At 44.1% G+C, this 72089-nt stretch overlaps 1 protein-coding gene and 1 long non-coding RNA gene across 2 annotated transcripts; both read right to left on the reverse strand.

The window, feature by feature from the left end:
- Positions 1-20538: 20538 nt before the first annotated feature.
- LOC123862411 (uncharacterized) lies at positions 20539-24477 on the reverse strand. Its single transcript, XR_006795214.3, has 3 exons — positions 24354-24477; positions 22325-22398; positions 20539-21164 (listed from the first exon to the last, which is right to left on the reverse strand). It is a non-coding gene; the product is annotated as an uncharacterized LOC123862411 (long non-coding RNA).
- Positions 24478-27544: 3067 nt separating this feature from the next.
- Positions 27545-54643, reverse strand: EGLN3 (egl-9 family hypoxia inducible factor 3). The gene is made up of 5 exons (XM_045900689.3): positions 53964-54643; positions 34725-34844; positions 32997-33133; positions 30664-30737; positions 27545-29260 (listed from the first exon to the last, which is right to left on the reverse strand). The coding sequence occupies exons 1-5, from the start codon at positions 54318-54320 to the stop codon at positions 29229-29231; spliced, it is 720 nt and encodes a 239-aa protein (XP_045756645.1). The 5' UTR covers positions 54321-54643; the 3' UTR covers positions 27545-29228.
- Between the last annotated feature and the right edge of the window lie 17446 nt (positions 54644-72089).

Raw genomic sequence — 72089 nt, forward strand, 5'->3', positions numbered from 1 at the left:
ATATACTCAGGAAAGTGGAGGCAAGTATCTCTCAAGTATGGTATGGTAGATAGAATTGAAGGCAGGAGGGCTTTAACAGGTTGAACGTTAACAGTAGCAGCCTGAGCCCACCTTCCGTACTGACCACTCCCCTGTGGGGTCTGACACACTGAACTCAGGCACACCAAGCACAGCGGAGCTAAGAGGTAGCATTACGACAATGGGTATATTACATGAAAATCTTCATATCAGATCAGATACCTCAGTTCCCTTCTCCCATGTCTCCAAGATCCCTAGCAGCTAAAGGCATATTTTAAAGGCAAAAGATTACCCTTATCCTCTAGGGGAAAATGGCCACTCCATACAAAAGACCTAAGAGCTCTTTCATGTGTCTAAACTCTCTAAACTTGAGCTCTAAACATGTGCTCTTTTGTGTCAAAGAGCACAACCTGCCCATAGAGCTTCTGACAGATCTGACAGACTTCACTCTTAAATAGGAAGAGATAACCCAAGAATCAGCAGATAACTTCAGCAAGACTTCTCTGTGAAAGAAAGATAGTGAGTCAATCAAGCAGGAAGAGACTTGGAAGAACAAGAGACCATGCAGGGAGCTGGGGGGGGGGGGGGAGTCTAAAGTTGTATAGTTACTATCCTCAGACAACCTCAGAAAAGATTTCACATCCATTCAACTATAAAAAGATGCTGCTGGGGCGCCTAGGGGGCTCAGTCGGGTAAGCATCTGCCTTGGGCTCAGGTCATGATCTTGGGGTCCTGGGATGGAGCCCTGCTTTGGGCTCCACGCTCAGCGGGAAGCTTGCTTCTCCCTCTCCCTCTGCCTCTGCCACTCCCCCGGCCTGTGCTTGCTCACTCACTCTCTCTCTCTCAAATAAACAAATATTAACCTTAAAGGAAAGCAGTTACGTAGCGTGAAAATGTAATCACAGAACACTGCATGGCTTGTCTCAAGTAACATTTCCACAGGCCTAATAATTAAAACATCGAACATTAGACTAATCAAAAGGTATGGTATAAATTTATTGAGACAATGGAGGAAGGAAGGGGAATAATGGTGATGGTTGGTGGTGGTGAAGGAGGATATAAATCCTTTTTTTTTTAAGATTTTATTTATTTGACAGAGAGAGACACAGTGAGAGAGGGAACACAAGCAGGGGGAGTGGGAGAGGGAGAAGCAGGCTTCCCGCGGAGCAGGGAGCCCGATACGGGGCTCGATCCCAGGACCCTGGGATCATGACCTGAGCCGAAGGCAGACGCTTAACGACTGAGCCACCCAGGAACCCCTATAAATCCTCATTTTTTAAAGTATGAATCCAACAATATTCCAAACTTAAGTCAAATAGGAAGTAACAGTATAAACATGCCATCTAGAAATATGAAAGTAAATATCCAAAGGAACAGCTTTAAAAGTAAAAAAAAAAAAAAAAAAAAAAATACCTTTTGTAAATGTGAATGGGGAAAGAGGACTATTTGACCAAAAACTATATCCACATAATCAATTAAATATAGTTCTATTTTTAAAAAAAACTTAAGGGAGGGCACCTGGGTGGCTCAGATGGTTAAGCGTCTGCCTTCGGCTCAGGTCATGATCCCAGGGTCCTAGGATCGAGTCCCGCATCGGGCTCCCTGCTCAGCGGGGAGCCTGCTTCTCCCTCTGCTTCTCTATCTCTGTCTCTTATGAATAAATAAAATCTTTAAAAAAAAAATAAAAAAAATAAAAAATAAAAAACAAAAAAAACTTAAGGGAAACCGAGCAAGCTGGGATCTGGCTAGGTGGAAGGAAGACAGTTCTGCTCAACTCTTATGTCTGAAGTAAAATGATGGACCACAGAGTTTGCAACCCAGTGGGAGAGATGTTGCCCATCTAGGAATGATGCCTTTAAAAACCCACAGGTAGGTCCATTTGTTTTCAGGCTTAAAAACCTAGTTGGATTTCAGACAGCTAGTAGGGCCGGGGGACAGGGGGCGGGGGGGGGGGGGGGGGCGGGCGGAATCAAGCTACTCTGGAAAGAAAGAACAGCATGAAAGAAGAAATGGCTCAGCAATGCACATGGCAATTGGCCAGACCCTGAGGATTTCAGCCTGGCTGGAGGACTATTGAGCTGGGGGGTAATATTACATAGGGGGAGCCAGATTCCACTTTGAAGAGTTTGCCAGCTCTGGGCCTTTCAGCCAACATCTAATCTGTGGCTCCTGTGGATGCTGATATCTTGTAGCCAAGCACTGACCAGAAACTTAGTCATGAAGCCTCTAAAATTAGACACCCAATCCTACCTTCCAACACCCTTACGTGTTTTTTGTTTCGTTTTGTTTTGTTTTGTTTGTGGTCTCTCTGCCCCCAAGCTCAGGAATCAATTGTAAGACCACCAAAACTCTAGCAGGATGAATTCTACAGCCCTGGCAAGTTTAGATAATAGTATCATATCAATGTTAATTTTCTGATTTTGATCATCGTACTATGGTTAGTTATGAGAAATCCTTGTTTTGAGAAAATACACACTAAAGTGTTTAGAAATGAAAGGAAATCATGTTTAAACAGTTCAGAAAAAATGTGTATATACACATCCATACACACACACACACACACACAATACACATCCATCTGTGTACAGAGAAAAGGATTTAGCAAATGTAGTTAACATAAGGGCGATCTAGATAAAAGATATCCAGAAATTTTTTGTATTCTTGCAACTTTTCTGTAAGTTTTAAATAAAATAAAAATTATATAGAGAGGAAATTATGCTTTAATACCACAACAAATGTATATAGTAGTGATTCCCAAAGTCCTTCCTAAAAGAGGCCTGTGGTCATGTACTCAGATAAACATATATTGGGAAGGAGTAGAGGACCGAGATCTTTAAAACCTGCTGTGCACAGGGTCTTTGATACCCAGAAAACTAAAGCCCTCTCCTGACCTCCTGCTAGAGCAGAGGTATTTGGCATCAGGTAATAAATGGATTTCAAATCCAATCCTACCCAGCTCACAATGGGTCTACTGGGTCCATAGAGTTACCTAGTGGTCATTTCTGTGATTCCTAAATGTGTAAATGGAATGGACATACTAATTTATAAAACTCTCACATTGGACATTGGTTCCTTAAGCCGTAGAGTAGAAGAATAATAGTAGGAAAGGTCAAATGAGAGCCCCTAAAACTACCCCTATCTTTAGAAAAACCAATAAATTAAAAACCAATATTGCTTCCCAGAGAAAATTAGATTAGGGCCACTCTTAAATGGTGCAGTGGTGATGATCCACACCCCCGTTGATGTTCTAATTTACCAGTATGGCCCCTACGAAAACCCGATGCATCATGGTGGATAGCAGTGGACTACCATAAATTTAATCAAGCAGTAGCCTCAATTGCAATTATTGTGCCAGATGTGGTCATCTTTACTAGATAAAATTAACACAGCCTACAGAACGTGGCATGCAGGTATTGATCTGGCTAATGCATTCTTTCTCATACCTATCAAGAAGAAAGGTCAGAATCTGGCTGTATCCCCATGTGGACAACAATGTACACCCAAGGTTTTGTCCTAGGTTATTAAATTCTCCTGCTCTCTGGCACATCATATTCCCAAAGTAACTTAAAACATCTGGACATTCTGCAGAACATCACATTGATCTGCCATATTGATGACATCATGTTAACCAGTCTTGATGAGCTGTAAGTGGCAAGTATTCTTGATGTCTTTATAAGATATAGGAGGTTTATGGGAAGAGATATAAACCTTGTGAGTCTTGTTTTGTTCCCTCCAAAGTTTTGGAATCCAATGCTCTGGATCATTCCAGGATATCACCTCCAAAGTAAAGGACGATTTATTTTACCTTGTACCTCCTACACCCAATGCTCGATAGCCCTTTTGGAGGTTTTTGGGCAGTATCATCCATACTTGAGAATACTGCTCTGACTCATCTATCAAATTATTTTGAAGGCTTACAGTTTTGAATGGGTCCCAGAGTAAGAAAGGGATCAATAATAGGTTCAGACTATAGTAAAAGCAACTCTGACACTTGGGCCACACAATTGGGCAGGTTTAATGGTACTAGGGGTAGCTGAAGTTATCTTATGGAGTCTCAGGCAATATCCAAGAAGAGAACACAGCACAGATCATTAGGGTTCTACATGTATAGGGAGTAGAGGGAATTAAACGCTATTTGAAAAACAGCTCCTGGCATGCTAGAGATGGAGCATCTTATCAAGGGATATCAAGTAACCATGTACCATGAATGCCCATCATGACCCACATAGGCTCAGAAGCAATCCACCATATAATTAAAGTGGGACATCTGGGATCAGGCTCAAAGCAGGCCCGAAGATCACAAGGAATCTGCAAAAACAGGTACCCCAGATTCCCAAGACACCTACCAGTAATGCACAGATGCCCCTCCCTTGGCTCACACCTATGGTGCAAGTTCCCTAAGATCAGCTAACAAACAAAGGAAGGAAAACATGAGTTTGATTCTTGGGCTCAGACGCCTCAGGGATGAGAGTTTGGGTCATCCCATCAAACAAGCCATCTAGGCCAGCAGAAGGGATAGCTGAGGGTATGAAGAATCTAGAATGAATGATAAAAAGAAAAAAAAAAAGGAGATGAGGAGTATTCATTGTGACTTCAGGACTAGCTGATCAGTGGAGGTATCACTAACTCTCCTCTTGAATGCTTTCCTAGAAACGGTAACCAACCAGAATCATGGAGCATCTATGCTTTAATGAAATGAATTTAATGTCAGAAGCAGTGAATCTGAATAGGGTGGACTGCAGTTGATGCTGTTAGTGTCCCACCCAAATCATTTTTACAGGGTTGTGTACCCAGTTCTCTCAGCTGCAGTGAGTGTTGGCTGGTAATAGCTCATAGGTATGCCATTTATGGAAACTTGCCCTCAACCAAAGGAAACGCTCTTTCCCAGAAGGCTACAATTCCCACCTCCCCACTCCTATCAACAAAGACAACGTCATTTATGCTCCAGACCACTCCTTTCCTACCCCATCGATGAGCTACACTTTACCTGAAAATACATTTCACGCTTGCCTCTTTCCCTTCCTTATACCCCCCTCCCTTGCTCTTCTTTTTTCCTTTTATAAAATATATGCACCTGAATCCTTGTCTCACAGTCTGCTTCAAGGATAGCCAAACTTACATATGTGATACTGGTAGGACCCCTATTTGAAAATCTGTGGACAGACGGGACTATTGCTACCAATTTCTACTACTTTAATATGTTACTTAAGAAGGTTGGCTGTTCAATAGCATTAGTTCAGGATTTCTCCCAGAGCTATTGCATATTTTAAATGAGCTTTAAAAAAAACCAAAGAAGGGGTTGAACTCAACTAGCATGCCAGGGTTTTTATGAAAGTCATATTCCCTTTTATACATTTGTGAAGTAATAGGGAGGAAGGGATTGGAGAACAGGACAGGAGAGGTCTCCTGCTCCCCCCAAGCATCCCTGTCCTGGCCATCACTCCATCACTTCTGCCCTGAAGCCCCAATGAGTGTGTCCATCTCCTATTTTCAAGAGTTTCTAACACTATGACAAAAGCAGCATTTTAGAGAGACTAATTTGGCAGTGGACCAGAATGGATTGGGGCCCACTGAGAGACCCGTAGAGAGCCAATTACAGAGAGGAGAGTGGAGGTGTGAAATGGTAAAAGCCTACATTTTAATAGTGGCAACAGGAATAGAAAGGAAGGAGTAGAAATTAGATTTTAACCCAAGTGTCCTCAGGCCCCACCCTCCTGTGGACTCTATTATTATTGAGGCAACATTAATACCATCCCTGGATCATCACCCCCACCTGCTGGTGTGAATCTCATCTTCCCCATTCATTCATGGTCTACCCAAAGGGAGCCTTCTATGCCCTCGTGTCTTTCTGCCTCAGCCTTCTCCTCGATGTTGGCTTCCTATACACCACAGGAAGATAGTAGAGACTATCCATCTCCCAACCCCAATTTGTACTTTGTGAAGACTTACGGCATAATGAACACTGATGAAGAGTTTCTTTAAAGCAGTTAATAATATTGATTCATATACTACCTCATATACCACTCAGTATTTCACATGGGTATACATTGCCTAATCAGTTAGACTGGACATTCCTTCAGGGAACATACTTTTTCTGTATACACGTTGGTGTGTAGTGTATATAATGGTACAAGGCATATTGACCATATTCAAAATCCTGGTTGAGTGATTAACCAGTAGAGACCTGGACAAGGTTTCCAAGGCATTGGTTAAGGAGAGGAAAAACATTCATTCCATATGATAGTAGAAATGACTCTAAGAGAGTACTATCTATTAATTTGATCATATGATCACCTGGTTATTATTGGGGGCTGTAGGAGACGGGCACCTAAGACCTTTGGGTTAAACTAGAAATTAAAAAAAAGGCTGAGACAGATGGTCAAAGTGACAGAATGACTCTTGGGCCTATAGGAAGTGACTATACATGGTCAGTAGATACAACTTAACACACCAACAGTTCATCAAAAGAGGGGAAGCCACAGGAAAGAGAAAAGGGAGAGTGGCAAAGGCAAACATTGGCCGTACCTCCTCCCAAACCTCTGACACCTGGGAAAGGTACCCCAAATCATGTTTAAAACAAAAACGCAGTTTTCAACATGAGCACACAAGCCCTACAAGGGAAGCTAATGGAAATACACGATTTTGCTCAGTGGCTGCTTAGCTCAGGTGGGGACAGCACTTTACTAAACAGCACCAACAATATTTCACATCTGATCACTGCGATACTGTGATTTATAGTAAGAAATGTGTATTTGCTCTTCCTCCTGTTCATGGAACAGAGCTCCCCAAACCTTTGGAATTTCCTTTTTTTTTTTTTAATTTAGTGATTCTTCACTTACATATAACACTCAGTGCTCATCATAATGAGTGCCCTCCTCAATGCCCATCACCCACTTAACCCATTCCCCTGCCCATTGCCCTCCATCCACCTTCAGTTTGTTCTCTATAGTTAAGGGTCTCTTATGAATTGCTTCCCTTTTTTTTCCTTCCCATATGTTCATCTGTTTTGTCTCTCAAATTCCACATATGGGTGAAATCATATGGTATTTGTCTTTCTCTATTTCACTTAGCGTAATACAATCTAGCTCCATCCACATCTTTGCAGATGGCAAGATTTCATTCTTGATGGCTGTGTAATATTCCATTGTATATATGCACCACATCTTCTTTGTCCATTCTCAGTCAACGGACATTTGGGCTCTTTCCATAGTTTGGCTATTGTTGATAATGCTGTTCTGTTTATCGGAATGTTTACTGGGTGCATGTACCCCTTTGTATTTGTACTTTTGTATCCTTTGGGTAAATACCTAGTAATGCAGTTGCAGGATCATAGGGCAGTTCTATTCTTAACTTTTTGAGGAACCTCCATACTGTTTCCCAGAGTGGCTGCACCTGTTTGCATTCCCACCAACAGTGTAAGAGGGTTCCCCTTTCTCCACATCCTCGACAGCCTCTGTTTCCTGAGTTGTTAATTTTAGCCATTCTGACTGGTGTGTGGTGGTATCTCATCGTGGTTTTGATTTGCATTTCCCTGACGATGAGTGATGTTGCGCCTCTTTTCATGTGCCTGTTAGCCATCTATATGTTTTCTTTGGAAAAATGTCAATTCAGGTCTTCTGCCCATTCTTAACTGGTGTGTGTGTGTGTGTGCGCGCGCGCACACACACACACGCACATGTAAAATTTGAGAAGTTCTTTACAGAGTTTGGATACTAACCTTTTATCAGATAGGTCATTTGCAAATCTCTTCTCCCATTCCGTAGGCTTTTAGTTTTGTTGAAAGTTTCCTTCGCTGTGCAAAAGCTTTTTCTCTCAAGGAAGTCCCAATAGTTCATTTTTGCTTTTGTTTCCCTTGCCCCCAGAGACCTGTCTAGTAAGAAGTTGTTACAGCAGAGGTCAAAGAGGTTGCTGCCTGTGTTCTCCTCTAGGATTGTGATGATTTCCTGTCTCATGTTTCGGTCTTTCATCCATTTTGATTTTTGTATATGGTGTAAGAAAGTGATCCAGTGTCATTTTTTATATGTTGCTCTCCAGTTTTCCCAACACCATTTGTTGAAGAGACTGTCTTTTTTCCATTGGACATTCTTTCCTGCTTTGTCAAAGATTAGTTGACCATAGAGTTGAGGGTCCATTTCTGGGCTCTCTATTCTGTTCCATTGATCTATGTGTCTGTTTTTGTGCCAGTACCATACTGTCTTGATGATGACAGCTTTGTAATAGAGCTGGAAGTCCGGAATTGTGATGCCGCCAGCTTTGCTTTTCTTTTTCAGGATTGCTTTAGTTATTTGGGGTCTTTTATGGTTCCATACAAATTTTAGGATTATTTGTTCTAGCTCTGTAAAAAAATGCTGGGGGTATTTTGATGGGGATTGCATTAAATCTGTAGATTGCTTTGGGTAGCATGGACATTTTAACAATGCTTGTTCTTACAGTCCATGAGCATGGACTGTTTTTCCTTTTCTTTATGTCCTCTTCAACTTCTTTCATCAGTGTTCTATAGTTGTCAGAGTACAGATCTTTTACCTCTTTAGTTAGGTTTATTCCTAGGTATCTTACTGTTTTTGGTACAATTATAAATGGGATCACTTCCTTGATTTTTTTTCTGCTGCTTCACTATTGGTGACTAGAAATGCAACAGACTTCTGTACATTGATTTTATATCTTGCAACTTCACTGAATTCATGTATTAGTTCTAGCAATTTTTTGGTGGAGTCTGTCAGGTTTTCTACATAGACCATCAAATCATCTGCAAATAGTGAAAGTTTGACCTCTTCCTTGGTAATTTGGATGCCTTTTATTTCTTTTTGTTGTCTGATAACTGAAGCTAACACTTCTAGTACTATGTTAAATAGTAGTGGTAAGAGCGGACATCCCTGTCTTCTTCCTGACCTTAGAGGAGAAGCTCTGTTTTTCCCCATTGAGGATGATATTAGCTGTGGGTCTTTCATATATGGCCTTTGTGATGTTGAGGTATGTTCCCTCTATACCTACTTTGTTGAGGGTCAAAACCCTTGGAATTTCATGTGATGAGAGCAATAAAGAGAGCTTTTGTTAGGTTAATGAAGCGACTCCAGGAAAGCACCTACAGCTGGTCACCTGCAGGGCCAACCAAGCAATTAGAGAGTTGGAATTTTCAGCCCCACTGCACACCATCCCTCCCCAACACACACCTCCTGGAAGGGGAGAGGCTGAAGACTGAGATCAATCACCAATGGCCAAGGATTTAATCAACTACACCTGTGTAATGAAGCCTCCATAAAAACCTGTAAGGCGAGGGTTTGGAGAGCTTCCCAGCTGGTGAACATGCAGAGATGCCAGGAGAGTGGTGTGCCTAGATAAGGGTGGGTAGCTTCCATGCCCTTACCCCTACGTTGCCCTACCCTTCTCTTCCACCTGGCTATTCCTGAGTTATAGCCTTTTATAGTAATAAACAGGTGACCTAGTAAAAATCCTTCTGAGTTCTAGGAGCTGTTCTAGCCAATCAGGCAAACCCAAAGAAGGGACTATTGAAACCTCCTGTCTACAGCTCTTCAGAAGCCCCAGTGACAACCTGGACCAACACTGGTGACTAAAGTCGGGGATGGGGGCAGGGTGGGGAGACACTCTTTTAGGACTGAGCCCTCAATCTGTGAGATCTGACACTATCCCCAGGTAGTGTCAGAATTGAGAGAAATTGTATGACACCCCACTGGTGTCAGAGAATTGCTTGGTAGTGTGTTAAGAAAACACAAACACATTAGAATTGGTGTCAGAATCGTCGCCGGGATCAGAAACAGAATCAGAAGGAGAGCTGTCACTCAGTTATGCAACTGTTACTAAGCAGCTACTTTATAAAAGCTAATTCAGCTTAGGGACTTTGTTTCCCCAAGGGTATATACAGAACCAAGTAACATAAAACATGCTCATTAGTAGCCACAAAGGCAGTCTGTGATGAGTTCCTTGAAATTCATAGCATACTGTAATGGGAAATTAAGACCCAGGATAAAATGGTAGTATTTAATTTTGTCTTCAACAGATAAGATTTTGGCAGGTAAAAGGATGGGAGAGTCAAGGTTTTTTTCCTCCTCCACTAGCTAATTGTTTTTCAGATATACTCTAATTGCAAAGTGAAAACAAACCCATCACTGCTCCTGGATCAACAGTTCCAAAACCCAAATCCAGCGGAGGGTGGACCAAGGATGTCATTGTTATACAAAAACCAGTGCCCACGTGGGAATAGGAGTTCAGAGCTGCACCAGACAAAGCCTGCCAGGAAGAATCAACTCCTTCTCCGGGTGCAGTACCAAACCCTGCACTGAGCAACCTTGAAAGTCCTTCGATTCAAGGGGAAGGCATTCGAGGCAGCAGGCTGCGCACAGGTAGTTAAATGCGGAGGTTGCGCGCTCTTGATTTTGTAGCCTTAGAAAACAGGGCCATTCCATTACCGCTAATAATGTAGGCCGAGAGGCAGAGACAAGAATGCTTTGCTTTTGAAGCTGAATCCCCACAGGAAAGCTGCTCTGCTCTGTGTAGGCAGAAAGAGACAAAGAGCTCCAAGAAAACAGTCACATCCGCCGGCACTTTTATCTCCTTGCTGCCTAGCTACCCTCATAGGCAGAGCGCAGAGAGGGAAAATTCTTAGGGCAGCCCCAGAATGAGCAGGCACCTCACTCCTGGGCTTCGGGAACACACCTGGGCAAGGTTTAGTAACACAACCTCTGAAGAGCTGCCCCAGGAGAGTGCAGGCTGACCTTGACCAATAAGGTTTGGGAAAGCATTCTTACCTCTTCTTGTCTCTTCCTGTCGAATCTTAATTCCAGGTGGTTCTCGGGGTCTTCTCCTCAGGCTGCAAGGAGGAAGGGCAAAGTTGCCGTATTGTTGGAAGCCAGAGGTATATTATTATGGTTTAAAAATCAGGAAGAGCAAGCAGCTTAACAGCACCAGTTTCTACCACCTCCTCACTTCAGTATCTCAACGTGACAATCCCCATACCTGCTGATGCCGATCCAGTGACCACTTGCTAACTCCATCTTGGGTTCCTCTGGTTGCTACACAGAGTTTCCTAATCTTAACCCAAATTTGACTTTCAGGTATTCTAAGAGAACAGTAAGGAAAGAGCAGGAAAAGAATAGCTGAAGAGGAAAATATTTCCATGAGCAGAGGGGAGAAAAATCCACCAACTAGAGAGCAGTATTTAAAAGAGAGAGAAACAGAGACAGACCTAAATCCAAACCACATGTACCTAGAGATTTGGGGGAGAATTTCTGATTTTCAGGTCTAGTAGACTAAGGAGTATAAAAAATTAACATGAACAAAGAGAATTTAATAGAGATCTGTAGGTATACTACTAACTTTGTATTCTTCTGAAAGTAGACATGCTCAAATACTTCTGGAACAAAACTTATTTAGGTATTAGATTACTGAAAGCTTTTTAAGACTCTGAATATGCAATAAAACTGGAAGTAAGAACAAAAGCAAATATGCACATATAAACCACTGGAAAATTTTAACAAAATTCTTGGTTCAGAATAAAAAATTAAAGTTACAGACCGTTCAGAAATAATGAAACTCTTATTAGGAATAAGCATTCAGTTATTACCTGTGTGTCACTTTTTTTTAACTACTTTATACTTAATCCTCATAACACTATGAGGTAGATGCTCTTACTCCATTTTTCAGGTGAGGAAATGGGGACACAGAGGGCAAATAGCTTGTCCAGGGTCATAGAGGTATTGAGTGGCAGAATCAGAACTTGAACCCAGACATCCTTTTTTTTTTTTTTAAAGATTTATTTATTTGAGAGAGAGAATGAGAGAGAGAGAGCATGAGAGGGGGGAGGATCAGAGGGAGAAGCAGACTCCCTGCTGAGCAGGGAGCCCGATGCGGGACTTGATCCCGGGACTCCAGGATCATGACCTGAGCCGAAGGCAGTCGCTTAACCAACTGAGCCACTCAGGCACCCTAGACATCCTAATTCTAAAGCCCACATCTTTAACCACGAGACTGTAAAATTTCATAAAACCCCACAGGAATGGCCAAAGTCACAAAGAGGAAAACTCATACCCTTAATAGCTTTTTATTTTTTAAAAAACAGATTAGGGGACACAAGACTGCAACATGATGGCAGACTTAGTAAATGAGCCTATTGCCTCCTTCTACACTAAATGTGCAGGGGAAGGAAAAAGAAAAGTGGAAATGGCATTGCCCTGACCGAAGATTTATCAGTGTCTGTGTTATGGTGTGGTGGTGAGACATGCAGACCCATGAACATTACATAGACACAAGCTAAGGACGGATAAGAAACATGGCTTTGACGCCATGAGTATTACAGCATCCGTGCAAATGGAGTCAAAATTGTTTGTGTATGGAGTCAAAATTGATGATAGCTCTAATGATTTTGATTACGGTCACTTGCTAAATTGCTATAAACGGGGACCTTCCACAATGAAGTGGTTAAGAGCCCAGGCTGTAGTATTAGATCTTGGCTTGAGGCTATGGCTTGGCCACCTGCTAGTTTTGGGATCTTGGTGAAGTTACTTAACCTCACTTTCCTCTTATAGAAAATGGGGGAAACGATAGCTACCACCACCACGCCGTCTGCTGAAGTTGTAAGAAGTAATTCTAAAGCACTTACGGAGGTACAGAATAGCTTCATTCTCTCACTTCATACGCATTCTATACACACACACACAGAGCACCGGCAAATAAACAGCCATCTGTGGACCAAAAACTGAAGAATATCCACCCTCCAAAAGTCAGAGTAGACAGAAATTAATTGTCAGAGGAAGCCATAAGACTTCAGAGCCTCTATGATAATAAGCTAGGGTATTTGGACAAGCCCTCTTGATAACAAAAAACCCTAAAATTACTTGGTAAAATGTTAAAAAGTAAAAAACACAGATACATCTTTCTTAAAAGTAGGAGGAGCTGAAAACACAGAAATAACCAGAACAAAGGGAATTCTGGAGATAAACGAGCACGGAAGCCACTTTTGTCCTGAGATCGGTTTCTCCCATTAGACTTGAACTTGCATTTGAAAGACTTTTGGTGGCAAAAGGGACATATGTCAAAACAGACTCACACGAGATGGAATATCTAATGGGAGACTCTCCCCTCACTAAGCCAGGACCCATAGGTGAGGACAAACCAGAGGAATCCAGGCCTTCTAGGAGATCTTGCATCTGAGATAGACCCCGAACTCCAGGCTTGAACTAGGATTAGGGTAGTTCTGGACTAGAATTGCCCTCAGGTGCCAAGCAGAAGCACTTGAATGCTCTCTGGAGCATTGTAGCTTTATTCTAGTTCCCCACTGGTCCTTAGAGATAGTCCAAGTGCAATAGTCGGGAATTAATGATGAGGATGCATGTTAAAAACCAGTTACCTTAAGGGAGAAAAGCAGAATCAGGCATGTGTGCATACACGCGCGCATGTACACACACACGCGCACGCGTGCAAACCTGTGCACAAATCCACAAAAGATTGGGCCTGTGAGAGAATTCTGATTGTGATTAATGAAATATGTAAGCTATGCCTATGCAGGGAATGAGAAGTTTTCGTCAAGTGATCTTGCAAATAAGAATAAAATAGAACGTCTACAATTAAAAAATGTGATAACCGAAGTTAAGAAGTCAGTGGATAAGTTAACAGAAGATCATGAGCAGGGATAAAAATCAAGTTATCCAGAATATAGCCCAGAGAAACAAACAGAAAAACTTGTAAGAAATAAGAGGTACAGATATAAGATCAAGGGGATTCAGTCAGGGTCCCCAAAGTAGAAAGTAGGACAGAGACCACATTTGAAAAGATAATGGCTGAGAATTATCCTTAACCTATCCAGATTCAAGGTGGTCAGTGAATTCCAATTACAATAAGTAAAAATAAGTCCATACCTAGACACATCACAGTAAAACTTCTAAAAAGCAAAGACAAGGAGGATACTCCTAAATGAAGTCTGAGAAGAAAAAAAAGATTTTTTTTTTTTTTTTTTTACTATTTTATTTATTTGACAGAGAGAGAGAAAAAAACAGAGGACAAGCAGGGGGAGTGGCAGGCAGAGGGAGAGGGAGAAGCAGGCTCAATGTGGAGCTTGATCCCAGGACCCTGGGCTCATGACCTGAGCAGAAGGCAGATGCTTAACTGACTGAGCCACCCAGGTGCCCCCCAAAACAATAGATTTTCTTTTTTTAAAGGTTTTATTTATTGATTTATTTGAGAGAGAGAGAGGTCAAGAGAGGGAGCATGAGCAGGGTAAGGGGCAGAGGGAGAAGCAGGCTCTCTGCTGAGCAAGGAGCCCAAGGTGGGCCTCGATCCTAGAACTCTGGAATCATGACCTGAGCCGAAGGCAGACACTTAACTGAGCCACCCACATGCCCCACAATAGATTTTCTTAAAAGACCTGCTGGACTGACAGCAACAAGACAGAAAACAGTAGAATAATTGTTTAGTATGTTGAAGATCATTATCAACCTAACATTCCCAGTGAAAATATTTCTAGAACCAAGGTGAAGTAAAGACATTTTCAGAAAAAAAGTATCACCCAAACAAAGAAAAAGCTAACAAATGCCCTTTGGGTAGTAGCAAATATGATCCAAAGTTGTTGATGAGAAATGTGAAAAGGATTTGTGAGTTCATGTAAATAAACATCGAACACATAAAGTAGATCTTGTGGGTTCTAAATACAGAAAAGTCATTACCTTTTCTAGAAGGAGGATAGTTACCGATTAACTTTAGACTTTGATACATGTTGTGATTTTTCAGGATAACATATAAGAGGAATAGAGAAAGAATGTATAATACCTAAACTAGTAGGGGGGGGAAATGGAATTATAAAAAATTTAAAAGATGCAAGAAAGGAAAAAAAGTGAAACAACACAGGAGAAGTATAAAGCACAAAATAAGGTTATATTTAAGCCAAATAAAAAAGTGATCACACTTCATTTAATTGAGACATATACAAAAGGATGAGGAAAATCTCTGTAAGCTGATAAAAATATATCCTGAAAATCACCTCATAAGTGACAAAGCAAAAGGCCAAAAAAAGTTACCTGTCACCTTTTGTGGAAGAAAGGATAAATAGAAATGCTCGTGCTTATTTTTTGCAAAATAAAGCAAAAGACAAATGGGAAAATCAGTGGCCTATGGGGGAAGAGGGCATTAGTATCGAAGAAGTAGAAGGGATAGACAAGGGAACGAGACTTCTAAGTCTACCACAAGAATGGGGAAAACACGAAAGTTGAATGCAAATAGAAACAAAAGAACCCAACCATAGATCACATTGACTGTATCCATAATTATACACATAATTACACAGAAGGAAAAAATTAATCTAAATAATTTCTGAACACCGTAGTCTGACAATACACCCTCAGTGGAATACAGTGTAGTCTAAGGACAAAAAGAAAGCTGCAAAGAAAATGTTTAAATGATTTAGTAAGTTTGTTGTTGATGAAGCCGTTATGAAATATTCTGAACTTATCACAGGACTGAACCAACATATTGTTGGGAACCCAAGTTCTCATTGTGGGGGATGAAAGGTACAAATATCAAAAGGTGGACAGAAGAGAAAAAAATCCTGTGATATTAAAACAGAATTAGGAGATCTCATCAGTGTCAACTTGAGATTGCTTAGCTTTCCACAGAAAGGATCTAGAAGCAATTACAGCTCTGTACCAAACAGCACTGCGGCATCTACACCTTAGTTACGAACACTGTTCCCCACATAAAGGGACATTCTGACATCTTAGAGAAAGGACAGATTGCAGGGCTGAGACAGGGTAAGGGAAAATGAAGCTCGGAAGCTCTTGTCCCAGAAGAGCAAAGAAGTGCTCTCAAACCTGGTGGGTATTCTCGCAAAAACCACCTCCCTCAGCACAGGAGCTTTAAAGAGCTCGAGATGGCCAAACCGGGGAGAATTTACACTTCAAAATGAATCAGGACAGGAATAGATTATAACACTCAATCAACAAAATCATCCACGAATCCACCCTCATCCTAAAACTTTATTTTAAAAGGAATGGGGCAAGAGAGGAGACAAAGGGAAAGCTTTTCTGGAGAGTAGAATGCCAACCAGTAACTGTAGAAGGAAAGATAGAAATCGAAAATCATTATTTTGCAAGAGCAAAACTCACCAAGGGATGACAAAATATGGGGTAAGAGATTGCGGGGGAGCAGAGTGTAAAGAAACACTACAGACACCTACCTTAACCTGGGGATCAAACTTATTATAATGGGACAAATTGTCCCATGTGCCCCTAACACACCCGCTGATGAGAACACAGCATTGTCTGGGTCATACTCCTGCCAGCAATGTTTACCTAGGCCTAAGCTGAAACAGGGAAGGAGTCAGACAAATACAAATAGAGAGAGAGCCTGCAAAAAAAAAAAAAAAAAAAAAAAAAACTGAACTGGGATCTTGAAAAAGAGACAGACTACAGACACACAAACAAAATGAAAAACCAAAGGGGGGAAATAAAAAAAAAAAAAAGAGTCCGGGTCTCTGTTCTTCATTAGTAAATACTATGGGATATTCCCTTGCTAAAGAAAAAAATCCAAAAGGAAGACCTAGAAACCAATGGCAACCGAGAAAGCAATTAAAAAAACAACAAAAAAAGCCCTCTAAAAATTCTTCATTACAGAAAAAAATAATAACCTTAGAACTAATATCTGAGATTATGTTAATAGGAGAGGTGGTTGGAATCGAGAAGGAACTGAAGGCATGCAGACATGGTTATTTTGTACAAAAAGAAGCTACAGATTCTGATGAACTCCAGAGGATAAAAAATATTTAGATGCACATCAAAAATTCAAGGTTAACTACTAGAAAAATATAGCGTACTGCTTCTGAATGACTTGAGTAAAAAACAGGAACAAGAACAAAAGCAAACAAGAAGTTGATCAAAGACAGGACAGTAACAAAACAAGAAACATGGTAAAATAAGGTATGTTACTCCAAGCACATCAGGGACTCCAACAGAGGGCTTATAGGAGGAGAAACAAAGCTAGGAGCTATTTACAAGAGATACCCCTAAAATAAACCACCACCACGAAGGTAAAAATGAAGAAATGGGGAAAAAAAAACACATACCAGAAAAATGCGACAAGAATACAGTAATCTCAGATAATACAGAGTTGGAGGCAATAGTCACTAACAGAAAACAGAGGCACATACTTAAAAAAAAAAAAATCACACTCCACAAAAATCCTAATAGTCACACACAGTTGTGCATTAGCCCCAGAATTTCCAAGTACAGAAAGCAAAAAATCTTCATAAAAATATAAGGAAAATATATAAGCACAGTAGGTCTAATATCCTTGAAATCCTCCCCTATATATCCTCTCCAGGTTTCTCCTCACTTCTTAGCAAACTCTTATAAATTGTTTAAGGTCACTTTTTCTCGGGTGTCCATATATTTCTGTCCTAAAAGCAGACAAGTGATAGAGCTAAGGGTAACAAGGATGGCCATGGTGGGTCTTGAGGAGAATAGGCATCCCCTTTCAAGACATCTGCTCTAGTTGAGGTGATCACGTAGGTTTCAAGCAAAGAAGGGCAAGCTCTTCAGTTACTGGTGGGCAGGACACTTCCAGGGACAAGGGAAGCTTGCGGTGATCTGGGGCTTTAAGACTGTTCGTTTCATCAGAGTCTAACCTGACATTTCCATTCCAAGTTTTGGAATCCCACCCTTTCCCAGTCGATGCCCTAAACTCGAACAAAAGAAACTTAGCAACACTATGAACTCAGCACTCCTAACTCAACAATCCACACAATTAAATTTTGTACCTGACTTTTAGCACGATCAGCCCTGTGACTACAAGAAGTACTAATCCTTGGAGGGCCATAATAAAAGCTCTCTGCTATCCTATAATCACACCAGAATCTGAGCTGAGAACTAATGGACTTGAACTTGTCCTTTCCTCTCTGTAAACACTCTAGTAGACTCAGGCCAATCCGTCTCCACAGCTGTGTTCTTTAGTCCTCATTACTGATCTAACAGTCCAGTCCAGCAGTTGCTTGAGATCTCAAGACATTTGCTTCCATTGACATTGCATCACAATTAACCACAGGTGATAGCTTGATTCCTTGTGATTCCACGGCATGCCAAAGATTACCAGCATCCCATTAGCAAGAAGCAGAGCACCGCACTTAAGCGTGTGTGTGTGTGTGTGTGTGTGATATTTATCTTCTGGGACCACTCCCAGTACCAATTCTATCATTCAGGACCCAGGCAAGAAACAAACCACATAGGAATTTGATCAGGGAAGATTAATATAGAGGATCTACAGGGAGGCTATACTAATAGAGAACAGGGCTAAGGAAGAGCAACCAAGGAACACACGTAGAAGAGCAGCCCCTTCCCCCAGAGATCCCCAGATTCAGATCTCTTTCTAGAGGACAAGCGTACAGCCCACTGGATGGTGGAGGAGCACTCTAGATGCTTAGGGCCAGACCTGGTCCGAAGCGGGGGAGCTGAGGCTAGGGTCAGGAAGCCTCCGGCTGGGTGCCCACAAGCCGAGCAGATGGGCTAGGGGCTGGGGACACAACCTGCTAGAGAGTAAGCACCTCTCAGCGTCCTACATAGTCCACTGCCAGCCAGGAGACAAGCCCAGCAGGAAGGCGCCCCCCGCCTCCTGCAGCGTCCGTCCAGCACCCTCTACCGACAAATGTTGGCATTGTGCCGGCTGGCAAAGGAGAAAGGCTTACAGAGTCTAGCTCCATTATCCAGGCAGAGAAGGACACGTTTGGGGTGGGGAGACAGTAAATTGGTAACTAACTTATTCACTCTCCATTGCACCCCCTCTTCCTTCACCCAGCTCTATAGCTGTCCCGGGGCTCTTGACCTGGCTCAGTAGAGTAAACCTTCATTCCCAGTGGGGTTAGCCCTGGGCAGTAGTGGCTGGAGAGTGCCCCTGGAGCCATCTGCCAACCTGTATTATGGACCTGGTAGTCGCAGGACAGAACCCAGGGGGAGCCCTAGATGTCTGCCGTCCATATTTCTCCACATCCTCCTTGGGCAAGGAAACTCTCCCTCGATAGTTTAATCAATCACTCCAGTCAACAGTGGGTTGTGTTGTTTTCAGTCACTGTTGCCCATTTACCCGGTATGACTCCTGAAGCCAGGACGGCCAGGTGGCTCTCTCAACATCCAAATTCAAGAGAGAGATCACGGTGTCTCCTGGAGGAAGCATGTGGCCTTTGGGCACGAACACCTCGGAGCTCGCAGAGCCCAGAATCACAGGAACAGGAAACACTTTGTGAGTTATCGTATCATCATTAGACAGAGTGGAGGGAAAGTTACAGAGGAAAAAACCGAAGCACATAGAGGTTAGATAGCTCGCGGAGGTTGCACGGTTTACAGACTGCTCATCGGGAACTCAAAACCACGCCTGGCTCCCAAGTCCACGTTGTTTCCAATATACCAAGTGGCCTCGCGGCTAATCTGCCAGAATGCTGTCAAGTATGAGCGATGACCACGACATCGGACCCGACCTCCGGGCCTGCGTCTCCGCACCCAAGAGAATCACCTACACCTCACAGACACGCGACGCCCGTAGGCGTGCTTAGCTGCCCGCAGCTTCCCCTGCCTGTTCGTGCTGCTCATCGCCCCCCAAAACGGCATTTACCCAACGATGTTGAACCCGGGCGCCCCGCCTATGCCGCGAGAGGGCTCTTCGCTTACGTCCGAGCGGGACTTCCTCGGAGCTGGGGAGCCGACCGCAGCACCAGCCCACGGGGCCAGACCTCCAGCAACGGTCTGACCACACTTCCCACCCCGCGCGCGGCGGACGCCGAGTTTGGCTCCAGGGCGGCGACCGTGATTTTGCAGGGAAGGAAAGGCTCGCAACGGGGGACGGACGAGCGGGAGAAACTTCAAGCCGCTGAGGGAGAACAGCTGACCTCGGAGACCGCCTCCAAGCACGAGCGTGGCTGCTCGGGCAAGGAGCCGCAGGGCGAAGGAGCCCTTCCCGGTGGTGAGCCGTCCAACTAACGCCTGTCCTTGGACGTGGTGGGCGTGCCTGGCGCAGCCTCAAGACCTCGGCTCTACGGGGATCTCCAACCCGGGGGCGCCCTAATAGCTGCAGGAGAAACACGTGGCTCGGATTTGGGGAAAGATCCGAACTAGATCCTACAGATCATGCTGAGTCTAACAGTCTTTTTTTTTTTTTTTTTTTGAGAAGCAGCTGACCCTGATGTAGTTACTCCCTTTGAAGATGAGACTTCATAACAATATAACTTTTGAGCGCATGGGTCAGCCCCAAGACCAGGCTCCAGTGTGGGTTTTAGAAACATGATCTCATTTGTGTGGCTCTAAGTACTCACTCAGGGTCAGGCATGACTCATTCACTCATTCCATTTTACCACTGAGTCAAGGGAGGGACGAGGCAGAGCCCATCTTGGGAAATGGTGTGGAATGAGAACAAGTGCCCTGAGCTCTGCCATCCAGCTGGGTTGCTGCCACCCACCCCCCTGCATTCCTCCCTCCAGGTTCCCGGAGACAGGCCCCCTTCCTGTCTGCTTCCCCCACGCCCTGCAACCCATGTCCTTCGTCTCACGCCCTCAGACCCCAGATGTCGGTGGTGAACCTGATTCACAAATCAGGGCACGTGTGAAGCGACAAATAGGCAATGTACCATCATGTAAGTAGATCTGTAGTAAAATCTAGCTTTCACCTCTGAAGGGACAAGTGATTGCAATGACTTCATTTCTGCTTTAAAAAAAAAGAAAGAAAGAGTGCGTGTGACCCTATGTGATCTGGAAGGCCCTGCACTGCCCACATCCCCTTTCTGAAGAAACAGCCTTATAGAGAACCCCATCTCCTCCACCCACGGCACTGGCGGACACCGGACCACAGAGTGGTCAGTCCAGACTTCCAGTCTGGCCCAAAAAGGTGAACTCTGCAAATCGTATTTTTTTCAGGAGAATTAGAAAACTGAAGGCAGCTAGAATGGCAGGTAGCTAGGGTATCATGGTCCGGAAGAAACTCTCCAACCAAGAGAAGGAGGGCAGGAGAGAGAGAGAGAGAGTGAGGGGGATGGCTGCCTTGAGAGTTTCCTGAGTCCCCGGTTGCCTTCTAGGCTTCCAGAGCTAGTCCAAGGAGACTTCCCCTCCTCTCGGCCTGTTCTTGGATGTCCGTGACATTTCCTCTTGAATTTCAACACTGTGACAGCACGACCTAGAGGGTGAACAAGGTCCATCAGTTAGCAGCAGAGCTCAGAGCAAAATCCTGGCCTCCAAACCAAAACCGATGTAGGGGCGATCGTGAAAATAGCCAACAATTGTATGGCAGAGGCCCCACTCATCGGAATGGAGGTCTGCCCTAGCAGACGCCAGCGGAGGTACACTGACCTCCAGCTTAAGGCTGGCGGTGGGTCAGGGCACTTGAAAGAAGGCCTTCGACAATGGCTTCACACCTCCCTAAATGAGATCATGCTGTAAGAGCTTACCATAAATTAGCAAGTGTGATCCGGTCTTCACATTTCTCCCACCCAGACTCGGCCCTTTTGGTATCACCCCACTTTCCATGGTGCCTGAAAGGAGTGGGGGTGGGGCCCTTCTGAAACACAGGGAAAATCTCCCTGGTCTGGTACACAGACCAAATCCTTAGGTGGAACTCAAGTAGTCACTTCAAATTTTGTTGCTCTGTATCCACATGAGTTCGAATGAGGCAGGGTGTGGCTGTCAGAGCAGGGAGAAAATCTCTCTGAAGCTCTCAGGGGTGGGGGTGGGGTTGAGGGGGTAGATTGTGGATAAAGACAGTGTTAGTGTCCCTGGTAAAAAGCAGAGGCATGCTGTCTCCCCGTAGAGGAGGACCACTCACTCCTTCACATGATCCCTGTTGAGCTCTGCTAATACCTAAATATTTCATTTTGATTTTAAACTGTTGCAAACAATATCACTTACAGTATATCGACATTTTAAAATAAAACTGTCCTATTATTCTCTTAATAAATAGAATAGAATAAATAAATAGAAAAATAAATAGAGATAGAATATGACCAGAGGTTGAGATGGGAGGCTGAGAAATTCTCTTTACGGAGCTGAGATGATCAGGATCCAGGCAAGGTAGTAGGGCAAGAATTCTCTAGGCAGAGGAAACAAGTGCAAAGGCCCTGAGGCAGGAACAAGCCCGACTTGTTTGAAGATCAGGACACTGTTAGTGTTTCAGACACATAGCAGACAAAGAAAAGAGTAGTGAGAGAGAGGCTGTAAGAGAGAGGGATAGCCAGGGGGGGCTGGATCATGTAGCATTCTGAAGGTCATTTGTGCTGATTTCTTTTGGCCCCTCCACACTCTTCACCCCTATGCCCCTGTCCTGGGCTCCAGGAGCCTGACCTGTGTCTCTGTCCATGGGCTTGGGTAACAGGTGACTTCTCGATGCGCTTAGCCAAGGGTGCGCTCCAGCAGGCCTGAAGAGGAAAAAGCAGGAAGGTGGGGTGTTTATTGTCCTGGCTCCCTTCTTGCAGGGTCCCATGAGCCAGTTGGGTTCCTCCAGCGAAGATCCCAGCTCCTGTCAGGGAGCCTCTCCACCCCTGCCTCTGTTTCTGGTTACTACTTTCTTCCCCTGCCTTCCCACTTCCTTTCCCACTTCCCTTCGTGCCTGGGGTGATCCCACCTGCTGAGATAGCCTTGGGTACTTCACTCTCTCTTGTGGTTTCCCTACACCCTCCCCATATTGGGAAGAAGTCCCTTCACGTAACTCCTCTCCAATTATCCCATCTTGCGTGGGTCATCTGTCTCCTCTTGGGACCCTGTTTGGTACACCAGGTTAAAGTGCTTACATTGTATTAAGTGATATTCTCAGATCCTTTGATTATTGTCTTCCATCCTGTGAAATTATAAAGCTGTTTCTCAGATCGTTTTTATTTTAGCTTTCGTTTCCAGGGCTTTGATGGGGTTACAGGAAATGCAATAACTATACACATGATGCATGACGGAGCTACGCGATGCTTGAGAGACAATCGGTCCACTGAGAACAAAATGCAGTTGGAGGCCATGAAGTTCAAGTCTTGAGCGGCATTCCCAGGCACAACCCTCTCTGGGGAATGTGGCCCCAGTAGCTGCAGGGCCCATTCCCCTCTGCAGGTTAAAAACTTCCTCTTCCCCCTAGTGGTGTTGTTTGGACAACTTTTGAGCCACAACCATATTTAGTCATATTTGGGGAGAAGGGAGGGAGGGGCGGGTCAAAAGCCAAAAAGGAGGGCGCCTGGGTGGCTCAGATGGTTAAGCGTCTGCCTTCGGCTCAGGTCATGATCCCAGGGTCCTGGGATCGAGTCCCACATCGGGCTCCCTGCTCCTTGGGAGCCTGCTTCTCCCTCTACCTCTCTGTCTCTCATGAATACATAAATAAAATCTTAAAAAAAAAAAAAAAGCCAAAAAGGAAAATAAAGAAGGTATATATACTTCCATAGCTGAGATCAGTTTACTCCTAGCATACGGGTCCGGGAAAGCCTCAGTCAGAGGTCACGTGGGAAACAAAACCAACCAAACAGAAACCTCCCCCTTCAGCTGGGTGGACACTGGCTGCTTTCATTCATCTCAATCCAAGAAACATCATGTCCAGTCACGGCTTTGTCACTCGGTGGGAGCCTTAAGTGGCTGCCAGGAAGACAGCCCATGCTAATCACTGCAAGTCACAGCTGTCTTGTTCTGTTTTTTTTTTTTTTTTAAAGCGAGTTTCCTTCATCAAGATAACAGAAATGTACTGACAAAAGGAAACTTACAGACAGCCCAGAGGGGAAGCAGGAGGTTAAGAGTGAATTGCCCAGTTAACAACAGGAACATATGCAGAGGAGAAAGTTTCCCTCCCCTTGGATGCTAAGCCAGGTTCCCAGCACCCTGAGCTGCTCCAGGATGGCACCCGGTCCTGGGGCCGTATGTTGGCACCAGATGCCATGCTCACACCTTCTGAGAAAGCCAGAGAAGGCCAAGGGGCGCATGGGCTCAGGAAAATAAGAAGCGAAGAAGAAAGGATGTAGAGGTTGGTTAAAAATAAAACTTATCAGATGAGAATTAAGTCCGGAGAATGTTATCTCTCCCCACAGGAGGGTGGGAAAAAAGAAATAGGCATGTCAAGGAGAACACAGGCCACAGGATGAATAAGCATAAAAATAGGAGGAAATGACCAAGCGAACGTGCCAACTCTGCAGGAGGAGGGCCTTTCTTGAGCTTCCAGGACAGGCCACAGGAACCCTCAAGGGGATACGCAAGAAATGGGCCAATGGACTGTTTCTTGGGCCGAGATACATTTCTTTCCCTCTATACCTTTTTCAAATCCCTCCCCGCCACCCGACATGTGCCTTTATTACCTTTTCAGAAAAAAATAGAGGTCTATGGAAAAGGTTCTTGGGGAATTCCTACTTACCAGCATTTTTATGGCAGGTAACCTCGTCCCCCATGAATTGTTCAAAACTCCAGAAGTTGGTAAGTGCTTAAGCCCTTCCCCAGCTGCTTGTTACTGCTTCCTTCAACCTCGCCCAGCCCTTGGGCTCTGGGCACAGCTGGCCACCCCCCCACCCCCACCCCCCCACCGCTTGCTGTCACAGCTCCCTTCGCAACAGGCCGACCACACCCGGCCCCTGTTCTCTTCTAACTCCCATTTCCCTGGAAGCTCAGGAATGATAAATAAAATTTTGCCGTCCCAAGTCACCTTCTGCCTTGTACATCCGCCAGGCATCTGTCAAAAGGGTTACGCTGTGTTCCCTCAAAAAAAAAAAAACAGGCACAAAACAGACTCCTTATTAAATTAATTTTTAATGACCCAGTGTTTATCTGCTCCTAAAATTATGAATTTCATTCCACAACTGCTCTTAAATCTGCGATGCAAAATTGTGGCAATAAAGCACAACCACCACTCTCCGAGCTCCTTCTCAGGCTTTAAAAAAGGAATCACAAAAACGGTCTTTATAAATTTTCTGAAAAATCTCAGCACTTGGGAGCATGAGCAGCAACCACGTCCAAAAAAGCTGACTTTTCCAAGTGCGAAGTTTATCAAAGGTCAAACAAACAGGATTCAAGAAAGAAATCTGGTGCTTTTTCAACAAAGCATTTAAGTAAGCAAAAGAACTGTGTGAAAAAAATTAAAATGACATCCTTCTATAGACCACCTTAAAAAGATTAGGCAGAGACTGCCCAAGTGCCTTTGAGAATTAAAAATGTTTCTAAATCGCCACTCAAGGTCACTCAGAGGTGATGAAAGTATTGCTGAGATGCAGGGGCCTTGCTCCGGCTTCTCCCTTAGTTTCTACTTATCGGATGGAGAATCATCAGTATCAGAACAATACTGACATCTCAGCTCGACCTCAACCCCAAATTGGGAAGATGCCTCAGAAAGAAAAATCTGCTTTCCTCCTCCAGAGTTCATCAAAACAGGGACAGGAGGGCAGCATTTTGCACACTGCCCAGACATCCCCTGATGAGGCACTGTGGTCTGCTGGGAGGCCTCCAAATGGCACCCAGGAAAACCAGTTTTCCCCTCTGGAGGCCACCCCCTGCTCCTGTCTAGCATGAGCCTGAGAGGCCAATGTTGGACACAGACCCAAAGTTCCTCAAGCATCCGGGAGAGGCATGCAGGAAAGATCCCATTACCAAGTCAAGGGAGACCTCAAGTAGGAATTGGGTGATTTCTGTTCCTGTGGTTTACATGGAATAACTGACATTCCTTTAGGAGGCTGGGCAGGAGACGCCTGTTGATAACCAAAACATTATGTAAAAATGCGAGAGGCAAGCTCCCCTTCTCCCAACTCCACTCATTCCTTCTCTTCTGTCTGCCCTCTCCTCCACAGGAAGCAGAGACCACCAGAGACCACGGTCACTGAGGACCCACAAGTCCCAAGTCCAATCCTGGGTGCTACTCCGTCCGTTACCTCGTCACCTCAGACGAGCCACCTCACTGTTGTGAGAACATGTCGTGTGGAGAGAAGAGCTGTGTCACAGCAGCTGCAAGGAAGAAACCTGTGAGCGCCCCTACTGCAGGCCTGGCCTACTGGTATTCTCAGAGGCCCCAGAGTCATTTTACCAATTGTTCTTTGTCCAGACTTTTTAACCTTTGACCCTGGCCTTGCAAATGTAAAGGAGACAGGCCTTAGTAAATGCAGCCTCTCAAAGGACCTAACCTATCAACATGGAGAAACAGCAACATATTAAAAAATTCACATTCGGATGGGAGTCGAGTGGGTCTGAGAGTAGATTGGTTCTTGAATCTAAACCAGCATCTATGACCCAACAGACTCAACTATAACCAGCTTCGTTTTGAGAAAAAAACTATTTCTCTCTACTCTGTTTGGACAAGTCTCTCACCACCTCACTGACCAGTAGTATTTTTTTTCATGTCATTCAAAGGATTCAAGACTGAAGCTAGGTCAATCTTGTATCCTTTGTACTTAAAATAACTTGACCAAGAACATCCTTTGGGCTAGTCCTTATAGTTAATCAAATATAAAAGTACCTGACATGTCCAAATTCCTCTTTTATACAAACTGCTGACCCAGCATGGCATTTCCCATCATTGCTTTCTAAAACACAGGAAATTTCGGGACTGAATGGCCAAAAGAAATTAGGATGACCTAGCCTCGAAAAAAACCTGAGCTATTTAAAGAAGAAAAACAGAATCACGTCTGAATGGATAATTCATGATTCAGACAGCCCAGCATTTAATTGATATTAACTACTCTACTAAAGATCTATTTAATGCACTTAGGTAAGACTTTTTATTTCCATGAAATTGGATCTTTGGTTCAAAATTGAATCTCCTGCCGAGGACTCTGCACTATAATAGGTGACGTAACACTGAGGTGGGCCCTTAACATGTCATTGCCAGGAACATAAAGGAAATTGATCAGATTATTTGCCAAATAATGTTTCTTCATAGGGGCTAAGTCCTCCCCTAAGTGGGCTGTCAAAAGAGAGAAGCAAAAAGCAGACACTGTTCGTTTTATTTTCCAGGTTCGATCTTCTAGGGCTCAGATTCAACCATGAGAAAAATCAGTGCATTAAAAATTGATCTGGTATTTAGTTTATTGGTTTACAGGACCTTTGTCTGAAAGGAATAAGCAAGGCCCAAGAGGTCGGATCTTTTGGCAAGTCAAAATAATGACTCAAGTGAAAGATACAAGACATACTATTGGAATGACATGATATTCCTTCAGAATCTTGTCACTAGCGTCCTCATGACATTAGTAACCATGGAAAAAACTTCATTACAATTTTATGGGATACGAAATTCCTAGAGAACAACGTTCTTTCCTTCTCTCATCCTGAAGTTTTTCAAAATTGTTCCAAAGGAGGAATGTACTCTGTCTTATCTGAAGCTATTGTCATGTTCCTCCTACAGTCCCAAGCTACTGAAGGGCAGAATTTTTCTTTGTTCAGTTTTCAAATTCATGGTGGTCAAAGACCTAGTCCAACAGGGAAACAGATATGGAATGACACTAGGACCAAAGCTTTCTACCACTCTTAGCCTCAATCTGTAAGTCAATGAGAGAAAGAGGTGTGTAAAAACTTTTAGCGAGCCTTTTTTGCCAAGGATGGAGGAAATGAATCGAGCCACGAAAACACTAAGGTAGGAGAGGAAGTTTATTCAACAAAGTATTTACTGAGCCCTTAATGTGCCAGGCACTATTTTAGGTGCTGGGAATACATTCCATTGATTAAAAACATACAAAAATCCCTGTCTTCATTGTGCTTACACTCTAGAGGAAGGATACGAGACAATAAACATAATAAATAAGTAAATTACATAGGAAGTTAGAATGTGATAAGCACTATGAAAAAAATAGAGCAGTCGTGAGAATGAAGACAAGTCTTATCTGGGAATTTTCCAAAATCAGAAATGGAAAAAAAAATAAGCTTCTTTCTTTGAAAATGTATATACCTATAAATGACAAAAGAATATATTTCTGGCTCTTTCATGTTCATGCATGGGATTTGTATGCAAGAAACTAAGGGGATTTAAAAAACGAAAATGGAATTGAAAACTAGAAAGACTAAACTTTCATAGAATAGGTGCACAATTCAGGATTCTTGATGCAGTGGAAACTGTGCTTCCTGCAGTAGTAGGACCTTCCACATTTCTGGCAAATTCCACGGTTCTGGACATACTGCCAACCACCGTGGATCTGAGAGTCAATTCTGTTGAAGAAAGGCTACTAGGGACAGAAAACGTGGACAAACTCAAATAGCCTTCTGGGATTTTTTATTTCCATTTCCTTTTTAAAATACAACACCCCATTTTTTTGTTATTGTCTCATTCTGTTAAACAAGAAGGGTGAGCTCATTCAAAAGGAAAACTGAAACACGGGAATGCCTACATTTCCAACCCCACTGCCATTCTCAGATGGTCCAAGATGCACACAGGTTTATCGTGTATTGGTAGACCCACGTCTTTCGATACCAGTTACCAGAGATTCTTGCCGCTGAAGCTACCTACCAGGTGGGTTCTTTTCCCCTTCGATTGAAATTCAAACTCCATTTCAACAAAGTAACCCAAACAATTAAGGTCTAGTTTTTGCCTCTGGGGAATTAGGTTCTCCAAGTAAGAAGTGAAAATAAAAAATAGATGGTAGATCATCTTTGACCAGAAAGCCCTACTTTCAGCAAAATGGGGCAGAGGCAGCAAGACTAGGTTGCAGGACCAGGCAAAAGAAAGTGTCCACCCACAGGATACTTCTAAATTGAGGACTAGGACAGCAGCCCCTTCTAGAGGTAATAATGTCACTAGGTTGTGGTAATTCTCCAGAAACCCCATAAACCCGGGATTAAGAACATCTGGAAACTGTTCAGATGACACCAATTTCTGTTTCCTGCTGTGAAGGCTACACGGATGCCTCTTGGTGGCATCTGTCGCCATTTTGTTTTTCTTTGCAAACCTCCTCCTTTCAAACCAGGAAGTGTACATAAAGTGCAAGTAAGATTCATTCCCTTGCCCATGCTTCCAGGATCTTGTGTTGATGGCCAGTATTACCAAATCTATCAGTTCAACCACTGGCCACCTAGGTCGTCTGCAGGTATTTCTGGAGTTAGCAAATGAGTTCATCTGGCAAAGAGAGTGTCCAAAGGTGGATGCAGTCTTGGCAAGAAAAGACAAAAGTACCATATGTAAGACAGGGATGTGAATGATGCAAGCAGTAGGGGGGCTTCTTGTCACCAAGTCATGGAAGAGGCCTTCTTTAGATCTCAACTCTTAAAGAGACCTCAGGAACCATTACTAAAATGAATGAGGCCAGCGGATTTCAGAGCACGGTCAGTCTTCAGTGAGGGCAGGTTCAGTTTTCCCTGGGTTGGGGACAGAAGAGAAAATAAAGAGGGTAAGGAGCCAGATCTGATGAGTTTAATGCCAGAAATGGCATGAAAAAAGCCTCCAGTGAAGACTTCCCGTCCTATAATACAAAGTTGAGCACAGTGACCCCCGCCCCGTAGGACTTAGCACAATGTGTTTTCTTCGGTTCCAAATGGGTAACAGGCAATGTTGCGAACATCTTTATTTCACTCTTAGATGAACTTCTCTTGATTAGCATGCCAATGACCACTGTGACTCTTCAAGAGAAGGATACGGTATGTAACATTTCCCACATTTAGGGAGCCAGAAATTTACCTTCCACAAACCAACTTGGCAAGACCACTAGCAGGATGAGCGTTTCGATATGACCTATTTTGGGAAATGCTGCCTTACAGCTGGAGGCAGACAAAAATGGCGTTAAGGTTGCGGGGAACAGCGTTAAGTCATACTCAGTTCGTATTACATGAGCCCAGTGTTTGTAGAGACAGTCACAGTCCCACACCAATATAATACATTAACCGTTCTAGCTGCGCTCCATCATATCCCCTATGAAATGTGCCAAAATCATGGGCCAAACTGAATGTTATGTTTGATGGGTGGACATTAATGATAAAAAGTTAACTATTTACTGTCACACACTCAGTGGACATTCGCAGGGGGGGTCCTTTGCATTTTTCTGATTTTTCCAGCAGAGCTAAGGCCAGGGTTTCGGGATTCAGCCCATCAAGATGTCATTACACGTGAAGCTAAGCCACAGCCCAGGACTGAACAGAGTACAGTGACCCTTGAACAATATGGATTTGAACTGTATGGGTCCCACTTCCACAAAGATTGTATTCGATAAACACAGCGCAGTAGTGAAAATGTATTTTCTTGGGCGCCTGGGTGGCTCAGTCAGTTCAGAGTCTGCCTTCGGCTCAGGTCATGATCCCAGGATCCTGGGATCGAGTCCCACATCCAGCTCCCTGCTCAGCGAGGAGCCTGCTTCTCCCTCTGCCTCTGCCCTCCCCCCCTGCTCGTGCTCTCTCCCTCATGCTCTCTCTCTCAAATAAATAAATAAAATCTTTGGAAAAAAAAAAATGTATTTTCTCTTCCTAATGATTTTTGTAACAGCATTCTTTTCCTTAGCTTACTTTATTGTAATATAATATATAATACATAGAACATACAAAATATGTGTTGATTGACTGCTTAAGGCTTCCTGTCAACAGGAAGTAATTATTAGTTAAGTGTTGGAGAGTCAAAAGGTATATGCAGATTTTCAGTGAGGGAGGGTCAGCACCCCAACCCCACCCTCACTGTTCAAGGGTCAAGTATATATCAGAATATATATACAAATGTTAACTGAAAGTCATAGACTGACCCGATTAAAAGTCACAGAAAAATTTCAAACACCTACTCGTTAAATTCCTGAATTTCTTTTTGGCTTCTGCCCTTTCTTCAGCATCAAAGTACCAAACGGTCATAGCGTATCTGTGATAAGCAGATATAAAAGAAGTTTAAAAATACTACCAAAAAATAAAAAATACTTACTATGAATCTCACATCAGAGGCATTCGTAAAGCCAACATTTAAAGTTTTCCCTATTATTAGAAGTCCGTCCCAATTTTAATTTAAAATAAACTTCTCTGGTTTCAATTCTATTTAAATGTAATAAAACACGTAAGGAATTCCAAGTATGCAGCAGGCATTATCCTGAGCAATGGGAATTCAAATGATCCTGTGAATAAATCTGCCTCTTTCTCAAGCTCAGGCTCTCAAAGAGGAGACAGGCAATTTAACAAATGATGTAACAGGTCAGGATGATCTACACAGAAAGGACTATAAGGGAGTTATTCTGCTCAAGACTTGAGAGACCCAAGCTTTTGGGGAGAACACAGAGAAGAGGAGGTGACAGTTGAGTAAAGTTTTGAAGAGTAACTTATTTAAATGACAGAACACTTAAAGCTCTTGGCTTGCTTTCTTTAGTTTTGGATACTGAGGCAAGGATGCAACAGAATAATGATGCCCTCAAGCTTTCTACTGTGTTTCCATTAATTTGCTTTATCCCATCTATGGGATAGACTGTAATAGGAATCATTTCAAGCATGAGTTTTCAAAAAGTTTCGTTTTCTAATTATTAACTACTGAAATTTCTACAGCCCTTGATTTTTTTTCAAGAGCTTCCCATCAACATCTGCTAATGTTTTTCCTGTGACTTGGGTCATCAAGAGATTGGGGAATACTGAGGGAATTCTGGCATAAATGACAGGGGCCAATTATCGTACCCTATTAAACAAGCCACAACCAGGCTCTGGGGGTAGAATTAGTTACCTGCTCACCTAGGGCACATTCCAATTTGACATTTAATATGCAACTCTGTGTGGGGCTCAGATCTGTGATTTCTGGAGGGGAACACCTATAAATCTTAACTACTTCACACATGTGATTCTAATTTAATTAGGCTTGTTAAGGTTCAAGTCATTATCCTACCAAAGTTCTCTCCCCCTGCCCCCAACTGTGATTCCCAGTTCAAGCTGCATCCCCACAGCACGGGGCCACCACCTGGTTTCCAGCTCGGGCCATAAAACAAAGGTAATGAGAGGCATATTCCAAAATTAAGATTACTTCAAGAGTTTCTAGATTAATACTAAACAAGTTTAATTGTTGAGTTACTCTGAAAACCTCACGCTTGAGCTAAAGAAGGGGCTTTTAGAAATAAGTCAGTCAGAGAAAGACAGGTATCATATGACCTCACTGATATGAGGAATTCTTAATCTCAGGAAACAAACTTGAGGGTTGCTGGAGTGGGGGTGGGTGGGAGGGATGGTGTGGCTGGGTGATAGACATTGGGGAGGGTATGTGCTATGGTGAGCGCTGTGAATTCTGCAAGACTGTTGAATCACAGATCTGTACTTCTGAAACAAATAATGCAATATATGTTAAGAAAAAAAAAAAAGAAGATAGCAGGAGGGGAAGAATGAAGGGGGGGAAATCGGAGGGGGAGACGAACCATGAGAGACTATGGACTCTGAGAATCAAACTGAGGGTTCTGGAGGGGAGAGGGGTGGGAGGATGGGTTAGCCTGGTGATGGGTATTAAAGAGGGTACATTCTGCATGGAGCACTGGGTGTTATGCACAAACAATGAATCATGGAACACTACATCAAAAACTAATGATGTAATGTATGGTGATTAACATAACAATAAAAAATTAAAAAAAAGGGGGGGGCTTTTAAAAAATCTCATTACTGGAACATGATGGGTACAGTGGGCCCAAACCAATTTTAAGGGAAAGAAAGGGTAAAAAGGAAAAGAAGTCGGAACAAATTCCTCTCTCTTTATTCAAGGTTCTCTCTCTGTTTGCAATAGGCAACTTGTAAATTCATCCAGAGTTAACCATCAGAATTCCTGATATGTGAGGGCCAACATTCTCTAGGGCTACTTCAACGTTAGATTTGTTTCAGGGAGGAGTGGCAAAGGAAGAAGGAAAAAACACTGTGGGAAATCTGGAATCCACCACACTCACCTAACGGAAAACAATTTGTTAATAGTTCCATTTGACATTAGGTTTTGTGAAAAACCTAAGGAATCTAGTTTCCCCTTTAACTGTGATTGCCTTCTAACAGGTTTGCTATCAGCCTTGGAGTGTGATTGGTCCCTCATATACACAGGACACAAGTTTAGGGACTTCTCTGGGAACTGGGTTCTATACAGAGGCTTCTGAGGAGGAATCATGGCCCTGGCTGTTACCTGGTCGCATAGGAAGGCTGGACTTCATGTGGGTTCCGGCGGTCTGACCAGAAGAACAAGAGTCTGTCAAAAATGGGCTCCACATCCGCTATGAATGATTTCCCTTCTGGAAATATCCGCAGGACCCCACCGTGTAGCTGAGGGCCAAAAAGGAGATGGATTATTTCCTAGCCTCACACATAATTGGCTAACAATGATATTTCAGCCTCATCTGGAAACAATGCCATCTTCCAACCTCCAGTCCGGGTGTATATTACTCCCAAAATTCTCTCCAACCTTACACCTTGTATTTCATTTTATTTCCAACTTAGCTAGTCGTCTCTCCTTATCCACTCATACGGAATGAAGCCTTCCTGCCCCCAGTCATGAAACCCGTGGACACAAAATGGAGTGCTATTAGGTCCAATCACACAAACCTGTCAACATCTGTTTTTGACCTACAAAAACCCACCGGCAACTTCATATGGTTCCATCTAATATTAAGAACTTCCTAGGATAGTCATCACACATAACATCCCCTTCAATTAGAATTTACGGCTTTCTTTTGAACTCCTCCAGCTCCTATGTGATCTCATCAGCTGGAAGTTACCTATTCTTTTTCTGAGCTCAGACTACCTTATCTACACTTTTTAGTACATGCATCACTCTCTTCCTTGATTTCTTTTTAAAAATATGTACACCCAAATCTCCTGCTGGGATAACCATATTAAGGTAGAATCCAGGCCTCACACATCAATGCTTCTACACAGCACAATGCCTGACATTAACAGGCACTCAAATATTTGTTGCATGATTTCATACTTCATGATTTATTATCACTGACCTGATAACTTTACTCTCCTGCCTATAACATTACCTTTCAAGATTTTAAAAGACAAGTAAGGGATGTATTCCAATCATGTTACCAAATAGGGAGAAGAGACATCTGACTCACTGGTTTCCCAGGTTTTGTTTCCCTGGCGCCAGATAAAATATCCTTGTGCTTTAGGATGACCAGTATCTGCCCCAATGAACAGGACATGGAGATGCAAAAGGTTCAAATGCCAAATGAGCTTGAAAAGTTCTCTGACTTCTCAGACTCCTAAATCATCCTTAAGTTTCAGAAAGCATACAAATTCCAGACAAATGTCTGTAAGCGTGGAACCAGACTTCATATCTCTATCTATCTATATGTTCAAAAATACAAAAATAAGCCAGAAAGCCTCTGACCTTCCCAAACCATGGTGAGCCATGGCAAGCGGCCACCGACAAGCCGTACCACCCCAAGAGGACTGTGTGGGAAACCTCGCTTGGGGCCGGTTTCATATCCTACAGTTAGTTCTATTTTTGTGGAATTCTCTCACAATGTTGCTGCTGGAAGGAAGAAGTATGTATCTTACTGTGCCCTGAAAGTCCTATCAGCTCTGGATTAGATCCCCCCCCAAAAAAATTGATCGCCATTCCTAAAATAATAGATTACCTTCTCTTTATCAACCACCCTTCCCACAACCTAGTAATGACCCTCCCTACTGCCCCCCACCCCGCTGCCCCCCACCAGATTAACTTCATATCCATTATTTTTGTCTGATCAACTTAAGTACTAACACCATAGTAGGAAACAAAAAGTAAATGGTGAAGTAGAAAAGATTCATCTGTGGGAATTATGAATTCCAAACCCTCCTCTAAGTCATCTGAATTCTTTCTGTAGAGTTTCTAGCCCCACGTTCTACTCCCTTTATGCCAGAGTACCTTGGCATCCCAATTCTTGTTCAGATAGTAGATGCAGGTGATGCAGCGGCCGTCGCCGTTGGGGTTGTCCACATGTCGAACATAACCTGTCCCATTTCCTGGGTAGCAAGCCACCATTGCCTATGGAGAAATCCCAAGAAAGCTGGTTAAACAAAGCCGAGACCATCTTCTCCCACCGGGGAACAGCTGAGTAATGCAGTCTCTTTGGGTGCTATGTGACATTTACAGGCGGCCATGGGCTTCTTAATTGCATGGACAGTACATAAATCGAGACTCATCGTCGTGGTGTAAGATTAACAGCCAAGTTATACCTTATGGCTCAGCCCAACTGGAAAGTGGTTCAGCAATATTCCCACAGTTCTAGAACACTTCAGACAGTAACCCAGCTACATCATCATGAGGATGCCCTGCTTTTCTCCAATCCTCCTCTTTGAAAAAGCAGACTCTGGGTTCCCATCCTAGACCCACAAAATCAGACTCACTAGGTAATGGAGTTTAGGGATTATGCCTGGTATAATAAGTACTCCTGAATCACTGAATCACCGGCTGTCTTAGAACAATGGCTAAACATCCGTGCATTGACAAAGAGGTAGGAACCAATCACAAAGGAGGAAAAGATCAGGCTTGCTCAATAAAATGCTTAGGACAGAAAGAAGAGGGAAAGGTCAGTCAGAAGGAAGGAAGCTGTGCCCCAATTTGTTACCACAGGCAGCACAATCAGGTCCAATTCATAGAAGCCACAGACACATCTTAGTATGTTTCTCAATGCTCGTCTTCTTGCCTACTGATAACTATCACATCAGGCAATAACCTGAAGTTCTTCTCTTCCTTTGCCCAGGCACCACCTGTAACAGCCAGGTGGAGGAATAAAGTAGAAAGCCATACAAACAAATCCTACTAAAAATTACTATTAGAGAATTACTATTAAGCAGGTATCAAACCTCTAATTGTTCCATGGGAAAATTATAGCAAGGAATAGAAAACAATGGGCAAAGTGCAAAAGCTAGTTCTCTTCACAGGACACTGCCTTATTTCTAAAATATTTTCATGGGGATGAGACATATGCAGGGAAGATACTGGAATTGACAACATAAGATGAGGAAAGGGATATTTTTCCTATTTTGTTGGCTGAGGCATTCTTAGTGCCTAAAACAGTGCCTGCCACAAGGAAGGTGTCTGTTAAAAATTTGATTAAGTGAATAAATAAGCAAATGGCTCTGTCCTCTAAAGGATAAGAGGTCTCTGTCATTTTTTTTAAGATTTTATTTATTTGACAGAGAGAGACACAGCGAGAGAGGGAACATAAGCACAGGGAGTGGGAGAGGGAGAAGCAGGCTTCCCGCCGAGCAGGGAGCCCAATGCAGGGCTCGATCCCAGGACCCTGGGATCATGACCTGAGCCGAAGGCAGATGCTTAACTGACTGAGCCACCCAGGTGCCCGGTCTCTGTCATTTTACTTTAGAGAGAGCACAAGTCTGGGGGGGGGGGGGGGGAGCAGAGGGAGAGGGAGAATCTCAAGCAGACTCCCCATGGAGGAGGGAGCCTGATGCAGGGCTCATTCCCAGGACCCTGAGATCATGACCTGAGCTGAAGGCGTAACTGACTGAGCCACCCAGGCTCCCCAAGATTTCTGTCATTTTTAAAAACCTATCTTCAAACATACACTTAGTGATCCAGTTGGTATTTTCCCTCATGAAGGGCAGGGCTGTTTTGCTGGTAAAACGATCAGTCAGGTAGAGGCCCAAACTAAGGCATTAGTGGCTCAATGAATCAGCTTCAATGCTGTGGCCGCCAAGTCACTCCCAGCAGCAGCATGAAAACATGAACAAAGCATGGAGCTTCAAAGGCTTCACGCACGTGGCATACTAGAACAATCAGGCTTAACAGCAACTTGGCTTTAACAATGATCGTAACACTTAAATCACCGTATCCCTCATGCGGCTATCAATCCCCGCATCCTGCCTCTGAACATCTACAGTGTCAATGCAACGTCGTATCTTGGAGCTGAAGTGAGCCTGTTGGCCTGAACCTCGTCCAGAAAGTGGAATGTTGAGGCCACTACAATCAAGATTTAACAAATGATGGGACCACCAAGCAAAGGATGGCTTGGAGAAAGCTGACTGGTAGCAGGCGGAAATGATGGGCCTGGCCGGGAAGAAGAGATAAATGAAGTCACCTATACTGACTAGGGAATTACTCATCCCTGGGAGCAGCTATTAGGATAAGAGCCACCACTGAGCCAGTAATGAAAGTCACTTAAGCCACAAACAGTTATAGGCTAGATTCCCTACCATCTAAGCCTCCCCCCACTGTGAGGCCCTGAAAAGCAGCAGTGCTCCATCAATACTATATAATCTTATATTCTTAAACAGCCCTACTCTACAGAAAAGGTCAGTGGTCTGGATGCCTGCCATCTGGTTCCCTCAGCAACTGATTGTGCGATCCCAGGCCTAGTCTTTTTTCTAGAAGGAGGGGCACAGGTTGGAGGGCCTCCAAAGGTCTGAGACTCTAGCTAAGCAGCAACCCCAGAAGGAGCAACAGGGTTCTTCAGGGCAGTATGAAGCACCTGTCTGCCACAGAATTCAGTTTGCAGTAAATACTGAAAAAAATAGATACAAACTCACAGTAGTACCTCCTTTACAAATACCTGCATCTATAAAACACACACGCAGAAAAAGAGCTAGCACCTCCCAGGGACTTATTAGCACAAAATTCCTAAGTGTCAGCAAAGTATCTGATTGCTTAGGGGAGGGCAGCAGAGGGAATTTTTCTGGCCAGAGCCAATCTTCACCCTCTCTCCTGGTTTCTGAAGCCACAGCATCAAATCTGAAACAATGGAAGGAAATTATTGTGGGCCTCGGTGGGCCCGTCGAAACTACACAGGCCAATTTTATCAGTTTTTTCTGGACAAGAGCCATAGGAGATAGGTCTTGGCTTGGGCACGTTCCCAACTATTTGTTGGTCTCTGACACAGTCTAGAACCAGGAGGCTAAGGATGTGTTGAGAAGCAACGCTCCCTTCAAGTCATGCATTTCTGTGCCAATTTGTGCAGAGGACAGTTTAAACAAACCCCAGAAACGGATCAGTTCGACTGCAGGGCTATCTAAGCCTCATCAAGCCTGGGAAGGGATTTATAACATATAAAGGCATCCACCATTTCTTCCTCTGACCCTGTTGTGCGCCCCACCCCCTCAGTCCCCCCTCTCACCACCCCTGGAGGCCTTTCTAGAGCTTTGTCGCAAAAGGAAATGAGTGGAGGGGTGAACGCCTCCGAGGCTAGCTCTAGATCAGAGCTAGGTGCTCTAGACCAGAGCTAGGTGCTCTAGGCCAGAGCTAGGTGCTCTAGACATCTAGGTGGCCACATTCAGGCAGGGACTGTCTATGCATTCTTTGAAGATGCACACAGATACATAGAACTTTTTTTTTTTAAAAGATTTTATTTATTTATTTGACAGAGAGAGACACAGCGAGAGAGGGAACACAAGCAGGGGGAGTGGGAGAGGGAGAAGCAGGCTCCCCGCAGAGCAGGGAGCCCGATGCGGGACTCGATCCCAGGACCCTGGGATCATGACCTGAGCTGAAGGCAGTCGCTAAACCAACTGAGCCACCCAGGCGCCCCGATACATAGAATTTTAATAGCCAAACCCAAGTAACAAAATCTGTTCCCCATAAACAGAATCGAAAACAGTGGTTCTATTGGAGAAAACAGTGGTTCTATTGGAGTTATTGCTGAGCTGGCTTCATAAGAAACTGTATCTCATCAATCCCAAAGGTAAGGTTGGAAAATGAAAGTTGAAGATTTCCATTCCAATGCCTAGACAGAATGCTCTTGACTGAAACCAGCCACAGCTTGACTGCATGTATAAACCATTTTCAAAAAGTGCCATCGGCAACCTCCACTGTCCATCCAGCGATGATGATCATTTCAGACCCGCAGGTGGGAAGGGGGCACATCTGACCCATCCAGCCTCCAGTTAGACTAACCACTTCCCTAATAACAATCAATGACCTAGATTTTGATAGAAACGTATTTCACATCATTCATGACTTTGGAGTCAGATTCACTAGTATGACTTGGTCTTAAACAAGTTATAAAGTGGTCTTTTATGTAAAATTTAATTTAGCAAATTAAAATATTAATTCATTTTAATTGTAAAATTTGCAATCAATGTGAATCCATTTTAAAAAATGAGTCAAGAATAGCATAACTTCAAAGCTACCTGGTTGAGTGACCTTCAAACCCCTATTTTGGTCCACTGCCAAATGCTAGACCCCTCTAACTGCTAGACAGAAATGCCAGTCCGTCTTTGTAAGGATTTGCTTTGAATTATGAATGATCTTGAGCACAAGCATACTTTGAATAAAATGCAACCTAAATACAGGATAGCCTGTATTTAACCTCTTCATACCTCAGTTTTCTCATCTGTAAAATGGGCTTATGGGGACTGAAGGAGTCAAGTTGTGTAAAACGCTGAGTGCAAGGCCCGGCATACACTAAACGCTGCTTCGTTAGCTATATATATTAAGCTATTCCCCTCAGCCAGGGCTTCTGAATGTCTCCTCTTCAGGGACCGGACTCTACTTAAGTGCTCTGTAGCTTCAAATCCAGGACTGGGTAACTCAAATAGCTTTTGGCGCTTCCAAGGAACATAAATGATTAAAGCCAATCAGGAATAGATGTGTCAGAACTCCGGCGTGTGCACTCTGCTGCCTACAAGCAGGCAGTCTGCTGTCCTTTGTAACGAAGGCCCGGCGTTCCAAATCTGCAAACCTTCGGAGAGAGACAGGCAATGGACCCAGATGTGCATGTAAACTCTCTTGAACAGTTTTTATCCCAATTTTTTAATCAGGGCACTAAAAAATACAACAGGCTGTACTCTGAGGTCACTGTCTGTGATCTCCTAAGCAGTCAAGCTATGCTGGGACAGTTCCTGAGTGCCAGGTGGGCACTCCCCCATCTCTCCTTGCCTGGCTCAGATGCATCCTGTCCAACAGCATGGCCTCATCCTTCAATGCCATCCACATTCCACAGGCCTCCTCCAGTCCTCCCCCCGTGTCGGCTCTGGACAGGGTCCTTCCTCTCTCCACCATGAGACAATTAACTACACAGAGAACCCGATGTGTAAAGACTTGAGAAGAAATACAAGAGTTTCCAGAAAATGTCACTCTGCAAAGTTCACACCGCTGTCAGTCCCATCCTTCATCTGAAAGTGAACCAAAAAAAGCAAGCTCTCAAGGTGATGATGAACCGCTCATAAACATAAAAACTGCTTTAGAACCTTTTACATTCACTCTAACTTCATTCAGGTTGGCATGAAGAAATTAGTTGTAGATAACGTAGGCACTTTAGAGAAGAAAGTAGGAAACTCTGCAAACTGTCACCAGTTATCTTGGCATCTTGCTTGTTATCTATTCTGTTGGTTAAGAGCAAACCTAGCTATTTCCTTCTGCCTAGTGCTTCTAGTTAAAGACTGATGTAACAAAATGAGGAAAAAATAGGAAATATGCTTTTGGCGGGCAATAACGTGAGCTTTGGCCAACTACTGTGTTCTCCCTCCCAAAGTTTCAGTATCCGACCAGACAATTCAGGGGAGTCAGAACACCAGACAAACGACAACTGTAAGGTAAGTAATCCTTTCAACAAACCTCAAGTTATTCATTAAAATGTTTTCTGCTATTCTATTTCTACACTGAGAACCACTTCTGCCTTCCTCATTTGTTCTAAATCCACACTAAAAATACTCCTTCCTGGAGCACCTGGGTGGCTCATTCAGTTAAGCATCTGGCTCTTGATCTCAGCTCACATCTTGATCTCAGGGTCCTGAGTTCAAATCCCACATTGGGCTTCACGCCGGTTGTGGAAACTACTTAAAAAAAAAAAAAAAAGCCTCTTCCTGAACCCAGAGCACTGTGACACAAAACCTCACTTTCAGTTTAGAGCAATAATCATCATGCCCCCCATGAATGAATTTTGTTGAAATGCAAGAGCTTTGGTAATTCTGAAAATGAAAAGTAAGAAGGTCTAACCAATTCTCAGTTGCTCTGGTGATGGGGATCTATCCACCCCTTTCCAATCAGGTGAGAGCATCGTGCCTGTGCGGGTAGGAATTTACCATCTTCACTTGAAAACCTGTCCCCAGGTAGACTTTTCCCTCCGTGCCCTTGTTCTGCTCTACTGTGAATTTGGTCCTAGCTCTGGGATCATCCAAACCACCACCAACTACCCAGACTCTAGAACCTTCGATTTAGTTCTCCTAGCTCAGTGATGGCAGTTTTACCAGATGCCAAAGCCCCTTGAAATTCTTCATTAAAGAGTTAGGCTCCCACCCCCACCCCAAAAATATGCACGTGCACACACACACACACCAAAGCCTGCATAAAATCACAGGGGATTCACAGGCCTGTAAAGTCTGACTGCACTAGATCAAGATTCTATTCCAGGGAATCCTGCACTTCGTGCATGAACTTGAGTGAATCACCCTCCCAAGAGAAGCCATTGAAACTCTGCAAGGCCAAGAATTTAAGAAACTATGGTCATTCCTTTCTGGATTGTGGTTAATTCCTCTCCTTGGAGAGGATTCAGCCAGAGCTCTGCAATTAAGCACAGTAAACAGGCCGGGAAGCATCGACATATCAATACAGGCTGTTTGGGTTTGCAAAGGCGGCCCTTCCCGCGAGGCCTGGCTCCCCGCCAGCAGGGTGCCGGCTGAGTGACAGGGCTACGTGCGCTGCGTGAGGGTGGCGGCCAGCCCACAGCCGAGCACACCGCAGGGCAGACTGCCGAGGGAACCGGCACAGGACAGCCCTCCCCCGGCGCTACCCGAGTCACCAGAGACATGTTTTGAGTAAGGGCTTCCTTGCACTTAGGAAATCAGCAGAAGTCAGCCAGCCTCAGGGTGAAGGACATTAAGAGAGGCCTTGAACCGTATCCTTTCCGATGCCGTTCTCCTCACTGTATCAGCTGCCCTTTCCTGAGGACCTACGCAGCCAGCTGGCACTTGGGGTGGTGCTTGCCACCTACCGTCCCATTTCGCGTCCTGATTCTGGGGAAGGTGAGCCGCAGCTCGAGCCTCCCGGCTCACAAGTTCTCGGGAAAAGTCATTAAAGCCCTGCAACCTCCAAGTTACCGTCTTTGCATAGAAAAACCAATTCATGGGTAATCCTTAAGGCAATATGGGGGTAGGGACTCACAGTATTTAACTTCTTTTGTTGTGAGAAACAGCCTTCTCAGAAAAACAAAACTTTACCTGCAGCTCTCAGAAAGGCTCTGAGAATAAAGAGGAAAACAAGAATGTTTGTGGTTGCAGGACTGTCAGAAAATTAAGTGTGGCTGTCCTTAAGTTCTCATCTGCCATGAAGCCTCAAATATGTTAAGGGAATCCATAACTCAAATATAATTGGTAAGACAAGATTTTATAAACGGGGTAATAAAAAAAAAAAAAACTTACCAGTCAAAACACATGAAAAATGCCTTGCAACAATCTTCTTAAGGCTAAGAAAAACCAGGCAAACACTTTACCAGCAATTCCCTAGGGACACAGCAACTATGCTGGAAAAAATAAAGTCAGAGAACTTTCTAGGAACGCAGATCTTATATTTACATGTGCCCTTCAGCACCTGGAAAAATATATCTGCTCAATGAAAGAAATGACACACAGCATATCAGTTGGAATTAGAACCTATCACATTCAGGAGACACACTGATTTACTGAACAAACATTTGTATAGTGCTTACTACGTGCCTGACACTGTTCTATGTGCTCCCTGAATAGCCCCCCTCATTCAATATTCATAAGTAACCCCATATGGCAGGAGACATCCTTATGTCCATTTTACAGATGGGGAAACTGAGGGACCAGGAGGTTCGGTCCCTTGCCTCTTCGAACCCAGTTTGTCTGGCTGCAGAGTGTGACGCCTCCATCATCAAGTCATGCTTCATCAGCACCACTTACCTAATGTCTACCATGAACCAAATCATCCATTTTGGGGGGTACAGAGATCTTCAGTTCTCCTTTAAGTATTTGAATCCCTCTCACCCTTGCCTAGCACCCTTTCCATAATCATAGAAAACCGTAAAGGGCAAAAAAAAAAAAAAGACAAAAATATGAAAAAGGAGGGTACTTGATATTGAGTCTGTGAACGAAAGCTCCAAGATGGTTGGGGCGGGGAGGGGCTAACAACAGCACAGGGCAAAGGAGCCTGACTCAGTCCTGGTGCAAAGTACCAGCTGTCCACATGGTCTTTGCTTCAGCTACTCCCACAGCAAACTCACTCCCACTCTAAACTCTCTGCAGCCCCAGCACAACCCACATCTGCTTTGGATGCAATTGCTCAACAATTAGCCCAGGTCATCCCCAGGCTGCTCTTCCCAGGCCCAGGTTCTATGGGAGGAAATCGGCGTCTAGGGACCTTTCCTTGTTAGCTCAGGTCAACACCAGCCACGGTTTTCACACTTGTTTCAAAGTCAGAAGATAAATGAGCAAGGAAGAAAACATTTTAAAGGAAATACAAAAGTGTTTTTGTCAAAGGACCGGCACCTGGTAAACGCAAAGGAATGCCAGAGATGAGATAAGCTGTCCTTACTCACACGCAAAGCTTGTTCAGGAGACAACTCCAGTAGTACCTTGTCAACTGGAATCCACTGTATACAGAACTTTCTCACAAGCACGTTAACTAGAATACGCTGCATACAGACCCACTGAGGCCTAGGGGAGGGGTCAGATCCAGAGGGGAAACTTCGAGGAGTAGCAAGTAAAAGGCTCCTCTGAGAGCAAAGTAGAAGCTATTTGGGGGAGCGGCAAGGGGACTAGAAATAAAGGAGTGGCTGGCTCTGAATCTGGGGGACAGGGGTCATTAATTTATGTGTCCCCATGTTCTTCCAAGGAATATACAAAGCCCCATTTCACAAACATAGGGTGAGAAACCCGAAGTAACTCACGGAACGTTACAGAACTAAGCATGGTCTTTCCACCACCAAACACTGCTTCTAAAATATCAGGAAGCATCTGTTAACCGAAAACTGGGGCTCTTATTTCCAGAGCAACCGCTTCAGCTCCAAGGTTGATTCTCAGATGACTCTCCTGACTCACCAGATATAGACTCAAACCCGTAACTGGGGAATCAAAGGCCTCCGTGCGGAAGTAAGAAAAGGCCAAGCAGCAGCTACTCTCCGCCCTTCTCCAGGTCCTATCCTTGATTCCCATCAAGCTGGATTTGGTTGTCAGCGTTCCTCCCCACCCCCAAAGAGCTCCTCACCTCGGCCTTCTCAGGTCTCCCATGGGGCAAGCCATCCGACCCCAGAGGGCCAGACACCACCTTGGGCTTCTGTGTGGGATTCATGGGGAGCGCATGACAGCACATAACCAAAGCAGTCCGTGCTTCCAGTTTGTGCTCATCCAAAATCACGAGGATCTTGTCTCCTTCCTCCTGGTGCCTTCAGCTCACACTTCTCGCAAGACTCTTGGGCCCGTGAGGGCGGCAATACCCTGCGGTCATTAACAAAGATTCTTCCTCCCCCCCTCCATTTAACGTGAGCAGAAGGGAATCAGATCCAAACGACGCTCCAATGCTGGCTCTGGAAAATTTAAGTCAACTGATACAAATAACAGAAAAAAAGTGTCTTAACATGTTGACAGGTGGTGGGTTTTTCTCAAAAGATCTCCCAAATAAACTTCACGTGCTTGTATGTTTTCCTCGTAGCAATGAATAAACTCAGATCTGAGCCAACCATTGAACTCTGATTTTCTTACTAACAGAAAAAGTGTAGGAAGATACAGCGCCCTCCCCTCCCTCCGTTTAGCCTCCTCTTATTCATTTCACTCAGTGTTTCTCAAACTTCAGCATGTGTGAGAATCACCTGGAGGACTCATGAGCTTCTGATTCACGAGGTCTGGGGAGAGGCCCAAGAACTTGCATTTATGGCAAGTTTCTAGACAATGCTGATGCAGCTGGTCCAATGACCCCACTTTGCGAACCATGGCGATTCCGTGGCAAAAAACAAGAGTTTTTGTGCAACGCCTCACCCTAGATGGTAAAAGGTGGAGAGTCATTAGTCACCGGCGCTGGTTGATCTGGGGAGGCTGGTGGGTAGATGGAGGAGGTGGTGGGCACAGCAGGAAGCGAGAGGGATTCCTCAGGCAGTTTCTGGCACAGGCTTGGCAGTGTGATTCCTAAAGCTGGCAGGGAACATTCCAATTGTAACTCTGGGGCATTGCTGAGGATTACTGTCATGTCAGCGCTGGAGTGTGACCGCGGGCAGGAGTCTCTTCGGGAATCAAATAAGAAGCACTGAGGGCACCTATTTGTCCTCTCAGATGGAAATTCAGTCTCAATTTTCATTTAATTCCCTATAATCCCGGAGGCAGAGAAATAGTATCGTATCCATGGTATAGACGAGAAAAGCAAGGCTCAGAAAACGGACTTGGCTCAGAAAACGGACTTGCCCCAGATCACGGCGAGATGAACTAAAATGTAAAATGCCCATCCTAGGGCCTAGTGGTAGGTACCAACTAAATTAAATTGAAATATAAAAATAAAAATCCATCTCACTCATGCAGAAACGGAGATGGAGGTCCTGAGACACCACTTGCCAGAGCCAGGATCAGAAGCCAGGGCTCCAAGCTCACGGTCCTGGGTTTTCTTGCTTCCCGGCGCCAGCCCCGTAGGTACGAGCTGCCAGGATCCGGGCGTGACTTGGGTATTTTCTGGGGCCAAGAATAAAATTTCACAACGGAGAAAAAAAACCTCACAAAGCCAAAGTCTTGTCTTTGAGATGCTCCTTCATAGCATGTTAATACAATAAAACATTTAAACACTTTGACATCAAATTAGGGGCCACACTGTGAAATCTTTTTTTCACCTAACAAAATATTTATAGCTTTTTTGACACCCTGGCAGCCTTTGAAATCAAAGTTCCTTTTGAAGATGAAATTAAGTCAGGCACCTATGAATTGTAAGAGACTATTCCGAGGCACTAGAAGTATATATGAAGCTTAAGAGTCTCTGCCTTTAAGGAATTTATAAGTAAATGGAGGGTAAGGTAACCAAGGAAGGAAGGAAGGAAATACAAGTACCTCTGTGTGTAGCAGGGAGGCTTGGCCTGAGCTACCCACAGAGTTCTGGGAAGCAGAAGGCGCTAAGATGGATTCTGAAGAGCAGAAGACAACAGGGAAGCTCAGTGTGCCTGGCAAATCAGCTTCCAGCATTTCAGGGAGTGGGAGGGAAGGGAAGTCGGTCAGCAGGAGATTAAGTGTAGAAGGGTCAGATGGGGTCAAATGGGGTCAGACATGGAAGGCTTTAAATGACATGGTAAGAAGTTTGCAGCACGTACGGTAGACACTGGGGTGAGAGCATGGTTGGGTCTGCTGAAAGCATGGAGGCAACATGATTAGTGTTGGGTTTTGGACTACTTACAGTCTGGCAAAATCACATTAAAATGGATCACAGGGAGAACAAGAAACAAAGGCAGGTGATTTATGGTTAAAATAAGTCTCTTTAAAATAATTCCCTCCTCAGGGAGTCCTACTATGAAAGCAAAACAAAATTTAGTTAAAGGAAGAAGAAAAAAAAAGACAAGACCTGAGGTCCCACAGTCAACCTAAAACAAAACAAAAACAAAAATCCAAAACAGTCCAAAATAGGCCAAATTTGAACCAATAATATTGCATGTTCCCGCCGGAGTGTTCAGTGTTTTGTGTTTTAAAAAGCTGGCTCAGGGCACCTGGGTGGCTCAGTTGGTTAAGCGACTGCCTTCGGCTCAGGTCATGATCCTGGAGTCCCTGGATCGAGTCCCTGCTCGGCAGGGAGCCTGCTTCTACCTCTGACCCTCCCCCCTCTCATGTGCTCTCTCTCTCTCATTCTCTGTCTCAAATAAATAAATAAAATCTTTTAAAAATAAATAAATAAATAAAAAGCTGGCTCAGTCAGTAGAGCATGGGACTCTTGATCTTGGGGTTGTGAGTTTGAGCCCCACGTTGGGTGTAGGGGATTCCTTAAAAAATAAAATCTTAAAAGAAATAATTAAATAATTAAAATTAAGAATAAAAAAATAAAAAGATTTTGCTTATCCACCCACTCCGGTCATTCAAATTAACCTGCAAAACAGTATGAATCCGAAAGAAGCCATCCAAAACACCCAAAAGCACACACACAAAAAAGACTCCCTGTCAGTTCTGTGGGGGGGTATGGAGCTCTCTGAGTAATAGTCCCTCAGGTTTTTAACTAGAAAGATGGCGAGAAATAGGAGGGGCCTGGAGGGAGGGGCACAGGCAGAATCTTTGTTCTACGTGTTGTGTAGGGCGAACACACAGCAAGCTCCCGAAGAAGTGCAGACTGTTTAAAATGGTATATCCTTACTACTTTCAAGCAATGCTCAAAAGAGTATTATCTTGAATACTTCAAAACAACTTCAAGTTCCCCCAGCAGGACCAAAAATAGATGTCACTGACACCTGGAATTGAGTTTGTCATTTTGTTTTCTTCCCAGTGAAAAAAAAACCAAGACTACCATCATATTCTTTGATCCTTTGTAGCTTGGAACTAGTTTTATATGGTAATAGCATTTTGGCCTCATTTTGGAAGGAAAAAGAATATTTAGTATGAAATAGGCACAATTATTCCAGAACTTGAGAAACACTGATCACTGTATCTCCTGAAGGATAAAAACCTGGCGTGGCCTAATAAGGAGGTATTCACATGGCACAGAACATGAGGGACGCTCAGTAAGGAGGTACCGAATGAATCCAGTCCCAGATCTGAAAGCCCACATCATACGACCGTACACCCACATGTCCGTAAATCTGGGATCGAGTTGGGGGAGGGGGTGAAAAATAAAACCCTCAGTCACTCCCAGTTCACCAAACCAAAAATACGAATGTAACCCATAAATCACGATCAAAAGAAGATACAAAATTAAGGTAAGTGCCACCCTGGTTTGAGATTAAGATAATCGAGGGAAACGGGGTATAAATTCTATGTATAATGAACCAAGCTAACTAATCTCGCTTGGCAAACAGACACATGGCTCTGAATCTGAGCCAAGTCAACGGCTCCTGGCCACCTGCCAAAACTGAATTCCTTAGTCTGGCATCATAAAATGATTTGTCTGTCGCATTTACAATTCCAGTGCCTCTGGATTCCACTACCCGCTGGGTACCCCTGGCAGTTGCCCAGCAGAATACATCTGAACTATCATTACTGTCAGAACGTCAGCATTTGACAAACACTAGAGAAAAATGACACCCATTTCTTAGAGCAATATTACTTAACAACTACAAAGTGCTACTACAAAGAAATGGTCAAATCTGTTGCTGTAATAATTAACAAAGAATGAATAACCTCCAGAGTGCTAAAGCTGCAAGCTGCTTCCTGGGTGCTCAATAGACTTGGGTCAAAATGTCACTTAATGTACCCAAGGCCACAAAGGTGTGTCAGAGGCAGAGGTCTTGCCAAACTGAGCAAACATGGCCCACAGGAAAGGTCCTCGACGTTTTATCCTGCAGGGCACAATGCTGGGGTGCTTGGAGATGCTTCTCATACGTGCTCTGCTCATTATGGGTTAAACTCCACCCCACCTTGGAGCTTCCGCAGAGAAATCTTCCATACATGGTGTGTTTACGGAATGGAGTAGTAACATGCGAGGCTGCTCGTTATTTACAAATTTGAAATTTTTCCAGCCAGAGTCAGGATACAGGAAGGAATTTACAAATTTTGCTTAAGCTGAGCAAGGTCAGAAAGGGAAATAATTCATGACACCCAAAAGTCGAACGCACGTAATTCCACCTAAGGTGTTTATCAATTTTAAGTCGTCACTATATTTAAAATTCCCAAATCACATGCTGATGTGGCTGAATTAACCTAACGACCCTGTCTCCTAGTCTACCTGACTCATGAAGCAGGCCCCTCTCTAAAGCACCTCTCTTTGCTCAGGCCCAAGACACACCCCGATCCCTTCTCTGAGGGCTCGCATAAGACCTCATCTCTCCAAATACAAAAACACCTTACCTGCTGAGTGACTGACGGACTGGATAGGTGTGATTTCTCATACCTTTCCAGCTCTAAAGACCTGTATTATTAAAGGTCTGTGTATTTTTGGTCACTTCTCATTTTAAGTAAACAGAGAAACTGTTGAAAGCCCAAAGAAGAGAAAACAAAAAATGACAAATCAGTGCACAAGGGGACTGTTTAACCAGAAAAAGAGAAAGCAAAGTTGGTGACAACCATCTCACCCCACTCTGTTTTCAGCGTACTTCTTCTCTAGGTGGTTTTATAATCACTTTCTACCTCCCTTGGCCTGTCCGTGTACAGGTCCACCGCAGTGCAAGGCATTTAATGATCTGTGGATAAATAAACTGATACCCGCTGATTTGCCATGTCACTGCAAGTAGATAAGGTGTGGTGGAGTGGCCAGGGACCCAAAATTGAGCAAAAGAAATTACAAAGTAAACACACACACACACACACACAACCCTACTGTCTTTTCCTTGCTCCCATGTGTCATTCAACAAAATTGACCAAGAACATTATGAAAACTCACCCAATGGGGAAACTTGCTTCCCTGTCACTGAGGTTGTATCCTATAAATTATTTCCTTGAATTAATGTCCTTCCTCCAGGAGCTAAGTTATTTTGAAATACAAAACCTTTTCTAGAAATTCCTCACATCCTTACAAGAAGATATTCCAGTGCTTCAAACTCAGTGACTCGTCCCCCTAAAATATCTTCTTCACAGATAGTCTTTTAAGATCTTAATTACAGAGACACCGTGTATGGTGTCTAGTCCTCAAACACCGTGCTCTTTAAGAACGGGACCTTTCGTCAGCCCCGGCAACTGTGGTTTCATAGGATTCGACATTCCCACTACCACCCCGAACCCAGGCTGACAGGTACCCCGGACCAAGGGGAAACCATCAGACTTTACTCCAGAGAATGAAAACAGGGATTCTGGAATGTTAGTTGAGTCTCTGCTGATCTCAAACTGAGGCTGGGTGGCCATTGTGAGGCAGCCATCTTGAGCCATATGCATGGAGAAGCAGCCAAAGCTAGATGGTAAGTAGGCTGGAGCAGAAATTAAGGGCACATGCAGAGAAGCAAAGATGAGGGCCATAAAGCTCTGGAGAAAACAACTAACACACCAGCTGTCCTTCGGACTTTCGGGTTCCTGGTTCACGGCCCCAGTCTTCTGTGAACCCTGATCGCATTTCCTGCACTTGGATCCTGAGACACATCCTGATCTTTGAGTGTATTATGCTATTTTTGCTTAAAGTAGCTTGCAGCCATAATAAGCTCCCTTGAGTAAAAGATATTCCCGATATCACGTGAGAAAGGTGGGCTACAACTGTTACTGCTCAGCAGCAAAGGAACAAGCCCACTACCTTGCAACCCATTTTCTTTTACTCATAACTTACTGCTGAAGTCATCTTTTGTCTGTGCTCCTTCAGGCGGGCTCATCTATCCCTGTTCTCAGTACAACTCCCATGACCCCACTGTCCAGAACTACTCCGGTCAGGGATCCTCACAACCAACCTTGTTAGCAAATACTTTTCCTGCAAATAACAGTAGGAAAACACTGGCCCAGCATTCCACTTTCTTCTTCAATGTTTGGGTTTTATCTTTTTGCTCTTGTAAGCTTGAAGAATTAATAGAGTGGGAACTACAGGATCCTACCGTTCGAAAGTACGTGGCAATGGAAGCTCTATGAGGCAGGGATTATGCCTATTTACCTTGGTATCCCCAGCCCCTGCACAGTACCCCACACAGAGCGAACGCCACTGCGCAAATCAAAGGACAGAAAAGAGAGGAGTCAAGAACCCAAACTCTGGAGTCAGACAGATCTGGGTTAGAATTCTAAATTCTAGATCTTGTGCTTACAGCCTCATAACATTCACGAGGGCACAGAATTCCACTAAGAATTTTATGTACGTTATCTTATTTAATGCTCCTTCCCCCCAAAAAGCTTTAAGGTATTATTACCCCTCGTTTTACACTCGGTGAAGAGTAAGCAATTTACCTGAGGCCACAAAGTTCCTGAGCCCAAGCCTAAGCCCCTAACACCTAAGATAAACAGCTGCTTACCACTCACTTTGTGACCTTGGGGGAACGACTCAATCACTCAATTTGCTGAAGATTGTGATTCTGAAGACTAAATCAGATAGACAGTGTTTATAAAGGGCTTAGCACAGTGCCAGACCGGGCAAACTGCTCAATAAAAAGTAGTTATTATTCTTAAAGTTACTAAGTAGTGAGCCTACACTGAGATACTTCAAGCAGGAAGAACATTTGGTTCCATAAATTACACGTTCTCTGGAAAACAGCCATTTCCAAGATCTAGGCAGCCAAAGTAAAAGGAGCAAATTATGACCAATGTTTATCTTGGATATGGTCTAAATTCTCCAAAAGGCAGTAATAGATAAGAAATCTCCTGATAGCCTGGAAGCAATGACCATGCTTGAAGTTAGGGGGCGCCATGCTGCTGTGCATTTTAGGAAACCACTTCCCCAGAGGGTCTCCAGCACCCTTGGATCTTTCTCCAACAAAGTGGAGGAAGATAAATTCTGACTGGTAACAACTTTTTTTGGCAGAAAGGGGGAAGCCTTTAATATTTCTTTCCATTCTCTTCCACGGTTTCAACTTTAGGTCCAACATACATGTTTCTATTTTATTCCCAATGCCTTTGCTTTTGCTTCACTGAGATAAAGGGCATTCTTGCATTATTCAATGACCTCTAAAAGTCCAAGGAAAAAAAGTATTTAACTAGGATGAGCCGGTTAATACACATAACCCCAAGAAATATCTAAAAAAACAACTGGTCTAAAACAAATGTATAAATTGGCGATCGTTGAAAATGGGTCATAGAAGTGTAACTCATTACACCAACCTCTGTTCCTCATATACACGTTTGAAATTTTCCATAAGACATCATAAATAAATTTTGAAAATAAGTGTACACATTCTACCTTTTAAAAATTTAGTTTCTACTGAAAACCTGCTTGGAGGATGCAGCAGGAAACTGGGTTTATATCACTACTCTGGAAGCAACACAGAGTAAGGCACTCAGTTGAGGGCAGAGAAGAAAGTTAAATTAATGTGAAACTAATGTAAATCATGTAGATGCTTTAATAAGACCCAAGGGCACAAAGCTAAGGAGAACTGTGTAACAAGCAAATCAAACTTATTATTTTTGACTCTAATAATTGTTTGCTCAAGCCTGGTTTACATTTGGCTCCAGTTGGCCACGGAATATCCCAACCTAGAGGTGATTTTTCTAAAGGACAGGAATGAAGAGCTTTGTGCCAAAACAACCAAAGAAAAGCTGGAGATCTAGGTATGGACAAAAGATGAATTTCTCTTTTCAATTCAGTGACCTTCTGAAAGGGTTAACTGAGAAGTTATTTGTTCTACACAGAAGATAATCTATAACTGAAGAATCTTATCTAGAGATCTTTCTTTTTCCTTACCCAGAGGTACACAGTGTTTCTCATTCAATTTGTCCAGCCAAATCCTAGCCTACAACCCTACCACGGACAGTCCTTTAAGTCACACGTAAATACAAATCCTTAACTTTCAAATTTGTTAGTGACATCTTTCTACCAATTAATTCTGACCTCCCTCTGAGCAAATTACGTTCCCAGAATGCCGGGGGGTAAAATTCTTAGCACCTGAGTTGAAATGAAACTTGAAAAACTGATAAGAAGCCATCTGCTCTTCCAGATTGAAGCAACAAGCACTTTGGTAACACTGAGGCTAGCCCTTCACCCCCCCAACATTCCCGCCCCAGGAGGCAAGGTCACTCAGTGCAAAAACAAAACTAACCAAGACAAATGGCTTTCTAATCATCCAAATGATAAAAGAGTAAAGAAACACTTCAACGTCAACCTTCTACAGAGTCCAGGTAACTGAATTTTCCCCAAATCAAAATTTAGAAAGCAGCATTTTCTCCCAAGATTTACTTTATTCGTGTCTGATTAATAAGTGCTCTCAGACATTCTATTCCTGTCCTCCTGGCTTGAAAGGCATACAGCAATGTGTTTTCTCCCCTACTCTGTTCCCCCACTCCAACCTCTTCCTTCCTACACATTGCCAGTCTTCACCACTTGCCCTTTATTAAAAGTGTCCCCTCAGTCTACGAGACAAATGAGACGATAATGGTATGTTTTATCAAAGGGTCAATCTTGAACTGAGAAATACTACACGTGTTGTTAAGAACGGTGCCCCTTTCTTCTCATGCTAGCACGCTGTGCCTCACTGTGTTAAAGTTCTCTACAGCTCCCCATGCACCTTGACCAGTGTGCAATAAAAGGGCAAATCTCTCAGAACTGCCACTGGAAAAGCACTGGATTATCATTTGTAGAGAAGACTGATAGCCGGACTATCCCAAAGTAATGTACATGGACCTACATCGCTGTACTTCACGTTCCCATAGTTCTGCCAATCTACCTGTAAATGTTTCCAAGATAAATTACTACCCAGGGAGTCACTTCTGGCTGTGTGAACAAAAACATGGTCTCTTCCCAGAGGTACTTGACTTCCTTCTCCCCATCACTTAACTAGTTGTTTTGAGGGGATCTGATAGTTGGGAAAGGGAAGGTGGTGGTGTAGGGCTCCGCACCAGCAGCAGAGAATCTTCTAATCAAGTGGGTGATCTCCAAGTGTCCTGGGTGCAACAAGCCAAGGGCACCACTCACTCAAATGTGAAAAGAAGCTTTACTCTTTCACAGGTCAAACTTTCTTCACACCTGCCAAACTCCACACACCAAATGTCACACTGAAAAATCACAACTGTCTCCAGAATTCTTGAAGAGTGCTTTTTTTTATTTTTAGGAATACCCTCTGAACACAATGAAGTACAATAGTAGTAGGTGACTTTAAAGTGGCCATTTAATATCATGAATTCACACATGTCTCAGATATTACGCAGTGTTTCGAATAACCTGTCCCTCATCTGGACCTTTGAGAACCTTCACGTATTAAATTCAGAACAACAAAAAAAAAAACCACAGCTTGTCGGGTTTGACCCACCGGACCCATTATTTCAGTTAACAGGTCACCCTAACGATACACCTGAGTCCCTTAGCATGGATTTTCCCTCGGGGGAGGGGTGGGGAAGGGGGAGCCAGACCGACTGCTCGCTCTCGGTGAAAAACTAAAGTTCCCTCGCAGCCCTGCGAAGGCGACAGACAACGGGCTCCGAAAGTCCCCAGTCCCCGCGGGCTGCAGCGGCGACGGGGAGCCCGCGCGCGTCCTACCTTGGACCTTTCCTTGACGTAGTATTTGCCCAGCCGGCTCCCGCAGTACAGGATAAGCCTGTCGATGAGGGACAGGAGGAAGCTGATGGCCTCGCAGCCCTCCTCGTTGCCCCCGATCCACGTGATCTGGTCGCCCCGCAGGTGCCGCTTGGAGACGCCAGCGCGCGGCCCCGCCAACTGGCCGTCCCGCAGGGCCCCGTTGCAGTGCAGCTGCTTGACGCGTTCCAGGACGCAGTCGCCCACCACCTCGCCGAGGAAGTTGTCCAGGTAGCAGAAGCCCACCTCGTGCAGACAGGGCACGATGTACTCCAGGGCGATTTTCTCCAGATCCAGCCTCATGATGTGTCCCAGGGGCATCTCGCCCTCAGAGCCGAGCTCGGGGATCCCCAGCGTGCACGGAGACCCGGAGCGACCGACGCGCGCGCGCGCAGCCGAGGCGCGGGGAGCGTGGCCCGGGGTTCAGCTACCTGCGGCGGCCACGGTCCCCGAGCCGCCGCCGCCGCGCCAGGAAGAGGGGAAAGTTGCGCGAAACTCTGGGAGGAGCGATCCTTTCAGAGACCAGTGGGAGCTGCGCGGGGCTCCACGACCCGGCGCCGGACTGGCCCAGCGAGGAGTCGAAGGGCCCCTTTTGGAGATGCCGACCCACCACTGGTGCAGCGGCGGCCCCAGGCGGGGAGAGGCTGAGGTCCAGCCCCCAAGCCGGCCGACTCGGCGCGTCACGGGCCCCGCCCAGGCCCCGCCCCGGGCCCGCCTCCGGGACAGCCCTCCCCGGGCCCGTCCCCCGCTCCCGGGCTACCGCTGCCCGGCGCCAGCCTCGGTTGTTTGTGACCAGAGGAGGGGCTGGAGAACATACGGAATTTTTAGACCGATATCGATTTGCATATGTTTGGCATAAAATCCCATCACAAACTTGAAAACCTGGATCTCAACTCTGAAAATGTAAATGAAATTAGCACGGTTTCCGGCCACGTTCTGGGCTGGTCACCTCTTGAACAGAGTAACATACTCCGGAACAAGTATGTGTATTCAACAGTGATCTCGTTCTAGCTTTACCTGGTGCCTTTCCTTGCCTCTGCTGTTTGACCCAGGTCAGGAGACTCAAGCCACTGAGAGATTGGGAGAAATCCAGTTTTAACTAAAATTAAACATTGCCCTAATCTCTATGTCCCCAAAGCCCTGTGTCTTTTCAATGGGGGTGTGGGGGGGGGGGGGGGGGAGAAGCAGATGTGCACAATGAAGAAATGCAGGATATTATCTGATTGAACCCTGAAAATGCTGTATTTTGCTTTGCTGGATGTTTTCATCGACTTCTCTTCCAAGCTTCTTACTCAAAAAGGGTGTTCTGAAAGTTTGCCTTCAGAATTAATCACATGCTCATGTTAACAGCCATCTAGGTATATCCCCCAAAAGACAGACTAAATTCTAGGTCTCCAATCTCACTTTTTCTACAAGAAACTACACTTACATAGGAGGGATGGACACCACCTAAAAGACTTTTTAGTTATCCAAAAGTAAGCTGACTGCTTTATGGGTTTCTTTCATTCCCTTTCCTACCAAACACCAGGGATTAGAATCAGGGAAAAAAGATTCTTAAATTACATGCAAAGTCATTTCCATATTCTAAGTTTTACATTAGATTGCATTCAGGTTCTTCATTTAAATGGAACAAAAGAATGTACATATTTTACAGGTATTGTGTATTTTGTACACAATCCTCTACAGCTTTTTCACTTTTATTCTCCTTCCAATAGCCCTCTCCACTCTGCATGCTAGGGGAGAGATATGAAAGGAAGAAACAGAAATCCTAGCCAAAAACAAAGAGTAGAATAGGAAAGGCGCTGCTGCTACATGATGGAAAGAAGCAGACAGGGGCACTTGGTGGAGCAAGAACCTGAGGAATGTTCCGGAGGAGTGGTCAATAAGAAACCTTTGGTGAAACTTCTGTTATCCTGCGAGGAGTTTCTCTGCCAGGATGGTGATTAGTTGGTACTGTTAGCATGACCCTTCAACAGGAGTTGCACCAACTGGGGTAAAGTCTTGACTTGGCCAACCTCAAGGAGCTGTTGTCCAAATTTCCACAGCAGCTTCATGATGACAGGGGCCCATCCTCCTGGGACCCCCCCCCCTCAGTCCCTGGCACCTAATATGTGCCTGATAAATAGTTACTGGGAACCTGGTGTGCAACCCTGAGCCATGGCAACCTCCACGAGGGTTTGGGGGCATGTCTGGACTTGTCTGAAAGGCTACAAGAAGGGTCCATTTGCTTGAGGACCTGGGGAACGTCCCCAGAGAGAAGCCACTGGAAGAGTGTCTGGCAGATCAGCCTGGTCCAGAACAAAACCGTGGAGGCCAGTGAAGGAGGCAGTTGGGCATTCTGCAGGGTATTTGTCTCTTGGCTTTGTCTCCCCATCCAGCCATGGTAAATGTTCAAGTCCTGGGAGCAGGAGACCTAAAGCGAAAGCTGAAGGACTGACTTCATCTGTGGCAAGGAGGGAAATGGAGATGCCATACCGAAAGGGAGGAAGGCCCTTCTCCCACTTCTGCCGGATCGCCCACGTAGCCAGGAACTGCTCTGGCCCATTCAGTGATCTCCTCTAGGGGCATTATGGATACTGGGGTAACCAGGAGAGATGTGGCCTGAGGTGGCCTGCATATGGGCCCTGTTAGGCCGTGGCTTGTAGTGTTTGCAGCTTTGGAGTCTGTTGTAGACCTTAGAAATTGATACCCTGAATGGAAAAAGGAGGAAATGACAGATAATCCTTGGTAGCTGGCTGAAATTCTTCTAGCTAAAACTTCTCTGCAGATAACACCTGACACTCAGAGGAGTAATTAGGAGGGAACTTATAGAGGGCTGGAAATCTGCAGTAGCAGGTGGGGGAAGTGGCAGTCAGCAAAATACAGAAAATTGCGTACCCATCTCCCAGGATGAACATATCGACCCAGGACTTTAAATCCCAGAACTGGGTAAATTTGGCTTACTAGGCAACTAATGTTTCAATAGTTTTAAAGCTGTAACTAGAACGAGAGTCTATAAACAAGTTCTAGTGACTGACAGCCTTCAACCGTTCTAGATGATTTGGTTGCCCAATGTGGGCAGTGTAGGAGGGTGTTCAACCCCTTGTCACCCTTCCTGCTCAGCAAGGGCGCCTATTAATCAAGCCTCCCCCCACCAACCCCGATCCACTTGGGGCTGCCAGCACCGCACTTGGCAAAGGAGCCCGAGATACTGTGCCTGGCAAAAAACACAGTGTGTTATTACACAGAGGGGAGCAGACTGGCTGGAGCCGCGTGCAGACTCCGAGGCTGAGCCTCAGACTGGCAAACCCCAAGCTGAGTGTTAAAGTACATGTGTTTTCGTTATTTACCCATTAATTTGTGGCATCAGAATAATATTAAGATGCTTTTCATATTCATAACTAAAACAAATTAATGTCCATGTCATTTAATTACAATAATCTTATCTTCCAGGGTCCATGTGCGGTATGGATGCCGTTATTTTCAAGCATGTGGTTGAGTCAGGGAGAAAGAAGCATGTTGAATTTCTTTGCCTTCGGATGTGAACTGAAAGGGATCCTGGTGGCCACTCAGTCCAACTTCATTTTCCCACAGATGAGACAACCAAGGCCCCAAGAGGTTGGACATCAGCTCTTAAGTAAGGAGCCTCTGGTAAGTGAGAGAGGAAACCTAGAATGCATCTTGTCTTCTCAACTAGAACAAAGAGAGCGCTCCCTCTCATCCTCTTATGTATTTGGTTGTTTTTTTTTTAATGAGGTAAAAGTGACAAAACATAAAATTCACTTGTTTAAAGGGAACAATTCAGTGGCACTTAGTATATTCGTATGTTGTGCAGCCACGGCCTCTGTCTGGTGCCGAAACATTTGCATCACTCCAAATGAAAACCCTGTACGTGCTAAGGAGTTACCCTCCCAATTCCCACCTCCTCCCAGCCCCTGACCACCACCAGTCTGCTTTCAATCTGGATAGTCCCCACAAGTGGAACCACAGGATATGGGACCTTTTGTGACTGACTTCTTTCACTTGGCGTATTTTCCAGGTTCATCCATGTTGTACCATGTATCAGTACTTTATTCCTTTTTATGGCTGAATGATACTCCACTGTACGGATATAACACTTGTGTTTATCCATAAGCTAGTGGACATTTGGGTTGTTTCCACCTTTGGGTTATTTTGAGTAATGCTGTTGTAAGCATACAAATATAAGTATTTGAGTACCTGCTTTCAGTTCTTTGGGGTATATATCCAGGAGTGAAATTGCTGGGTCATGTGGTAATCCTATGTTTAACTTTCTGAGGAACCACCAAACTATTTTCCACAGCACCTGTAACCATTTTACATTCCCACCAACAATATGGAAGAGTGGGAGAGTTCCATCACATCCTTTTTTATTTCTTTTTGTTTTTTCTTTTTTTTTTAGAGAGGGAGACAGGCAGTGGGGCGGGGCAGAGAGAGAGGAAGGGAGAGAAATTTAAATAGGCTTTACACCCGGTGTGGAGCTCGACATGGGGCTCAATCTCACAACCCTGAGATCATGACTTAATCAAGAGTCGGACACCTAACTGACCCACCCAGGCGTCCTCCTTTTTTTTTTTTTTTTTTATCTCTGATGAATGCTGTCTACGTTTCTTCTGCCCTTTCAGTGTCCTACTGTGCCTGAGGTTCCCTCTCTCCTAGCTGCTACCCGAATATTCTTCCTTGTGTTTTTGCCATGACACATCAAGGGGTTGATCCTTACATTGAATGACTTCAATGTGGGCAAGGGCTATCTTATTTGTAACATTTACCACATTCCAGGCACTGTGTTAAAGTGTTACAAATATTACTTCCCTTAATTCTAATGACACCATCAAGAAATAGGTACTATTATTATTATTCCATATTTGTGAAGATGATGAAAATGAGACATAGAGAGCCTAAGGAACTTGTCCAAGTCACAAAGTAAGAGAGTATAACCACACTGGACAAAATCGGAGAGATTCCAATGCAGTAAAATCAGGGGAAAAATCACTTTGAGCCACTTGCTTGGCATAGCAATGTTTTCGCCCTTAAATCCTCTTTTTTTATATATAACTCTTAATTATAACACTCTGCAATGACAATTTTAATTATTGGTTCCCTTACTGATATTTGGTGCAGAAGGGAGATAAGCAAAACTTACCATAAATTATTTAGTCAACTGCATTAAGAGTAATCTTTCAAACCTCCAAACTACAAATTAAGATTTGCTCCTTGCCCCATTCCACCAGTTATGGCCCATTGTTTCCAGGAATCCCACATAAATCCAGTGATATACAGTCTCTTGACAGTAGTCAAGTAGTCCTTGGTAATAAGCCACACCTCAGTCCACTGGATTGCGTGGCTTACCCTTCAGGACACACAAAGTGAATTTAATTTAAATGGAGCTGGTGAAACAAGAGGAGAATGCCTGAAGGGAATTTATGCTCCAGCTCCCTGCTATGAATTGGATTTAAAGGAAGATGCATATGATTATGTCCCATTCCCTGTGAGTCAAGCCATCCTACTCCTTTCCAGGTCTAGGGGGATGGCAAAGAAAGTGACTTTCTATATGTGCTTTTTGTTTTGTTTTGTTTATTTGGGTTTGTTTGTTTGTTTGTTTTAGAGGGGAGTAGGGGCTGAGGGAGAAAGAATCTTAAGCAGGCTCCACACTCATTGCAGAGCCCGACACAGGCTCGATCTCACAACCCTGAGATTATGACCTGAGCCAAAATCAAGTGGAGGCTTAACGGACTGAGCCACCCAGGTGTCCCTATATGGGTTAATTGTTCTAACATATGGACAAGCTTAAGCCTCTCTCATTTGCTCTTTGATAATTCAGGCCATGCGCAGATTCTGGGAAGTGTGAAATATCAGGAATCTTCATTAATATTTTCCAATTCAACTCCTGCTTAAGCTGAAAATGTTTTAAAAGCATTTGCTCTGGCTAAAAACATGACACTGATCATAAAAATACAGCAGGGTCAAGTTTATATTAATATGGAGTATTTTAAAAACTGTTTTATGCTTAATTTCATAAAGCCTTTTCCAAAAGTGTTTTCATCCATTAGAATTTCACAGCTTAATGTATCATATTTTTTTTTAAGATTTGTATTTATTTGTCAAAGAGAAAGAGAGAGGGCACAAGCAGGGGAAGCGGCAGGCAGAGGGAGAAGCAGGCTCCCCACTGAGCAAGGAGCCCGATGCAAGACTCGATCCCAGGACCCCGAGATCATGACCCAAGGCAAAGGCAGACGCTTAACTGACTGAGCCACCCAGGTATCCCTTAATGTATTGTGCTTTTAAAAACCTTTGTATTTTAGAGTAGTTTTAGATTTACAGGAAAGTTGTGAAGATTTATAGAGAGTTCCCATGTGCCCCATGCCCAGTTTCCCCTATTAATAGCTGATTTAGTACGGATATGGTATATTGTCACAATTTATGAACCAATATTGATATGTTATTTTTAACAAAAGTCCTTACTGTACTCAGACTTCCTGTGTTTTTACCTAATGGCCTTTTCCTTTTCCAGGATCCTGTTGAGACTGTACAGTGGTTGAAATGAGTTCACAGTGTTTTCCGGAAAGTATAGACCAAGACAGTCTTCTCAGCCCTTGGGCTCCTGCAGAAACTGCAGGAACAGATACCAGGAATTCATATGTCATGAACAAGGCAATAGGCTAGTTACCTAACGTTAAAAAATTACCTTCTTCCCATCCTACCAGCCCATTGTGGTGGCTGAGCCTTGGTGGCGCCATTGAGAGACCCTCTCTGTACAACCAGGGGTCTCTGGGGTTCAGGTCACTAATCCCTCCCCTCTCCTCCCGCTTCCTGACTATGAAAGGAGGGAGTACTGAAGGCTCGCGTGACCTGGGGCTCACTGTTCTAACAGACCTTGATTTTGTTCACATATTTATCTCCTCCCTAGCTCCAGAGAAGAAGCCTGATTGGTCTAAGGCCACGTGTCTCAAACATCAGCATCCATCAGAATCACCTGTCAAGCTTGCTAAAGCCCAGATTACCGGGCCCCACCCGCAGAGTTTCTGATTCAGTAGGTCTGGGTGGGGCTCAATAATTTGTATCTCCGGCAGGTTCCCAGTAGTTGCTTCTGCTGGTCTGGGTCACGCTTTGAGATTCACTTTTCTAAGCCAATCTGTTCCTGACGTCACCCTGGCAACTGTCAGTGCAAGGGGTGGGCAGGTGACCCTAACCAGCCTAATCCCGTGGTTCTCCGCCCTGGCTGTACATCGGACTCACTGGGAGCTCCTAAAAATTACCTCCAGCCGGGGGCCACCCCAGACTAATAAGTCATTATTTCCAGCAATAAGGCGTAGGTATCCAGCAGTTTAAAAAGTAAAATAGTAAGTATATAAATAATACATCATCATCACCATCACCAATTACTAAACAATAAATTAATTTAAAAATCAATCAATTAAAATGAAATAAGAGCAATAAATAAATAATAAAGCACTCCTGATGACTTTAATGTGTAGCAGTATTGAGAACCACTGGTCGGCTTGAACTGAAAAGAATTTATATTGGAGGGAGATGTCTCTCTGTTTTTCTTTATGCTGAATGTGGAGAAAAGCAACAGGCAGCTCTGTGGCCTCTGGCAGCCATCTAGTCACCGTGAAGGGTGCCAGTGTCAGGATGAAGCCAACACCGAGGAAGGCGGAACCTAGTGTTGAAAGAACTTGGGACCTTGGTGACATCAGTTGAGGGGCTTATCTTACTGTTCCGGGAATCTGTCCTACCTCTGGACTTCTAGTTATGTGAGAATGTGAGATAACACATTTCCTCATTTTATTTCTTTATTTTTAAAGTTTTATTCATTTATTTGACAGAGACAGCGAGAGAGGGAACACAAGCAGGGGGAGAAGGAGAAGCAGGCTTCCCGTGGAGCAGGGAGCCCAAGGCGGGGCTCGACCCCAGGACCCTGGGACCATGACCTGAGCCAAAGGCAGATGCTTAACGACTGAGCCACCCAGGCGCCCCCATTTCCTCATTTTAAAAACCAATTCAAGTCATGGTTTTCAGCAACTAGTACTGAGAAGCATTCTAACAGGTGACCAGAGAAATTGTTGTCCTGTAGCCGTCATAAATGGCGTCTGCTCTTAAAGACACCCTGGCTCAGTGTCACCCCTCTGTACACTCCAGGAGACTGGACAGATGGGTAGCAGGACAGTTCTGGGGTAGTCACGGCCACGTGCCTCTCCCTCTCCGGACTGCACTTTTCCAGCTCTGAAATTCTGTTGTCTCCTCCCCAACAGAGGAAATAAAAAGGTAAGAAAAGACCTGGCATTTCCCCTTCTATTAAAAGTAATTAGTTTTCTCTTTCTACCTAAGTGAATAATCTCATAATAGTCAAATTGGAGGTTACAATTGTATGCTTCATGAGCTGTTTTCTTAAATTGCAAATGTATTTTCAGGCAATAATTCCTTTTTTATATTTATAATAGGAAAATGTGAGTAAAACATAAATATTCAGCACTGGAAGCTAGTTGGAACAAAGTAAGTGTCCAGCAAATGTTTCTTGCATAAATTTAGTGCGGTAGGTTACAAAACTGAATGTAGAGTAAGAGTTGCTTTTTGAGAGAGAAAAAGAGACTGAGACCAAGATGTTATTAATAATTATTTCTGAGTAAGTGGGAATATGAAAGTTTTGTTATATTCTATTATTTGTCTGTAGTTTCTAACTTTAATGGGCACATACTGTTTTTGGAAAAACAACGAGATACATATTTGTAAAGAATAAAGGAATGTTTTTCCTACATAAAACAAATCTTTAATTCTTTCATGTGCTGGCCGTTGGCTTGTCAGGGCCAAGGACCATTCCCGCCATTCTGTGCAGCGCTCTGTCGGCGGTGGCTGGAATCCTGTGAATTGCATTTCCCAGACCCCCTTGCCAGCTGGCCAAGGTAGATGCTGCCAGTGGGAGGCATTGGTAGGAAACGGGAGGAAGTGATGGAGAGACACCCTCCCCTTTGTCAAAAGCTTCTGGCAGCGGCTGTGGCCGTGACCAGCAGCTAGGGGCTCCAGCAACAGCATCGGTGGCTGAGGCAGTGGCCAGTTCCAACAGCATGAGCAGCTTTGCAGTGTCAGAGGCCATAACCGCCCCCCTTTCTCCCCTCCAGCATTAGGACTGGTCCTGACTTCCTGCAGATGCTTACCTCCAGGTTACCACACCTTCCCCCTTATCGTTCCTCTAATCTTTCCAACACTTGTAACCGATTCCTTAAGTGGAACTCCCTCTGTTTGAAATACCTAGAATGATGTCTGTTTTCTCGGTTGGAGACTGACTGATATGCCTACGTATTCTCAGTTCCTGCATCAAATTCCCCGACAACTCCTCCTACTGCCAAACTGTAACTCCAGCCTCTCGTCTGCTCCCTATCTCCATTGCCAAGACCAGTCCAGACCACCATCCCTTCCCACGTGCATTACTACAGGCTTCTCTCGGGTCTCCCTTCTTTTACACTTGCCCTACAGCAATCCATTCTCTACACAGAACCTAGAGAAACCTGCTGTAGGCATAAGTAAGACGGCATCATTCCCCTTTGTGAAACCCTGCCTTTAAAATAAAGCCCAAACTCATCACCATGGCCTGTGAGGCCCCGGTGACCAGGTGGTCCTTGTGCCTTGTCTTCTTCAATCACTGTGATCCAGTCACCTTTTCTTTCAGTTCTTGAAACCGGCTGAGCTCTTTCCTACCTCAGTGATAACTGCATATGTGGTATCTTCTCTCTGGAATACATTTCCCTACCCTACAAAAGGTAGCTCCTGATCATTTCCTGCATTTTATTTCTTCAAAAAGGCCTTCTTTATCACCCTAATGAACATGGGCTTTGCCCATCTCGGCTCCTTGTTTATTTCCTTCCATTGTGCCTATCAAAACTTGACTTTTTGGGGGGGGGTGGGGTGTCTGTTTTACATCTATTTCTCCCAGAAGTCTGAAGGCAGGGACGTGTTCACCATGGTATTTTCCAATGCCCAGCACAGTGCCTGATACAAATCAGATATTTGCTATCCACTGAATGACTGCACTGCATATTTAAGTGTGTTTCTAAATTCATGCAAAGAACTCAAGGAAATCTGATTTTCTCGATAATTTTTTTTCAATGTTGGATGTTTATGTTATGTTTCTGTAGAGAATAAGCCAAAAGTTAATTAAAATCTAAAAAGTAGAAAGAAAAAAGTAAACATTTTGGAAAAACAGACCAAATTGACATAAGATAAATAAAGAGCTGAAAAATCTTCCCATGATGTAGTTGCAAAACGTCCTACCAAAATGTGATTTGGTCCAAATTCTCTTGTGGACAAATCTGGTTTTGCCTGAGTTGATTTAAGCCCATTAGCTAAAGCCGATTCAGTTATCCAGCCTGGGTTCTGAGTCTCTTTTAAGGCTACATGAAGGTCAAGCAGAGAATTTCACGTAGGATCAGATCTCATTCTTAAAACACTTTTAGCTCTTGCGTTTTTACATCCTTCAGTCAGGCCTTCATTCATTGACTCAGTCAGTCAGTCAGTCAGTCAGTCAGTCAGTCAACAAATATTTTCTTGCATGCTTTCCCAGTGCCACACACTCTACTAGGTGCAGGATACAGAGGTAAACAAGACAGACGGGATTCCTGGGCTCTGGAGGCCTACATGCAAAAGGGAGACAGGCAGTCAACAAGGAAACACATAAGTAAAGAACAATAATTTCCAGTAGTGATTAAGTGCTATGGGAAAATACAACAGCAGAATGTGATACGTGGTGTAGGGGCACCGCTGAGTCACTGGTCAGAGAAATCCTCCCGAAGAAGACCCCACCAGCAAGGCCACCCTGAGACTTTAACTTACCAAAATGATGGTGCCTTCTCTCCTTCCCACACACTCCCCCCCAGGTAATTAAAAATTTAAAAAGCCACCCAAGGCTTAAAATAAGTACAGAGAAGGTCAACAAAGTTCTGATTACCCTCCCTGCCCCACCCTCAATGACAAATACTTAAATACTTTGGGGGAAATATCTAAAACCAAATTCATTCCACAATATTTTCTCATTGTTAGGGCTCTTTTTTTGCTGAGTCTCCAGGTATACTTTTAATCTGTTTACTGAGTTACCTAGCACTCAGTGCCCTCTCTGCAAAAACCTGAGGAGAAAGTGTTCCAGGGAGAAGGGAGAGCGAGCGCAAAGCCTCTGATTGAGAACTCGGTGCACACAGCCTGTGGGCCGAATACAGTTTTACGGACACATTCTTTGTACATTGTCTGTGTCTACTTCCACCAAGAGGGACCATCTCCTTTAACTTTGTTCCTTCCCTCAGGCAACTTGTCTGCTTCCCCCAAGCGCGGCCCACCACCACGGTGTGACAGCTCAATAGTTACCATGCCAGACAAAATCTAAAGTACTGAGTGGCCCCCTACAGAAAAAGTTTGCTGATCCGTGGATTTTATTTTTTTTAACTTATGAAATAAGATCAAGAGCTGATGGAGAATTTTGAGCTGTGGAGGGGGCTTGGTTCCCTCTTCCCTTTCTAAAAGGTGAAGATGTCAGCTATCTAGAGCATGGGTGGGGGAGGCTGGGCCTGCAGAGCCCAGGAGAAGCTTTGGCAGCAGTGGTGGTGAGGCCCCGGGGCTGGGACTTGCGTGGGAACAGTAGTAGGTGTCAAGTCTCCGGAAGTGCCAAGCCTTCTGTAGCTACAACATGGGCTTATTTTTCTCCCGAAAGGGCTCAAAGTATCCTTTCCGGTCTAGCTCTTCTTACCAGTCGAAAAAGATGCCTTTCGAGTCATCCCATTTGATTAATCCTCTTCTTTGAGAGGCCTCTGATGTACTTCTGCCTGTTCCAGGTGTTCCCAGATGCCTTGGAAGTGCCCCAGGGCTTCTACCAGCTGCCCGAGCCATAAGAAACACAGTGCGGATGTGGGTGTCCCTCTCCAGCTTCTGGTGACAAGCGGCTGAGAGCCCTGCGAGGCTAATGGCAGAGTTCTGGTGCTGTGCCCCCCTCTCTGGTCCTCCTCACAGGGCACAGAATCTTCCGGGGCTCTGCTGATGTGCCTACCTGCCTGGGCTTCCCTGCTCAAGAGCTGAGACTTTGGTCAAAGCAGGCCTGCTTCTCTTTAGTGGGATCCACAGCAACGTGGCCTCTTTCCTCTAATTTGAGAACTCTGAGTCCACTGCCTGTCTGGTGGCTGTCTGGGTCCACTCTGTATCTGCTTTCTTCTGAGTGTTGGCTCCTACTGGCAAGGGAAGGCGAGTGGGCTACGGAAGGTGACGGAAACCGAAGTTTTTGACAAAACTTCCTAGACTGATTGAGAGTGGCTGGTTTCTGCCATATCTCATTTGTTTACTCTCAATTGCATTCAGGTTCAATTCCATTTTAAAGATTTTTATTTATTTATTTATTTTGAGGGAGAGAACGTGTGGGGGTGAGGGGCAGAGGAAGAGGGAGAGAATCTCAAGCAGACTCCCCTCTGAGCACAGAGCCCCATGAGGGGCTCAATCTCAAGACCCTGAGATCATGACCTGAGCCAAAATCAAGAGTCAGACACTTAAGTGACTGAGCCACCCAGGCACCCCAACTCAATTTTTAAAAAATAAATTGCTCTTCTCAAATTATTGTGGATTTGAACTGGAATCTTCAGTTTGGGGACTGCCTGAAAATGCCTTTGTTTTATAAGTCCGAATGCAAATCAGATGAACGCAGAGCCTGGGAGCTACCACGAAATATTAATGATGAAAAAAGAAACCTTTATAGAGTGTTTTTAGCTCATTTTATTCATTAAATAAAAGGAAGGGAGGGAAGGGGGGAAATTTAGGAAAGTAAATGGAATCATGTCTTATTAAATATGGTGGAGCTACTCTGGAGTGCCCCTTCATTTTTCAAAGTTCTATGCCTCATTCACTTTTTTTAAAATTGTGGTTAAAAAAAAAAAAAACCCCACATAACTTCACTTCTTGATTTATGAGACTATAATCTTTCCTGCCAGCCTGGCTTACTCCCCACCCTCCTCAAAATCTCTCAAACCTCCCCAGCAGCAGCATGTGTTTGTCTGACAACTGGCGAAACAGAGACAAACAGAAAGTGAATACCCAGGTGATTTTAAAAAGATAAGAACTATTTGGAGGCTGCTTGCTTCCAAGAAGGCTGAGTGGCTTAGAGAATGATCTGGGAACTTCAGGATATTGCCATGTTTTTTATAAACTTGGGGTGAATAGTAGCTGTGTTGCAAGGCAGAGGTCAGAAAAGCCAGAGAGACAAACCATTCTGCAGTTTGCATGGCTAGTCCAGCTTCTTGGGGCACCTCAAGGGCCCAGAGAACTAGGCTGACAAAGGCAGGGAGGTGCAATGAAATGGACAAAGGCCATCTGGACTTCGGCTGCGAGGTTAGTCTTCATCTGAGAGTGAAAGTGGCTTTAGAGCTTTAAAGGAGAAGGGGGAGATGGGGTGGCTGTGCAGGATTGGGGATCTGTGGGTAGAACACGGAGTAGGAGTGCATTTCAAAAGGGGGAAGCATATCAGAATCACCTGTGAAACATTTTCAAACTCGTCATTTTGACCCAACCCCGTCCACCATGCCCCGCAACCCCATATTGATACCGTGAACCTCTGTTACTCACAGGAGTGTGTCTATCTCTCAAGTGTGTTGGGGCCAAGAGTGTATCCAGATTTGGGGGGGGGTCCTGAAGCTGATACAATTTTAGGGGCTCTCTTTAAACAAAATACAAAATAGCAGATGTAAAATGCCTGTAAGCTAGTATAAAATGCACTCAAAGCACTCCCATGCCATAGACAGATCTGCCTCATTCTTTTTAATAACTGCATACTACTTTATTGTATGAATGCACCATAATTTATTTATCCATTCCCCTATTGATAGATCCATATATTGTTTTCAGCCTTTTGCTATTATATAAAACACTGCCATGAGTACCTTTGTACATATATCAATTCCCACATTCAGGAACATATCTGTAGGGCAGATTTCTAGAACGAAAAATCACAGGGTGGAAGGTACATTTGTGCATTTCTAATTTTGATAAATATTATGAAATTACCTTTATAAAAATTGTTCTAGTTTATACTGTTACCAGTAGGATACGAGAGTACCTGTTTCTCATATCCTTGCGGACATAATACTAGTATTGATTTATCTTTGCCAATGTGATAGATGAAAAATTGTATCTTGCTCTCTCTTTTTTTTTGAGTACTTTTTCATATATTTGAGCAGCATATGTGGGTTGTATACTTGACCTGTTTGTATCCTTTGCCTGGTTTTGTTTTCTTTTGTTGTACAGTAAACCAATAACCTAATTGGTCTTTTTCTTACTGAATTGTAGAAACCCTTCCTATTTTAGGGAAATTATCCCAGTAATATGTAAAATGCAAATATTTTTCCCAGTTTTTTCTTGGTCTTTTGACTTGGCTTCTAGGGGTTTTGCCATCAATTTTTTTAAATGTTATCCAATTTAGCCTTCCAAGAGTGGGCTATTTTATTTTTATTTTCTTAAAGATTTTTATTTATTTATTTGACAGAAAAACAGAGCACCCAAGCAGGGGGAGTGGCAGGCAGAGGGAGAAGCAGGCTCCCCACTGAGCAAGGAGCCTGATGTGGGACTTGATCCCAGGACCCTGGGATCATGACCTGAGCCAAAGGCAGACACTTAACCAACTGAGCCACCCAGGTGCCCCAAGAATGGGCTGTTTTAGCTATGGCCGTGTGGGAAGGCTCTTCTAGAAGGGTGGCCCTTGAGCTAGAACCTCAAAAGTCTCATGTACATCTATTTGTGCAGGGGTCTCATGCAAAGAGCAGGAGACAGGCGCTCTCGTCAGAAGGCTCTCAGGAAGGACTGTGCTCAATGTGTTAGCAAACTGCGAACAAGAAGTAAGAGCTAGACAGGGCCCAAATCATAAAGGTTCTGAAGGTCAGGGAAAGAATTATAGGTTAGCTTTAAGGCCCCACAGGGGAACCAAAATCAATGGGGGAAAAAACGATAGGAAGCAATTTTAGATTCTACATATTATTAGATGAATATTCTAATAATTATCACCGTCCAGCACAGACTGGGCTCCAGGGGTATTCATCAGTGAGTTTCAGGCAGAAGTATAACACAGCTGGGTGGAAACGCTAGGAGAAACTGAAGCATTTGATCGGAGTTCAACTCGGTGACATTTCTTTCTTTACCAAGAATACCAAGATTCTGAGATTTTCCATGGTGTATACACTCCCCACCCCCCGACTTTCCTCTTCCTTCGTGGGCTCTCCCCTTCTTTTCTGTTCATAAATCTTTTTTCCTTCCATCCTTCCTTCTTTCCTTTATCCTCTCCCATTTGATAGTACTGCCAACGCTTTATTCTGGGCTCCACTGATAGCATTAAAGGACAAGGTGAGATAGCGTTTCTGTGGAAATAACTTTCTATTTTCAGTGACACCTGTTTATAGCGATGCCATGCATGTAACTGGCATTGGAACCCTCTTTGACCCAGAAGTCCCTGAGGGCAGGAACCACATCTTTTCCCTCCTGTGTTGCATTCTGATGCAGAGACATGGATCTACTACATGCTCAAAAAACAGGTGATGTTGGGGCGCCTGGCTGGCTCAGACAGTTAAGCAGCTGTCTTCGGCTCAGGTCATGATCCCAGGTCCTGGGATCAAGCCCCACATCAGGCTCCCTGCTGAGCAGGGAGCCTGCTTCTCCTTCTCCCTCTGCCTGCTGCTTCCCCTACTTGTACATTCTCTTTCTCTGTTAAAAATAAATAAAAAATCTTGGGGAAAAAAAACAACAGGTGATGTTAATATGCATTCACAGGCCGTGTCTGCAAAATGGCTAATTGCAGATAGTATGGTTTCCTCTTAACTGGTCAGATCTAGGAACAGTTGAGGGCAAAGACTGGTCTGAGGGGTCAGGACAGGAAATGGATTTGAGAGTCTTCCCTATAGATGAGGCAAAGCCATAATTAAAGATGGGATCACTACGTCAGAATGCAGTAGAGAAGGTGTAGAGGGACAGAAGACAAAGCCTCCGTCCATAGGATGTCTAGCAAAGGAACACCTTCAAAACTTTACACAGACAATATCACGTGATACTAGATTTGGAGAAAGGCCGGGGTAGGGCCAGAAACTGAGATGGGAAGAAAAGAAGGAAAAGAGGACAGAGCAGGCTGCTCTCAGAACCTGGCCAGACGTGCAACAGACCAACAGGGGAGTCGGCGGCAAGGAGGGACAAGAGAGCACGTTAGACACCATGAGGTGCTTTACATCTTTTGCCTCATTTCGTTTCATGGCGGTTCTCCAAGTTACAAATTATGATCCTAGTTTTACAGCTGTGGAAACTGAGGCAAAGAAAAGTCGAGGGACTTCCCCAGAGTAGGTCGTGGTGCTAGGATTTATGCCTGGTCTACTTCCAAGGCTTCACCTCTATCAGTCAATCAGAGCAAAAGGAAAGTTCCTGTTATCGAAGAAAACATTGGCCGGGCAGGTCAAGCAGAGTCAGGGAGGTCTTCCAGGTGAGTGCAGGATGTGCCTTCAGCCAGGTGAGCTGGGCCAGCAGATACGTTCTGCTCTTGGCAGAAGAGGGAAAAGAGAACTGTAGTTACAAGTTTTCTCAGCTTCTTCCCCCAGCCCAGTCGACGTCACGTTTGTTCTAGGGCCATCTTTTATCCAAATAATATCTTAGTGTTTCCTCAAAGAAGATATCAATGTGCTTAGTTTGGGTGCACTGACTTCTTTCCAATTTCTTATTTCCCTGGGGCCGCATTCTCTTGACACATCTCTCTTCCACACATAGCAACCACACTAATTTGGAATTGGAATCCTACACAAAGAGGGAAAACACCCAATAGGGAAATAAATCCTTTTTTTTTTTTTTTTTACCCACCATCTATTTAGTTGGAGATGATAGGGGTCCTGCTTCAAACACACTGCAGTACAATTAAATACATAAGCAGAAAGAATCCTTAAATGTTCCGATTTGCTCGCTGTTTACATTACAAAATTAACTAAATACAAGAACAAAGGCAAACATTTGCAAATGGAGGAGAGAGGTGGGCAGCCAAAAATGTACCAGGAAACAAAAGAGGTGGTTTTCTGCTTTTTAAAAAATTGATAAATCCATTCCACATGACTCCTTGTCTACCACAGATTTTTCTTATCAATGGGTACATAAATAAAGCACATCTAGAAAGCTGTTATTATGGAACAAGTTCAAACGAAAAAGAAAAAAATGACAGAGTGCAGAGAATATTCCTATGTAAATACTGAATTCGAGAATGCCAAAAACCAATGGAAAATGACAGTGCCAGCTGACTTAGGACTTAGGACGAGGCCCTCAAGGACGCTTCCACTTGCTAAGGCTTCCCATTTCAGTCTTTGTCTCACTCACTATTGGCCAATGTAGACCCCACTTCTGCCACTCACTCGGTGAGTGTATGAGGCTTGGAGGAGTCAATTCTGCCCTCTGGGTTTCAGGATTCTCACCTATTAGGTGAGAGGCACAGGATTGACAGATTCTCCAGATACCATCTCCCATGGTTCAGTGCAGACTCTACATCCCACTGCCTTTTCCCATTCATACTCTGGTCTAAGCCAGAGCCGCTGGATGTGTAACTCTAAGGATTCTGTAGAAGGAGGTGCATCTGGTCTTTGGGTGCTTTTCTTGAAGTAAGACACATACACTGTGCATAAAACATGCCACCACCACCCAGGCAGGAGTCCTTCTGCACTTTCTCCTTATGGGGCAGGCAGGACTGCGAGCTCTGTAATGTGATCACGTGACCCGGGTATCCCAAGAGTTAGCTATCTTGTGAACCAAAATACTGTGGCTCAGTTTTACTCAAAATCTAGTCCAGCCTGTTCATAAGCAAATCCTCTCCCACATAAAATTACCTAGAGTTTAGTTAAGTTGCCCCAATTTTTTTTAGTTCATAATTATTTTTATTTGTTCTTTAACACTAATGATAATAATAGACAGTACACTGTTCATCGAACCTCGTGTACCTTTTGTAATACATTTCCATTTGATGAACATTGATACTTGGTTAGGAAATGTGTGATCTCATAAGAGCAGGTTTCCTCAGGAAAAACCACTCTCGAAAACAAGTGAGAAGTTTTTGTTCTAATTCCTGTTTTA

The sequence above is a fragment of the Mirounga angustirostris genome, unplaced genomic scaffold (genome assembly GCF_029215605.1).
Source record: "Mirounga angustirostris isolate CCGP_5_RB_7025 unplaced genomic scaffold, mMirAng1.0.hap1 SCAF_9, whole genome shotgun sequence".
NCBI classification, from domain to species: Eukaryota; Metazoa; Chordata; class Mammalia; order Carnivora; family Phocidae; genus Mirounga; species Mirounga angustirostris.

Bases quoted from the DNA above. Each gene is read 5' to 3' on its own strand.
- EGLN3 (XM_045900689.3), bottom strand. From the start codon at position 54,320: ATGCCCCTGGGACACATCATGAGGCTGGATCTGGAGAAAATCGCCCTG. The intron at 30,738-32,996 runs GTAACAGCCAGG...TGCTTATCACAG, and splicing joins CAGCCTTCCTATGCGACCAG to ATACGCTATGACCGTTTGGT. The intron at 29,261-30,663 runs GTAGGTGTTTGA...TCCCCAACCCAG, and splicing joins GAAATTCAGGAATTTAACGA to GGAAAACTGAACCTGCCCTC.